Source organism: Anarhichas minor, unplaced genomic scaffold (genome assembly GCF_050575085.1).
Source record: "Anarhichas minor isolate MPS153535 unplaced genomic scaffold, ASM5057508v1 ptg000031l, whole genome shotgun sequence".
NCBI lineage: Eukaryota > Metazoa > Chordata > Actinopteri > Perciformes > Anarhichadidae > Anarhichas > Anarhichas minor.
This window is the reverse complement of record NW_027466477.1, coordinates 1,001,021-1,073,109: the sequence shown is the minus strand read 5'-3', so window position 1 is coordinate 1,073,109 and position 72,089 is coordinate 1,001,021. Positions and strand designations below refer to the sequence as shown.

Below are 72,089 nucleotides of genomic sequence, written 5' to 3'. Positions count from 1 at the left end.
ACATTAGTTTTGGACAGATTGTCCTGCTAGACTCCACAGAGGATGGAGATGTTACCTGGAAGTTCACGGCTCTCTGCACGTGTTTCCGCCCAGGCTGCCGAGTTTGGAAATGACCCGATGGTTCAAAAAGCAGGAGACCGTTGTCACCCAAAGACAGCTGATTCCAGGGACGCCTCCCGACTCTCTGTTTGTTGTGACAGCAGAGACCTCTGCGGGTGTGTGTTTAGTTGTGTATACGTGTGTGTGTGTGTGTGTGTGTGTGTGTGTGCTCAGCCAGATGAGGCTGACTAAAAAAAGGACAGTTTTTAATATATTTTCCCCCCTTTTAACTAAAGTCCTCCGACTAGTCGGTACAACATTTCTCAGCTGCCAATCACCCAGTTCTCCCACCAAAATGCTTCACATTCTCAGACAAACCTCCCTCCTCTAAATGGTGGAGGACAGACTGATTAATGGCAACCCACAGCAAAGAGACCAACACACACACACACACACACACACACTGTCATTTGAAATATGAAGGTCTACCTGGTGACGGTTTTGGTTATTTCTTTGCCTTGAGAGTAGTAGAACTTCTAAAACTTTTCTGAGACATTTTCAGTGTTGGATTCATCCAATATGCCACACAATGCTGTTACCGCATGCATGCAGATGGAATATAGCTCTTATTCCAATAATCATATCCCCACCCGCTCTGAGTATCTAAAGCCTGCAGTTCATCTCAACAAAACAACAACTAATTTAATCCCAACACCTTCTACCTCGGCATTAAAACTTAATGTTAGCCGGGATTTATAAACAAATATTTTAAACCAGGTTCCTTGTTAACAAACGTGCCAAACAATATATTTAGCCAAACAACGCCAACATCTGAGTAAAGCTCAAATTATGCTTTCCCTGTGAGCATAGTATGTGAGTGTCCGTGTGACAAACAAATGCATTACCTCATGTCTGCAAGGGACTGCAAAGACATTAATGTGCAGCCGAAAATGTATGACTGCACTGTGGGAAGACGCAAGGACAGTTGCAGACACCTAGTGGTAGTATGTGGTGCATGTAGTAATGTAGTAAATTTACATTTAAAACAAAAAGAGAAGCAGCAAAGTGCTCACAAAGGTTTGCCAATCTTTCCTCGATAATTGACTTAAATGCTTAATCGTAATGATTCTTTAATGAATATTTGTTTTCTTTCTCTTTCCTCTCATTTTATTTACTGTTATTTCATCGCAGTAAAATATTCAACCATCGTAAGAATGTTATAATTACATATCATATGTTAGCAAGAGCAAATGTACGTAATGTAGTCTTGCAATGAAGTACAGATGAACCCTGCTACTGCCGAGAGACCTTTTGTGGTTGTGCCAATTGTATTATAGTTATTTAGCTGAGACTTTTGTTGAACCATGTAAATACAACCCCAACAATTACAAGAATCATGCAAGCACATCAAATGTGCTGAACTGGTTCCCTTCAGGCAGGAGGTTTGCAGTCATTGATTGGCCGAACGAAGCCTCAAACCCTCAAGACCGCAGTTTGCATCCCCGTCCCTTCCAGCAGTCAACAGTGACTGGCTTCTTTTAACCCTGACCACAATCACCGTAAAGGCGCCCTGCAGAGTTTTCTTCTAAACAAACAAAAGGTTATGTTTACATCCACCCACTAAACACACACTGTGTGTCCTTGCGGTCTAACGAAGGAGCAGCCTTGCTGCATGCATTGTCTAGATTAAGCCCACAGCGTCCAGTAGTGTTGCAGAGCAATGATAACTCCTGTTAGCTTAGACAGTGCGCACAAAGGAGACTTGTGACCCAGTCATAAAAAAGGTGTCCGATCAGAAAGGGGCTTTTTGGAAGGCTACAATGATCTACTGGTACTAAAATATCCATTGGTTCACACTGTAAACTGATTTCCTGTGCCTTATTCTTTGAGTGATTAGTTGACGCTTTAAAGGTTTTTTTCCCGTGTTCATGCTTAGATGATGTAATTCAATCCCCCATTTAGAATTAACTTTGCGTCGGTGGCTGGATTGCATTTGCTAAGTTTGCTTTTTCTTTGTCAACAGCTTGGAGAATCACAGATTGTGACCGCTGATCACTCGTACTGTAACGCCGACGTCTTTTGCGTCTCGAGCTGCAGTCGCACAATAGGCGCCTTATGAACCGTCCCGCATATCTCACATGCCACCGAGACGTGGTGGGGCGCTGGCAAAAACCTCATTTGTTTGGTATCACTATTCAGGACTGAAAGGTGACCTCTCACATTTGTTCTCATGTGACATCGTGATGCTGGAAAGAGGGGGAAAAAACATGAATTCATGCTGATCAGACCTCTTCAGAAATGAAATTGAACATTTGTATAAAGTGTGTAGGAGCTAGGAGAGTTTTTGAGGCATTTTTGTGTTTTCCTTTGGTCCTTTTCCCACTTAATGCAAAATACTGTATATACACAAAGAGAGACATAATATTTAGGAAAAGCCATAATATTTACAAGGTTAGTGTCAGCTTCTGATCTTATGTCTCCGAGTTTGTTTCTGCCAAAAACAGTTCTGGGGTCAGATTCCTCATCTGGTTTGTAACTATTTATGTTGGATCTCCATGTGGATGGAAGTAAATGTCTGTGGAGCTGCTTTTACATATTTATCACAGTAAATACAATACAACTCAATTTTAAGACAGGGTCACTGCAAAACTATTACAGCAGTTTATTTTGATTTGAATTTAATCCGTTTTTTGCATTGATTAATTAATTAATATTTCAATTATTATTTATTAAAAATTCTAACGCATCATTTTTATTTATTTTATTTTATCACAGTAAAATATTCAATAATTTAAGAACTATTAATGTCATCATATTAAACAGATTAACTAAAAACGACCTGTTTTAATTCATTTTCTGTGGTTTGATCAGTTGACAAACCTTTCTGGCACAATTCTTTACCTCTTTGAAACATCAACAGCAAAAAACAAATACAAATCCTGTCCTCTTGAGTTATGGTGACCTCTAAGTGACATAGACAATAACACCATGTTCCCACAAAAGGAGACAAGTAATCTGGCTTATTAGAACAGAGGTCTAACTGACAACTGATGAAAAAGCTCTGCAAACAACAGAATCATAAGACGTGTGTGTTGTTTCCTCTTCATGTCTGAGATTGAGGTTGTTTCCTCGCCTGCTCACACATGCTGCATTATGGAGGCGTTGATTTGATTGCGTGGGAGGAATTGGGAGTTGAGTGCAACTCTGTCACTGCATCATTCATTCTCAAATCTAGATGATCCCTTCTGCATGAAAAGTGACAACCAAGAGCTTAATAAATCACATTTTGTAGCAGTTCAATGTATACTATGCTGTCAATCATTTCATGTGTGAAACTGTGTGTCAGTTCTACACACATACTTTGCTACGAAAGTATCAGTTTTCCTCTCATTCTACGGTCAAATTAGAAATTTGCAGAGTTAATCTAACTTCTTATTGTGGCTGCATTCAGCTTAAAAGAAAAGATCATTATAATTCATAAAAGTCAAAAAACGTTTGGTATTAATGTCTCAATTTTCAACACCAAAGAAGGAAATGAGGACGAGAAGATGTGAGAAAGATGTGAAACCTCTCGTCGATCTCATTTGCGATGCGAGCGGTTCAACAGCTTCCCCGTCGCTGCTCCCGCAGCCTCTCCCTCGTCCTGCTCCGTCTATTCTGATATAAGGCTCACAGGCCATATGCCCCGCTTTTTGCTTCCTGCACAAACACATAAACTCACACTTGACATACCCAATACACATAGAATTCACACACACACACACACACACACACACACACACACACACACACACACACACATCGCATACATATCACCCACAGGTCTCCAGAATACATCACCAGATGGTGTGATGGAGGAACATGGCGGATTTTGACTCAGGAGCCAGATTGCTTACTCTAAATTTATTTCAGTTTGCATCAGATCTCAATGAGTTCAGGGTCTTTGGAGTCTGGAAACTTATTTTTAACACTGTCATTTGGAATTACACAAATAAATGTGAGATGGAAAGAGGATCATGGATTTAAAGACACTTGAGGGAAAATGTATCTGGAATATCGTTAACAAGTCGAGTCGAGCACACATGACCCAACGAGTTCACCTTTTTCTTTTTTCAGTGAGAACCAGCCATGTGTGGAAACAGGAAGTAGTGAGCATGGCAAGTTCTTTTGTGTAAAGCATCTATTAAATGTGCTCTCAAGTTACAAGCAGGGAAGGCCTGTAACAGTCTCCTTCAAAGGGCTTGTGCAACCACGAAAAACTATTATGTGTCTTTGTTTTTGAAGTAGAGCTTATTGATGGTACGACATCTCTGCGGTCAGGATGTTGGCAAAGGCAATTAGCTCTCAATCTCCTCGTCATAATGACGCCTTGCATTGCAGTGCTGTCGGTCGATAATGACGTGACGCCTCATCCCCTGAGCTTTTTACCTTAAGTGGAATTTAATCAACTAATTTCTCCATTATACTGTATCAGAACCTCATCTAGCTTAATGTGTCTCTGCTGAACAAAATATTAAACTAATTAAATTAAATAAATGGATGAAACTCATTATGGTGGATGAATTAAATTAGTTTGCAAGTTGTCGGAGATAAACAGTTTATAAAACTTATTTTGCTGCATATTTTGTTCATTTGTTTAAATACTTAATACTTTGGATTAAAGGTACACACTGGGGTTTGCCTTTAAACAAACATTGTTACCAAATCATATATGTCCATAAAATGTCTGGTTGTGTGTTTCAACCTTCAGAAGTTTGCTCCATTGCACCCAAAATGCATATACCCAGAATAGGTGAATAACTTAGAATCGTGTGGCCTTCAGTTTAAAGACCGGTGAGAGTTTCCATGTGCAAATGAAACCTTATTATGTGTTGTTTTAAATATTGCATTCGTCTACAGAGCCCTGAAACAGTCCGATATCAAAGGAACCAAGAGAAAGAATGCAGCTGCTTGGAATTCACACTAACCTTTCCCTTCTACTTAGAAGATATTTAGTCATTACTCCGGCTGAACTCATAATGAAAAACATCCGTCGCTCAATTTCATAGCTCAGTTGGCATTTCTTCAGAACATCCAGCGCTCGGCGTTCGATCACACTCGGCCATCTGCACTCTGTGAGCGCTCTTCAATTCAGTTTGGAAGCGTTTCTATCCTTTATCAAGAAGCAGCTTTCCTTTAATGTATCGAAAAGCAATCTTTACATGAGATGTATGCCTCCATGCTACTGTGCACTGCCCAGCGTGCCAGTGTTGGTGGCTGGTGCCACTGTCCAAGAGAAAATAAACGAGCGACAGAAGAAGCCGCTGCAGACTCTCCGTATTTCTGAATGCAGCGTTGTTGTTTCAGTCTGTGTACAAAGCAAAGTCATTGTCCCAGACCCAGATGGGTAAAACGTAGATTACAGTAGTGTGTTGGACCACAATGACCCACATTCAACATGATTCTCAGTCATACATGTCAGACAATACTGAATGGCTTACACTTATAGGCTGTGCCAACACTGGTACTGAGGCATCCTTTATGGAAATCTGAAAAGAAATGGAAAGTGAACGAAATCATCAAATTATTTAATTAATGGTTCATTTACAAATACATCATCTAGTAATGTTTATAGATCAGTTATAAGACATTAATCAAAACAAATTCTGGGTTGCCAGGTTGTGAAAAATCCCTTTGGGTGGTGTTTGTTATGAATGCTGGAGCATCATTTATAAATGCTTAATAAGTTAACCTTAACCTCAGCTTATAGCTGATCTATAAAGCCTAAGTGTATGATGTATCAACCATTAACAACATTATAATGTATAAACCCTGTATGAAGGTTTCTTTATTAGAAAGTGGAACCAAAATGTGAAATCCGGCTCCACAATCTGAGCGAGTGTGTATTTAGTTCAAGGTCCATCTGTCCTCTGAAAACAACAGAAAACAAACCCACTTTGGAGACAAACTGCTGACGGACGGACACACACAAAGTAAAAGCCGATACGTTTTGCCTCCTTGTAGCATTGAACACCCACGCTCTTCTCTCTTCTCAACTGGAACTAAACCTGCAACATTTACAGAAACGTCGGGGTTGTGTTTGGGTAAAAAAAGATAAACAAGTGACACTTTGAATAAAAACTTTAAAAGCTTTGGCGTAGGCGGCCGTGGGCCAGCGTTGTACCAAAACACTGTCTTTTGTGTGTGTTTTGCATCTTCCCCATTTTATATTGCTCCCGTCCCAGCACAGAAACAACAATAGGGGAAGATACGTTCATATTTTAAAAAGAGCATTTTCCCCCAAAGTCACCAACATTACCATGCTTTTTAAACTTTGGCCTTTTTAAAGACCTGCTTGGGGATAACAGTGTATTACCCTAAAAGGCCCATAATGTCAGTATACCCTGGGTGGATAGCTTTCCTACAAAACACCCAATTTTCCAGCACCTGGCACGGCGCAGAGCCCACTTTAGGCAATAATTGCATATTGGTTGTAGAGGGGAAGGAAGTGGCACGCTGTGAATCGCCACCTTTAAAGAGGTTGACAGAGCAATCTTCTCTGAAATGCATCGGAGGTGCGCCGAAGCACGATCAGAGGGAGGCAGGGGAGGAGTATCAGAGAGATGGGAGGAAGAGATGAGAACGGCTTGTTGCAGATCAGTTGTATATTTCTCCAGGCGTTGAGTCCCCGTTGTCTTGCTATTCTGCTTCCAGGTAACATTTTGTGAAGCAGTTCCTCGTGCTTTCTTATTAGTGGAACAGAGGAACCATGCGGCGCGCTGGGTTTAAAGGAATCAAATCAATTCAGCGGATGAATCTTGAGACTTAAAGCTTCACTGAGCGAGATTTCTAAGAATAAAAATACACCAATTTAAATGACAATGTGGGGCTGTGGCAGAAAAGCATCCAATTACCTCAAAAGAGTTCCCAAAAAACAAGTTCTGGTCCAAAGCGACATAGTCACAGAAAGTGACTAAACCGAACAAAAGCCCTTTTCTAGCCGCACTAACATTACAGGAAGAGGAGATGAATGAGCATTCGCCGTGCTCCTCTGTAATTTAACAAATGGTTAGATTACGGCATTTTAAATCACAGGATGTGGTCTGTAATAGACATTCAGCAGGACAAAGCCTACAGCCTGCAAAGGGTGGTCATGTTAACAAAACGTTGGTTAAAGTGAGGGAGAGACTGTTTTTAGTTAAATGACACAGCAAACACGTGAAGTCACCCTTTCATTTGTGTATATTTACCCATGACCACAATGTTTGTGAGTGGCTTAACAAACTATAACAGAGGTTTATGCTGCTTCAGATATTGAAGGAAAACAAATGAAGTGTGGTGAATGTTGTGCAGATACGCTGAGTATCAACATTTTACGACTATTTACTGCTAATTAACAACATTTCTTCATTATTTGTAAAAAGTAATCTAGGTGCCATTATGTTTCTAACAAAATTTATTAGGAAATCATGAAGGTAGAGTAAAAGTAAAACAGGTGAAGAGGAAGTTACAAGCAAAGCAAAACCAAAGATGACGGCACTGGATCCCTGATTCTAATTCCACTGCACACATTGAACATGAAATGTTGTGTTGTCGGCAGTTTCTCTGAAGAAGTGTTTGGTGATATTGATGGTTGTTGTATCCACCTGGTGGCTATGATTCATTTTTCTCTGGTGACCCAAAGTTAAAGAAAAAAGGAAAAACAAATATATTTTTCAGAAATGTAGTTTTTCTGACCAAACACATTAATTCATGTTGTGGATTCAGTCAAAAACACTCGCTTAAGTTTCAGCAACAAAACTTTTAAGAAAAATCATTATGCTTATAGGCTTAGAATAACTTTATGGGAACGGGCTGATTTATTACTTTAATGATGCTTCTACATCTGCACTAATACTGATATCTTATTTTACCATAATCTAGAATGACTGAAGAACCTTTAAAAGCAGAGGTTAAAGGTTAAAGGTTAAAGGCAGCAGGGGTTTGCAGGGAAGAGAGACAATTTGTGGATTTTAACATTTGGTTAATACTTATTATTTTTCTTCAGCCCTTTAAAGACTCCCACAGCTCATGGGTGGGTCACAACACAGATTATTTTTTGTTTAACTCTGTGAAGGAAGGGATGCGATTAATCTCACTTTTTCAGTTGCACAGTTTGCAATTTACTTCAGATTGTTTTCCTTCTTATGCAAATGGTACAAAATGATTTAGTCAACTCATTTGACAGTCTTTACATTTTCATTTTAAGCATTTAGTTGATTCAAGCAACTTACAATGAATACGACATTTAGGATCATCTTAAATGCTTATTAGTGACTTTGCGGTACACGATTCGTGGTAGTTATTGGAGCTGTATGTGTGGCGGAACACTGCGGTGACCCAGAATGATCTCATGTTGAGGGAAAATGCTGTGAACAAAATAAGAGCGGAGCAGAGAGGCTGGGAGGGAACAGCTGAAGCACTTAGTGATTGATTTTCATTTCGCATTCCATCTCACACACTCTGCTTACAGTACGCGGGACTAATGAAACAGATTTCGATTTTCACACACTGAGACGGTGTTTTCCACTGACCCCGACTGTCACACAACCAAAACCGCCGCTACAGTATAAAGAGGTCCTTGTTTAATCCAACTCTTTTCAACGGCAAAGAGGCTTCATGATGCATTTTATGGCTTCGGTATACTTTACCTGGCATTTATGAGAATGTTTTACTGCACATGACTTAAGCTAACCCTCTGATAACCTCCTGCAAGGCATCGGCCATTAAGTCACCAAATTAGTCCAAGTGGAAGGGAGAGGGTCAGTGTGCGCTGACCTCTGAACTCCTTGGCCAGTGCACACTTGAGCGAGCGTGTGTGTGACTGTGTGTGACAGCAAGGGGTTAACCAAAGAATGCATGAAGTCTGCTGGTACCTCGGATAATTGAGCCATTTGTTGCAAGGTCACTACAGAGCAACCCCCCCCCCCCCACAACAACCTCGTGTTACCAGCAGCCTTGACCAGAGCAGCAGACCTCTGTAACATCAGGAAATGTGTAAGAACATGCTGTGGACCTGTTTTGGTCATTTCCCCATCTCCATCTGTGATATTGTAATGGTGGTGCACCAGGAGACGTAAAGTGCATGAATTTCTTTTGCACTGGTGGATTTTTAGTTGGAGAGACAGAACAGCACATGTGTAGAAAAGCTTTACTTGTGTATCTGTTAAACCGCTGTTCTGTTGAATCAAATGGCAACTCAGAGCAGAAGACCAGATATCTTATTCATGAAAAAAACAATCCTGAAAGCATAGTCAATATTTATATAATCACACTGTATCACATGACAATGGGAAAACCATGTGGCAGCGTGAAAGTGATACGAACGATCACCTGAATCTGCAGCTCCCCTCCGCTCTGCGGAGCTCAGTGTCCGGCCCACAAGTTTACCCTCACTGCTCGTAGAGTCTATGTTGTATAGTGCACTACCTGCTCTGCACCAAACAGCAGACAGACACACTTAGAGACCAGCTGATGAACATAGCGGAGCATTTAGCGGCTAAAGAGATATTTCCCTCAGACCAAAAACAGAGAGAGAATATTGGACCTACATTCACCAGGTGGCCAGAGACGTGAATTCATATAAACGATAATGTTGCTACGGTATCTAACTGCTGCATGTGTAAATAAGCAACTGTTTGCTACAGCTTTGACATCAACTTCAAGAGTAACTTCAGTATTTTACTAATGGGAACAAAAAATATCACAAAAAAAAACCCACTTTGGATTTAGGTGCCAATCTGTGAAAAATGTTTCTTAATATGTTTTTAAACAGTTTCTGTTACAATTCAATCAATTTCAAGATTCTTCTTCTAAATTCTAATATTAAGCCTGGAGGGACCTCGCTCTAATTGACTTTACGGCCTCCACAAACACAAACTGCAGCCTCAGCTGCGAGTGTGTGTCCGTTAAACAGCCAGTATCACGGCCATAAAATCACCCTGACAGGCTTCTCTCCAAACACTGGAGGAAATGTTAAGTGGAGGTCAACAAACGTTTGACAACAAAGAGAAGCTTTCATTTCTTTCATTTCACAGCATCCCATTTATTGACGCATTCTTTCCACCAAGCGTCATAAGCGGCCAATTCTGGTGCTAACAGGCTGCTGTCTGTTTGCAATTACACATAAACCAACCAATCGAATTCAGACTCTCCGCTTCTGTTTGTAAATGTGATAGAAAACAAAACAGAAGATAACATTTTATAAGCATACCACTGTATTTTACTGTTACGTTTATTTCAAATGAATTCATTTAGTTCTCACTAGTTATTATTCTGTATTTTTGGTAAATTGGTGAGTGCAAAACTGGGATTAATACTGGGAGGTTTGTATTTTAGAACTGACAAAACTTTTAAAACTACGTGTTAACGGTGTAAATGTCATTTTAAATATGAATGGCAATTTTAAGTATTCGAGGATCAGTCTGCTTGTCTGCATGAAATCAGACAACACCAGAACCAGGACTGAGCTGGGGAGACTGTCAGACCCTGCTGCAGTTAAATAAGAGGTTTTCTAAAGGGACTCTGGTGCTCGGAAACACTACCGCCGGAATCAACAGACAATGAAAGTTACTCGTCGTAGCTTTAAATAAGTTTTATGCTTCAGAGCCAGGAAATCACAGCCAATTTAACACATTTACAATTTGAGGAAAGATTTAAGAAGCTGTGTGGTGTCATTGACCTGCACACACAAATGATGTCACGTCAGTGTGTCAAACCTTTGGACGACTGAGTAAAAAGCCGACAAAATCCTGAAAACTTGGGAAAAGAGGAGAACAGAAATGAAGACAGACGGCTGTAAGTTGTGCTGTGGTGGTTATGTAACAGAAACACGACAGGGTGATATTTTTAAACTCAGTCCTGTGCAGAGGTAGGGGAACAAACATCTCACACCTCGCTCGCCTCCATCATCTCCTCCAGCAGACTTTTCATTAGTGACGCACGAACTGTTTTACACTGCTCACCAGTCGATTGCCATGTCCTAGATTTCTGGCGATGACATGTACCTGTAAGACTCCTTGTTCAGTGTTGTTTTAGAGTAAATTATTCAGAGGGGTTATGAATTCACAATGAGGAGTTTGTGTTGAATTTTAGAACGGAAACGGTCGTGATATCATCAGCTTACAGGAGCTGATGTGCTTGACTGAAGAGCATATATTCAGCTCGTTCATTCATTTGTTTGTTGATTCATTATTTCATTTATTAAAACAATGAATTGTTTGTTCATTATTTGGTATCTTCCATCTGCTGGCAATGTTATTGATAAACCAAAGCAACAGTAGACCAAAGTGGTGGATAAACAGGCTGTGCAGCTAAGAAAGAGGAAAGTAAAACAGGTCGTTGTTTTATTGTTTTGATTGGTCCAGTATTAAAGATGGCAGCCGCAGTCTGTTTACTGTTTGAGAAGTTTGAGAAAATCCCACATTTCTGAATATGCAACCAGTGAAGATATCGTTGCCAGTGACAGAGAAAGAAACAGCCTGCAGGCACACGGAGAATAATCTTTGCTTTAATGCAGAGAACACATTAGCTTGGATGTCATGTTGTGCCACTTCTACACACACACACACACACACACACACACACACACACACACACACACACAGACTCTCTCTCTCTCTCTCTCCAGGGACATAAATATTTCAGAGAGTGGTTGTTAGTTCCAGTCTGTTGGGCTGGACGAGCCCGTAGCGAAGCAGCAAACACCAGTTTCTAGAGAAGAGGGACACAAGTTCACGACCCACGTAAAGGAAATAAAGTCAATGGAAGCAATCTAGATTAATGATTTCATAGTTTGCTGCACCTAGAGGAAGTCTTTTGGGGAGAAATAACAATTACAATAAATAAAAGTGTTTAAGTCAGCACTAACAGGTTGTGTTCTCTCTGTAACAACTTGTTTTGGATTTTTTGTTGTTGTCTCATTTCTTTAAATTTGTGCTGAAAATTGACCTTTGACTCCAATTAAATACATTTTTTCTCCAATGTAGTCTTATTTGTTTACAAGTGTTGACCTGTAGAATCAGAAATGATGCATTTACTGATATGTCGTGAATTAATTCCATATGAATTGGAGGGGAACAACATGTCACACGTGTTTAGTTAAGAGCCAACATAAGAATGATGAAAGTGTGATGGATGTTTCTGCAGTGCAATTTGTCAATTAGTCATATTGTCATCATAAGCTAATTAGAAAAGATTCAAACCCCTTAAAAAACATTATAATTGTAGTTCCTTCCTCCTGTCAGTCATTTACCACCTAAAGTAAATATCTAAATATGCTTCCAAACTCCTGACATATTTACATCATACATCTCTCTGATCCGAGGAACACTGCGCTGTGGAACACAGCATCGTTTTCTGCAGCTCAGTAGCCTTGAAACTGCCAAGCGTGCTCCCTCATTTTCCGAATCACGCAGTTGGCCTGTCAGCTGTTTGTGTACAGGCCCGAGGATACTGAGCAGAGAAGAGTCGTCCAAACTGACAGAGGAAAGAGAAAATCTCTATTTACTCCAAAGGCCTTTGGGCTCGACAGCCATCATGAAAAGGCTTCATGAGCTTAACAACTGACATGAAGCAAAGGATTCAAAATGAATGGGATGTATTTCATGATTAAGGCATCATTTGAAAGGACACATTATGAATTTAACAATGTTGTGGTCCTTCAAGAGGTAAAATGAGGAAATTAGTACCTTTACCAGCTAGTTGTTAACTTGTTACTCCTGTGTTTGGTGCAGGGCAGGTAGTGGACGGTGGATTTTTGTACCTTTTTGTTTTTGCTGAAAACGAGGCTGATGAGAGAGGTGAGGGTAAAGTACAGTACAGTTAGGGGCCATAAGATCAAAACAACAAACTGAAAGACATTAAAACGTTTCGTAGAGCTGAAGGGAAGAGAGCTACAGAGCTTGTTGCTAATTTTAAGCACTCAATTACTGCCAAAAATGTATTTGATAAGAGAGATTCTCTCAGTGCCTTTCCTTGCTGGGTGACGTTCAAAGCATTGCATCGAAGCGGAGCAGAGCTCTTGGTTTATGACGGGAGTGTGTGCCACCGCGAATCACTTCAATGAAATATTACTCTATAAATAAATGGGCACACTAATCAGCTGTGAACGCTACCAAGGTACACGCCAGGTTCAATCTGTTTTCGCGCAGCTTATCATGGCCCACAGTAGCAGAAATTGATCATGCATCTTTATTTCTGCAATTCGTTGCTCACGAGCACACACGTATACATGGACACTCGGGCAAACACACTCACAAAGAAGAATCTTGGAGTGCCAGCGTTGCCCCACCCTGTGATTGCAAATTATCATATACAAGCCTGTAGCTTCGGGCTCCATGATTGCCAATTATGTTTTACTCAGCCTCTATTCAGAGACTGAATGAAGAGCTGTTGCATGAGTTATCGCAGTCAGCATCCCCATTGTTCATTATTAGCACATTATCATTCTGGGAGGGGAAATATTGATTTTGCTCGCCATTGCGGAGAAGTCGTTGCCATAATGTGACGACGCAGTATTTGTTCTGCAGGGACCTGTGAGGACACTTTGAGAGGTGGTGGCTGAAACCAAAAAACATGTCTCCCCCCCTCCCCCAACCGTATCACCTCATTGTAGTCTCAGCTACATCAAATGAAACGCCATATCAGGACACACACACACACACACACACACACTGTCTCTCAAATGTATTCACACGCACGCACGCACAAACACAGTTACGTCCTCCGGTGTGGTGTTTAATTTGTTTAATTACTTATTACTTATCTATTATTTATTTTTGAATTGTATTTAAATATTACAACTATTTGTTTTTATTGACAATTAAGTGACTTACTGAAAGTGTTATTATTATGCTTATTACTTTGCTCACTCAGTTGAACATGTCATTTGATCTCTACCCTTTCCCCAGTTAGCCATTAAAGGTATAGTGTGTAGCATTTAGAGGGGGTCTATTGGCAGAAATGGTAATATAAATCGTTGTGTTTTCGTTACCTTAGGATGAGCAGTTTATATCTACATACAGAGCGGGTCCTCGCCATCTTTCTACAGTAGCCCAGAGCGGACAAACCAAACACTTGCTCTGGAGAGAGCTGTTCCTGTTTTTGCGTCGGCCACCGCAGTTCTCCTTCACGCTTGGTATACGGGAGAAGTTTCAGTTAGTTGCAATCTGCAACCTCACTGCTAGGATGCAGAATCCTACACACCGGCCCTTTAAGACCAGATAAGATTGAGGAGTTGCTTGTTCGTTCCAATGAAGTTCAGGAGCTATAATGTAGTGTCTGGATTCTTTGTGCCTTTTCCTTTACTGAATCTTATATTCTGCAGAGGGTTGGCTATCAAACTTGCCGCTTTTTTGTTATGTGACTGTGACTAGCACCCAGTATGGAACAATCCCAAAACGTTGGCATTGATTGCTTTATTCCTACTCTTCTTAACATACTCTTTTATCAAACAGTTTCTAAATTAAGTCATAATTTCGACAATTATACACTACATGTATTTTATTTGGGCACGTTTCTTGTATGGCTGCTTGTGTTAACACGACATTAAACAGAGCTTTGACTTCTTATGTCGGAAGAAAGGAAGAAAAATACAAAGTACAAGTATGGAAAAAGTATTTTGGTACCAAATTATGGCGTCGTATTAGTAAGCATTTTAAAAACCCACCCAATTCACAAAATATGCTATATAGTTTTCCATGACAGAAGTGCAAGGTTTCTTACAAAAGATACAGAAACACATATAGTTTTGGATGTTGTGTGCGAGCACTGGTTGCTGGAAGTTTCACTCATCTTTATTCAGCTGTTGGTTGGCTGCTGCTTTGAAACCAGCTTCACAACAAAGCTTCCTTTAGCTGCCTCCTTCAACCACTTCTATTTACTGGGCTCTGCCACTGTAAACAATGTGCAACACCCAATATGAGCCGTTATCTATAACACAGCATTAGCCTTGTTAACCACAGTCAACAACTATCCTTTTGTGTGAAGCAAATATAAGCAGTAAGATGTTGAACACGACTAGATTGCAAAAGTAATGTCATGGATACTGTTTCACGAACATAAGCACAGACTTCTTCCCCAAAGCTTTTACACATCACAGCGCCCTTTATGCTAATAAGCTGATTAATAGCAACAACAACTTAGTTGAGCCCTAGCTTCATTCATTCAAAAATAACCCCATTAACTGCCTTCCATAGGCCTTCACTACACCACTCTGGTGCTGCAGCCAAGTCAGCGAGAAGAAGAGACACAAAACAGTGAGGACATGGACCAGTCCCACTCTATTTACTTAAGCAAACCTAGTGTCCCCGAGCCAAACCCCAATCACCAAATGCTGTTAATAACAAGGTGGAGAGTATTTCTGAATATTCACAAAAGAGGAAACAATCATGGCGGGCTCATGCTGATCCAGCGTCCCGAGGACTACGACTTGGACCAGTTGGTATTTAGTCGTCAGAAATGACTGCAATTATGTGAATTTGGCAGATTGGTGGGAGCGGCGTGAGTGGATAAACAATTGGATGCGCCGTTGCAATTGTCTCCTGCTGATACTGGAATGGGAGGCAGATTGGAGAGAATACTTGTGTCTTGCTGAGCACTGTTTGTGCGCAACGTGGTACAATTATATGCCTGTACTACTGTAGGCCAACGACTAAATGGTTCATTCCTATTCATAGAAGATTGATGTCTCTAAATATAAATATATAGTACAAGTTATAGTGCTGAGTAAACCGAGACTAAGAGTCTACAGCTGTGCTAGCAGCTCTGTGAGGCTAAATGCTGCACAATGACCACGCTAACACGTTGGTGTTCAGCATTTTTTTTCAAACTCCCAAATCAGGACCCTCAAGTATACCACACCTTCATTTATGCACACATGTAAGCCCTTATGGAAACCAGTGGAAACCGGTAGATTCCAGTGTTTTACAGTTATTTGTCAGGACTCGGGACAACCAGGACGTCTGGTCACTGTAGTTTAGCATGTGATGTTTACCACTAAAACCATCTTAGCATGTTGACCATTGCTTATTAGCACCAAACAAAAAGTAAAGTTTAAGCTGATGGGAATGCCGTTAGTTTTGCAAGGGTTTTTCATAAACCAAAGTAGCGGACAATATGAAATTTTGTCCTGAAAATAGCATTAATAAAACATTATGGGATCGCCAGATTAATCGATGATGAACATATCCATTAGCTGGAGCCGTTTCATTACCTTGAATAAGAGGTGAAATACTAGACCCAGACAGTCCGTCTTCCTCCTGTCTGTCTCTTGCTTAGTTGTGGAGGAGGAGGGATTAGCAGATGAAGTATCATGTAAGGTCGATCGGTGGAGGGCCGTTGTTTGTCTCCTCTCTGCACCCACAGGGGGCATCTCCACGCTCCCCGCCCTGCACGGTAACACCAACACAACAGGTTACCCATCCGACAGAACAGAAACTAAATGGACACCGATGTCTACAAGTATTCAGTGAGGGACGTTTACATAGTAATGGAGTTCTTGGTGTAATATAAACTGTTTAAAACACTGCAGAGAATCATGCTTGATTTGTAGCAGAATTGACAGCTGAGTGGTGAGTATAGAGAGAGTTTTGTTTCCCGCAATCAGCAGGCTTCCCACTGTTGTTCTAATAGTGTGTTTTTCCAACACTGTTATTATCTCGGAGGAGTGCTTATTTTGCTCTTCGATGAAGCTCACAAAAAGATCATTATAATTGTCCTGAAATATTCCAATACGGGGCTTTGAATGTGTTTGTGGAACTCAGTAATGAATGTGTTTACAGGGACTTTATCAAACTGATGCGTATTGCTGTTGGGTTTTCAGATAGTGTTTGGCTTGCAGTTTCTCTGGAACTTGTGTCCACATCTTTTAGAGATGGAAATTGGCAAATGCATTTTTTGGCCAACTTAAAGGAAGGAGCATTTTAAAATGAACTGTTTTAGTGACAACGTGCACTGTACTCGTGTGCATGCATATTATGGCTAGATTAAATTGTTGGGGCGCCTGCTGTCCCTATATTTAGGAATGTGCACCATGTGAGCACAATAATAACCTAAAATAACTCGCGACAAAGAGGGGCCCCTAGCTGCCTGGTTGGGATTCCAGCCGTGCTGCATCTGTCGGTCATAATAAATAACTGTTGCAGGCTTTAAACACTTGGATTCTGTGTTATCTTGATACCACACAAAGAGTCCTCCGCATCTTTTCCTTCTGCAAACCCAACCCTGACCTGCTGGTGAGTTGCGTAAATCCCACTCACTTCTCACTGAGTCAATGTCATTCTGCTTCATCAAACAACGTCATCACAGTTTGACAATTTGCTCACTCTGTCAGTGAGGCAGGCTGTGCAACCCTGTCTCCTGGACGTTACATGTATGACCTGTTAAAAGGCAACATTTGTTTTGAATGAATGAAGTGTATACTAGTATACTAGTATACTAGCTTATTGCACTTATTGTATTCATATTAGTTTGTGGCACTTATTGCATTCGTTTGTTTCTGCACTGTACGTTGGCTCTGGTTTATGCTCTTAGATGCTCGTTTGAAGAAAGGAGATGCACTTATGACTTCTGGTGACTAGTTCTCTCGAAAACCGATGTTGAATACACTTATTGTAAGTCGCTTTGGATAAAAGCGTCTGCTAAATGACTGTAAAAGTGCTGCATGTTTGACCAGAGTCACAGCGAGTTGGTCGAGGTGGATGTTGGGTCTACTTTGACACCAGAGACCGGGCTTTGCATCAACACTGTGGTTACTTTTAAGCTGAAAAACACTGCCGGTTTTGGTCAAATGTATCCAAACACGCAAGTCACTGTAGATTTTTCAGGATTAAACCAGAACCGTGATCTTTCCTTAACCGTAACCAAATTGTTAACTTTAAGTGTTGTGAGTACCTAAACACAACCATGAAAAGTGCAGCACTGCTGCAGTCACTACCAGCTTGTACTCCATGGGATTACTTCCTTTGTCCTTTGTCAGGTTTTGAGTCACACTCTGTTTCCAAATGAATTTGTGTCTAGCCTCACATTAACCCTACCCAAATCATCTCTGCGTCGCCTAACTATGACCCTTAATGTTAGCCTGAATAAAAGCCAAACACGGAGGGCAGCACTACGGGAAACACTGTTTGAAGTGGAAACCGACTTCAACACAAGAGTGGGTTATCTTCATGTAAGCACCGACGGCATCAGTCGGCAACACTGTCAGTTATAAGAACCCACTGCAGCTGCACCTCAAAGAGAAAGTCCCAGAAGTCCTTCCTCGGGGAGTGATAAATAAGTTGTAAGATCAGCAGCCTCCCGTTAGATCAAAACACATCAACCTGTAAGCCCCATGTGCATCCCTGCTGGAGGGTAAGAGGGGAAAAAAATCTCATATTTCTGCAACGACTTGCACTATTTCATTTCTAAAGTTGCTTATGTAACAAATTACATTTTGTGCTGCAGCAGAAAGTAATACTTCACCCGCACAATGACCATTTGTATATCAATTACTCATCCTGCGTTACCTTGAATTCTTGAGGAAAGTGTTGTTTTTCTTCCACAGGGTGAAGTCTTGATGAATTGAAGTAAATGGAGGTCACGTTTAACGCATATATACGTATATATATATGAGTTGACTGAGAGCTTGTAAAGGGATGTTGTGAAACGCAGCACCCATTTAATTCACTTCATCAAGACTTTTCTTCATTTTATTCACCGGAGACCTTTTCTTCAATAATTCAAGGTAACACAATGTGAGTGAATGATCATACTAATGTTCGTTTTGTGGGTGAAGTATTCCTTTAATAAACACAGCAAAGCGTAGGTCAAAGTGTTATTTACCTTGAATCAAAAAAACAAAACAAGCTGTTTTTGTTTCAGGTCGGGCTCTTATGAAACACAACCAGAAAGAAAAAGGACATGAGCTTCTGTTTTTGCTTTTATTTCTCATTTCAGAATAAATCCGAACCAGTCTATTAACATTGCCAACTGAAACATATATTACCAGCCTTCATATTCAGACTGCAAAATAGTGGCAAGGCTCCTTAATTTATCGTCTAAATTAAGGTCTCTGTAAAAAGTCAGTCAGAAAGCTGCAGCTGATTCAGAACGCTGCAGCTCGAGTCCTCACTAAGACCAGGAGGGTGGATCACATCACTCCAGTTCTGAGGTCTTTGCACTGGCTTCCTGTCAAACAAAGAATTTACTTTAAAATCCTGCTGTTGGTTTATAAAGCACTGAATGGTTTAGGGCCAAAATACATCTCTGATCTTCTGCTACCTTATGAACCATCCCGACCCCTTAGGTCGTCTGGGGCCGGTCTACTTTCTGTTCCCAGAGTCAGAACTAAACATGGAGAAGCAGCGTTCAGTTTTTCTGCTCCACACATCTGGAACAAAGTCCCAGAAAGCTGCAGGTCTGCTGAGACCGTCAGCTCCTTTAAATCAAGATTGAAGACTTTTCTGTTTGATGCTGCCTTTAATTGAACCACATTCAATTAATATATTAATCAATTTCCTGCATTTCTGCATTTTACTACGGTATTTCATTTCTTACACTGTTTTTATTGTTTCAATGAATGTTCTTAATTGTTTTTAAATCTCCTTTTCTTTTGCCTTATGTTTTGATGCTTTTAATGGTTTTATGTGAAGCACTTTGAATTACCTTGTTGTTGAAATGTGCTATACAAATAAACTTGCCTTGCCTTGCCTAAATAGAATTCCCAAACACACAGCCGTCTGCTGCTCACTTACGTTGAACTATGACAACATCTGGCTCGTCAGCTGCGAGGACTTGAAACACAGTTAACGGTTGGCCCGTGGAAAAGAACAACCTGGAAATGTTTTTACTCCAAATTAATACTTAATTCATTATTTTCCATCATATCCATAAACATACATACCTAAGTATGAATAAGGGGATTCATCAGCAGTAAATGCTGCTCCTGTATGCAGTGCATGCTACCTGTGGCAATGTTTAAATGATAACTTTGTGCGAGCCACCATTCTGTTGGCTACAAGATATTATTGATTAAGAGTCGAGGCTCTTGCTCGGCTGTCCTTTGCTGCATTATCAATCTCTGCTGCTGTTTGAGCCCATTCATCAACAGCCACGGCCAGATGTTGCAAATGCACAGGATGTCCCGAAATGAAAAGCATCGGGCAGAAGGAAAACATGGAGGCAACAACTTGTACATCACGTTCTGTAAGAAGAAACTATTGCATCTTATGCCGACTTATGCTGGCAGTTACAATGAGTGAGTGTGTGTGTGGTAAATCTTAAAATATGCCTCTGTGTGTGTGTGTGTGTGTGTGTGTGTGTGTGTGTATGTGTGTGTGTGTGTGTGTGTGTGTGTGTGTGTGTGTGTGAAAAACAAACCACATATTTGAGCCACCATGTCACATACTAATCATGGTTGGGATTTCATTCATCCTTATACTTTATATTTCTTGTCTTTTTTTCAAAGTCTGTCGAAGTTGTTTTGATGCTTCTTTTAATAAATTTGTTTTCATGGCAGGATTTTATATTTTCTTTGAGAATGAGGAGGGACAAGGACAGAGAAATGTTATGAGACTAGTCAGTTTGATCGATTTACTTCATTTCACCAAGATAAACTACTCCGTGTGGATGCTGCTCTGCAGGGAGACCTGGGTAAAATGGGCAAACAAAAAAAACAGCAATAAAAAATATTAAAACACATCAAACAGTCAGTGCCGTTTGTTGAAAAATGTGTATCCTACGTGTTGTATTTTGAATTTTTTTTTTAATGTCTTTAAAAAACAGACAACTGAAGTAAAAAGATTAGTTGCCTTGTTTTCTTGTGTTTTTACTATAGGGTGTAATTGGACTCTGTAGAGAGCACACCTGCCTAAATGTCATAATGTCATATCAGCCACAACAGAAGACTTCTGCCGTGCATGTATTTTGGAAACAAATTGTTTTGCAGTATTTATTAATGTAAAATACATTTTGAAAATTAATAAAGTATTTTTTGATGAAAAACAAACATTCATGAACTAAATTCTCGAAAATGCCAACGCAAAGAGAAACTGAATGAATTTGAATACTTGTGACTATCTAAACATACGTATGGGAAGATAATAATACATAATAATTTGCAGTTTATCTTTACTTCACTTTTAATAAACCCAATATTGTATCGCCCTTATTCTATTTAATAAATGGCGACTAGAGGGTAAAACTCCAAGTCCCAGAAGACCCCGCGTCGCCCATTGGAGCGCGTGTGCTGTGCATGCAGTGGAGAGGGATGTAGAGCGTTTGGAGGCGGGGAGTCAGTCGGCTCGCTGTGGAGCTTGTGTCGGGCAGCAGGAGGAGCCGACACCGACGGGAAAAAAGAGACCGACTCAAAGAAAAGACACGAGCGTCGCTCAAATGCAGACATTTGGGCTTTGAATTGCACCGGAGGAAACCGTCGAATGGTTCACGTGAAGCGTTTGGTTTTAACGTGGACAGAAAGGGTGTAGACTACGGACACGGAAAGGCAACCCCCCCCCCCCCCCCCCCCCAAAACACCAGGAGGAATCGGCAAGAGGTGAGAGGAAAACCGTTTGGGGGGCTGAGAGAGAGATATCTGAAACTGTAGCGAAAACAGTGAAACGCTCCACAATTGGCTACATTGAAGTTTAAGGAACAGTTTTGGACACGGCAGGCCGTAGTCGTTCATTTTTTGATGGGTTTTCTCTTAAAAGCACGCAACTGTTAGCTAGTCTGGACTGTTTTTTTTTTTTTTAAAGCCCCCATAGGTGTAAACTGTATCCCATCTGAAATGGGTGAGGTTTGTGCGGCCATACAAAAGACTTGTGCTGATGTTCTATTCACCGGAGTGAATTCATGTCGTTTGCTCTCATTGATTTTTTTGTGTGTGTGTGTGTGTGTGTGTGTGTGTGTGTGTGTGTGTGTGTGTGTGTGTGTGTGTGTGTGTGTGTGTGTGTGTGTGTGTGTGTGTGTGTGTGTGTGTGTGTGTGTGTGTGTGTGTGTGTGTGTGTGTGTGTGTGTGTGTGTCGCCGTCGCCTTTTCGCCTCAAAACACCACTGACCCTTTTTGATGTGTGTCATATTAATGTGGTGAGCTTTGTGTTGCGAGGCAGGGAGCGCCTCAGGAAATACTAACACACAGAAAGGTGGACATATATCTCAGCCCGTGTTGTTATTTGGCAGCGTTACAAAGTAACCAGCGTGTGTGTGTGTGCGCGTTTTCTTGGCTGTAGACGCTGGGTAATATTTTGCATTAGCTCCAGTGTAGAGAAGCAGTAGTAGACTGTGATGAAGGCGGTTAAACTGCAGTTAGCCCAAAAAAATGAAAAAATCATCAGAAATCAAATCACGGGATGCTTAAATTTCATCTCCTTTTTATTTTTATTTTTATTTTTTAAAAGAGATCCATCATCGTGGCACTTAACCCCGTTCCCAATCCAAGACTCTCACTCTGGATTCAGCTGAGCTTTCTAGTTGCTGTTAGAGCCTGAGGTGGGGTTACCTTCCATGCAAACGACCCCTGTAAATGCAGGAGAGGGGGTCCCTCACCACCACCCCTTACAGTTCAGGACGGATGTGGACTGTGTTGGGATTTAAAGCCACATAGGAAGGAAGGAGGAGGAGGAGGAGGAGGGAGGGAGGGGGGGGGGGGGGATCAGTGGATAGACTAGAGAAACTGGACGAACCCCTGCCAAGAATTTAGTTGCAGGGCAGGCAGCTGGTGTGGGTTGAGGAAGATGAAAGCACAGAGGAGAAAAAAGGAAAAAAACTGACAGTACCTACCTTTCTGTAGCTGCAGGAAGTTTACCCTTCTTTGTGGGTTTGGAAAATATCCATAACAATATTGTGCAAACTGTTGCCGCTTGTATGGGATATGCTTTTAAAGCTGATAAATGTGCACATTTGCCTCCTAGACTGTAAATCATATCTAAACAATCTCCTTGGGCAGGATGGGTAATTGTGCGTGAAGCTTTAATTTCTGTTTGAAATGTGTCCTAATTTAGCCTTTATTTCTGTCTCTTGTTTTCCAGGAAAAGAGCCAGTCTTAGTATGTTATTGGAGAAATTGACTCTACGCTGGCAAGTCCCCTCCGTGTTAATGTAATGGAAACACGCTTTGGTCACCCCCGGTCGCATCTGAAATGCATGAGCGGAAATATATCAGCAACTCCCATGGCTAATTGTATCAAGCGGCGGTGGCTTGAGTTCGCCAGTGGATGCACTCAAGAGCCGGGTGCCCTGCCATGCCCAGCGCCATGCTAAAGCAACACACTCATAATAACAAGGAGCACTCAGTTCAACCAGTGGGAAAGCTGTGGAAAAAGTTGGTGGAAAATCTATGGTTTGAGCCTCAGTTTTGATTTCCATTTTTTATTTTGACCCAGATTTTTCTGTATCCCGTCATAGCTCGGCTGCTTTCCCTGCCATCTGCAGCGGCTCTGCTTCCTCCTTCACTCCGGCGTCTCCTTAACGTCAACGCCACGGACCGCTAGACTGCAACCTGCTTTCTGAGAGGCACGTTTTTTTTCAGCCGTCAACATGGATGTTCGAATTTACCGCCGACCTTTGTTGGAGTTGAAAATGTGAGGGTCGGAGCGCAGGGACCCCTATGAAGAGGAGGAATAGGTGGAACAGCAGCACCAGATCAAAATGGCCCAAACCAGTTTGTTGCAGGGGAAGCGCTTTTACTGCCGGGAGTGGGTCTTCCACAAGATCCAGCATTGCCTCCAGGAGAAAACCAACAGCCTCAGCGGAGTGACCAGCACTCCCAGTAAGCAGCCGCCGCTGACGCCCGGCGGGGGTGCGTCCAACCCCGGCACCCTGACAGCGGGATCCACCAAGTCAGGTAGCTCCTGGGGAGTGTTGCTGGTGGGGGGGCCGGGAAGCGGGAAAACCGCACTGTGCACGGAGCTGCTGTGGCCCGCGTCGGCCCAGGGAACGCACCGGGGCCTGCAGCAGCAGGGCCTGGCGTTCCACTTCTGCCGGGCGGACGACTCGGACACGCTGTGCGTCGGCGGGTTCATCCGAGGTCTGGTGGCTCAGATCTGCCGCAGCGGGCTGGTGCCGGGATACGAGGAGAAGGTGCGCGACCCGGCTGTGCAGAGCACTTTACAGCCCGGAGAGTGTGAGAGGAACCCCACGGAGGCTTTCAAGAGGTAAGGACGAACAAGCACACACACACACACATACACACACACACACACACAGACACACACACACACACACAAATACACAAATACACAAATACAGCCCTCTTTCTGTTTTCCTGCTACTTACCATCAACTACAGAGGAATTATTTCACCGATCGGCCCGCTGTGAGACAGAAGGAACTGATCCATGAAGTTCTGGCTGATGTGTAGTCAATCAGTGGAGGATTGATTGAGAACAATCTTGGCAATCCATTGTTTGATGCAGTTATCAAGCAAAACTACCACACAATTGGTTTTCAATTATGAGCATTTGGTGCTTTTCTCAATTTTGTATCATTATTTACTGAATATCTTTGACTTTTGTTTTGTCGTTTGGACAAAACAAGCTCTCTATTTTCTAACATTGGTTGAATGAATAATTGAAAAATCCAAACAAAGTATCTGGTGAATTGCTGATACAGACAACATATTGTTGCAGCCCTGCAGTGGCACACGCTGGTTGTACAGGATTGTCAGTAACATCTGAAAGAAGAACACATTTCATCCTCTGGTGGTTCCAGGTAAACTTTGAAATCTAGGAATTTGCCTAGAAATGTGAAATGCAGAGCCAGCCCCTCCCCCTCCCTTCCCCCTCCACCTCCTGACCCTGATGCACCCCTCCCCCCCTCCCCTTTTCTCCCCTGACTGCTCACACTCGTCGCATAGCCCCGCCTCAGCAGCCCCTCCACTTATTTGATGTCACGGTTTTGTTGCCCCCCGCCCCCTGCTGTGCCATGCCGGGTGGGACTGTCCCCGCTCGGGTCAGATGTTTTTAAGTTGCAGCCGAGCTCAGGTGGCCGGAGACTCTCGAGGGAAGGAGCTTTTGAACTGCGACGGACTCGCTGACTGACTCGACTGAACCCGAGTGACTGCACTGCAGAAAAGATGAAGTGCACGTGTGAAACTGAAGTACAGTAAGCCGGTGGACTTGGACCGGCCGCCTGCCCGGGCATGTAACACGAGCAAGATGGACTGTTGTTGTAGGCAAGACGGCTTTGAAAGGAGCTGCATGTGTGTATGCGGGCTCCTCGCACGACTCGTCTACACCGAATAGGTCGCGCATTTTGTGCAACACCGGCTGGAATGCAGCACTGACACACACACACACACACACACACACGCACGCTTCTTGTCTGGCCATCTGGTCATGCTTATTCCACCATCTCAACATCACACACAGGGGGGGAGAAGTAGGTCAAACGTTCAGCAAAGGTAAATCATTTTTTTTTTTTTAAACGCTCACCAGAGTCAACAGCTCAGCCCACGCACTTTTACACACTCGTTCCCTCAGAAGTGAGCGCTCCTCTTGTCATCTGCTTGTAATCACACAGCCTCTACCGATGACTGTGACTTCGGTTTGACCCTCCCAGATTAAAAAAAGGCAGGTTATCACGGGGACATAAACGGAGACGAACCCAGCTGGGACGGACTTCTCACTTCGGCTCTCGCTCCGTGTGGAGCTGAACGGTCCCGTTTGCTTCCGTCGCACTCGGACAACAACGACGCTTATCGTCACAGCCTGTTTTTGTTTGTGGGCCAAATAGGCTCTTGTGCCTTATCGGCATCTCAGGTGTAAAAGCGTTCCAAGCGCCGTCAAAGCACACAAATAATCACAGCGACTCCCCCGTTGTACTAGATGCTATCTGGCTTCAGGAAGCCAAGATTGTTGTCTGACGGTGACATACAAAATAAAAACGGAGCAAGAAACGGAAGGGTGTAAAACTTTATTGTTATTCAAACATGATGACCACTAACTTCCATCAGGGATAAAACATTCACAGAGGGTTGGTCAGACTGTGGCCTGTGCTTCACTCAATAAGAGGGCCTTGTTTAACACAGATGTTTGCCCCCCCCAAGCCCCCTTCCAGCTGTGATTTTAGATGTAAGCTAGTGAGTGAATGCAAGAGGCCCCGTCAAATTCTCTAGCCTGGTCAAAGACAAACAAGTCTGTTTGTTGATAGTAATCACCAGTCTTGTGTTAATACATTGAAACCGGTTCAGACACGGTTCTACGTCCACTCTGTGCAGCGCCATCACTGCTCTCCCCATCTGAACGTCTGCAAGCACAGACATTTTAATATTACTATCAATCAATTATCTTCACATTTTGTATGCACTGATGCACTAAAACAAATCTACTGGTTCCAGCTTCTTACATGTGGATATATTTAGGTTTTCTTAGTCTTCAGTGTTGATGCTTGTTTGTTTTGCTCAGTGGCTCCGGTGTAGATCACATGATGCTTCCGTTGCCTCTTTGTCCTTTGTTGTCACCAACATTTTTTTATAAAAGCCAAAACTTTCAAGTCACATATACATATCTATTGATAAGCTTTAACAAAAGTACGCCACCCACTCATGGACCTCGCCGTGCTACACACCTGTAACAAATGAGTCTACCCTTCATCAGACTGCTATGTCCCGCCCACAGCACCCCTCATTGGCCAGCTGTGAAATGGCTCCAACAGTCAGTGATGGCCATGTTGATTGATGTTATATATATTAATTTAAAGATGTCACCATGGGCTACATGAACCTGTGATTGGGAATTTGTTTTACTGTTTATTGATTCATTAATCAAATAATTAAACAATTACAGATTAATAGTAAAAGTCAGTAGTTACAGCCTTAATATTTAATATAAAACCAACTAATACTGTTACATTGATTTCAGCCAGCCCAGCCTAACTAGAAGGCATTTTTATTTCACATATTACTAAAAGTAATGTGATGCATTAGCCCGTCAGCAAAGGCCATGGGCCACAGCTCTGCAGATAAAAGGTGGTCTCACCTTTCACTTTGCCTTTCTCCTGCTTCTGTTCTACCAGAACAAGCTGATATAGCGTCACATCTCCATCACTCTGACGGGCTCGACACCTGGCTGGTAGTGTACCATCTGTTTCATTAGTCTCTGTCTTAGCTTTATCAAAGGCCACTGCCCCGTTTTGACTGGAGTCCTCCAGTTTGAATGAATTTGGGACTTTTTGAGCAACCAGCCACCCGTCCAACATGCCTCACCCCCCCCCCCCCCCCCCCCCTCCCCTCTGGACAAAAGAGCTGGTTTCAAATAGGTGGATTTAACCCAGCCGTGTAGGTCAAACTAAAGGCAACAGGTTTTTCTTTTTTTTTTGCTGATGGGACAAAGCCGCCTTTTAGTTCTTGTGTGACCTTATGTTGTTGGGCTGTTCTCCACTGAACATGAGTCGAGCTTGAATTGCAGCTGGACAAGTTTCTATTTCTCCGTAAAGGGCACGGACTTCAGAAATGATGAATGACCGAGGCTTAAATTTGTGAACGAGATTTGAAGGTTGTTGGCAGTGTTTTATTCCCTGAGCGGTTCTGCGGAAGAAATTGATGCTGCAGCTCAGATTTCTTTTTTTTTTTTTACAGGGTATAAATGTTTTTGGAAAAGAGTTTCTGTCAGCTACATCAAACATCCATCCATCCATTTTCCTCCGCTTATCCGGGGTCGGGTCGCGGTGGCAACATCAAACATTACTCTGTAATACTTTGCGTATTGCTTTGTTCCAAATAACCGTTGACAATTGAGAGAAGTAGTGACGTTAGTCTGATTAGTGCGGTAGCCTCGAGTGAACGTGGAGATTGTTTGGCTTTTATAAGTCGTCATTTAACGAGACATTAGCGGCTTCCAGCTAGCTTTTGTTTCAGTACATTTTGACACGTGAATTCCAGTTACAGCATCTTGGAAATGTTGGGAATCGTGAGGTGCAAAACCAGAGATAAAAATAAAAGTGATGTTTTGTCTTGACCTCTTGTGATCTAACTGTAACAGGGAGGCCTGCTAATAATGTGAGTTTAGTGGAAAACATTTCAGTCTGATTTTGAACACAGTTCAAATTGGGGCACATTTCAGTTTCAAGTAAAACCAACCAAGACATTTTTTTATAGTGTGTGGGGGAGCTTTGTGTTTTTTCTTTTTCTTTTGTGTCGACTTTTTGACTTTTTGACTCCGCTTATTGGGGTTAAGGGATGCTAAATGAAAGCGGCCTCACGCCTTTCATGTGGTGCACGGCTGTGGAAAAACTCGCTGCAGATTAGGGCCACGTTTTAGAAAGAAATGGCTCCCAGTGTGACGCATCAACTCCAGTCGAGCAGATGAGGAGAAACGGCAGTACTGGTGCGGCTGCAACGATGACTCAGCAATCTGAAGCCAGCCTCTCTGTGTGTGTGTGCGTGTGTGTGTGTGTGTGTGTGTGTGGGTTTGTTTGTGGATGTGCCTACATGCTTGTGTGGGCAAACATAAGTCATTCACAGTGTTGTTAACCCACTCAATAAATGAAGCTCACGTATGATGGTGACCATGCTCCTGTGATAGCGTGCAGAGGAAGAGATGATGCAAGTTTCGACTCATTCATGAAGGCAAAGGAGGGCTGTGACTTTGTCTCTAAAATATAATCCCCAAGTTCTGATCAGAGAAAGGAGGCTAAGCCTCTAAAATGTGTATCTGGTCAGACCAGAAGTCAGAAAGTATTCAGTTTATAATCACAGAAGGAAGCAAGCAAATCGTTAGAGAAAATAGAACCACTCACACGACTAATATTTCATAATAATATCATACTCATTACTAAATAAGCAACAGTTAAAGCTGAAGCTCTTAAGTTGTTGTTTATGAAGAGTTAAACACTAATAATCTCCTCCATATGGGCTGTGTGGGTGTGGTTTGATCACAACATAAGCAAACAACCCCACAACTTTCATCACATTTTGATTCAAATACTGCTGAACTCTGATTGGTCGACACAATATTTGTGACATCGCCTTTTTTCCCCCCCAACTGAGTCCGCCCTCTTGAAAGCAGTGAGAGAAGCAATGCAGCAAACAGAAAGCCCAAATCTCAGTCCTGCTCTGACTTTGGCACAATTTATTCGTCTGTTTTGGATCAAGAAGCCGACTGAGAAAATGTGTTTTCAGAGCTTTTTATCAAATATAAAAAGACTGTTTCCTGATGGTCGTCTCGTTGTATCAGCGCTATGTTATTATAACGTGTCTGAGCCAGACAGCTCACACTTGGGCCCTTTGTCACCAGAAAGCTGTTGAATCACTGCATGCAAAGCCAGTCTGAACACCGTGCGGTAGGTTTACCTATCCGTGTTGAAATCCTCGTGCAAAGTGTGTATTCATGTGCTGAGGCTTTTTTTGCACACAAAGACGGCGTGTGAGGAGAGCTGGAGGAGAGCAGAGAGTGTTTCGGAGACAAACTGTGGTGGTGGGGGGGGGGTTGAAAAGGATGAAATTTCAGATTCCTTTGACAGCGTTGGATAGCTGGCCAGGAATGCACACCTCGTCTGGGCTGGGAAGAGCTCGGGGGTTTGGAATAGTTATCCGAGGTATGTGTGCCGTGCTGGCCACAAACCAAGTGTGCGCTGTGTTTACACTTTAGCAAATCATTAATAGGCTGCTTTATAACGGTGAAGACGTTTGACTGCTGATTGAAGAGGCTGAATTTATGTTTTTCATTAGAATTTTGTACATATTTTGGTCTGTTTTTCTTTTTTTGACTGTATCAAAGTAAAACAAAAACTGGTGATATGTAAATACAAGTAAATGTTATACCTGTCCCACTTCCACCAATAAATCGTCCTGAAATACTTATGGAAAAAAAATATATATATTTTACAGAATTTTACTTTATAGATCTCTTGATTTTAAAGGTGGACAATACGAGAGATTGGGGACATTTTGATTGCCTCTCAGCAGCTCTCAACATGGCGTCGACCGAGCAGGCGTAGCTAACGGTGCTAACAACGCTAACAGTACAAACTACGGCAAAAGACGGTGTGAAACCAGACGACGGGGGCTAAAAACCGTCGTATAAGAGCAGTGCAGAGAAGCGGGTCATGCTCACGTGCACTAAAAGTAATCAAAGCCGGCCCAACTATGTCAACAAAGCAAGGAGGAGCTTGAATAACAACACACACAGAGGAAGAGAGACTTCATTACTCTAGTATATGTTATTATTATCATATCAATGTTCTGAATGTCGTATATATGATGCTTTAAACAACCTGTTGACAAAGTAGCTGAGTTGACTTAAAATGGCAAGTCGAGAGAGAATCACACTTTGTGACGCCAGCAGTAGTCTGGTGTGATGTAATGAAGGGTGGGGAATGACTCAGATTCCAAGATGGACAACATCCCCCCCCCCCCCAACAAAAACAATGTGATCGCTGTGTGTGACCAGTCCCATGAGAGGGTGTTTACAATCAAAAACATCACAAGACTTTGATCACCAGATATCCACTTCAGATTTCATTTTAGGGACATTAGTGATGGAACCGTTTGGGCTTCTTTAGTTTTTAATAGAAACTGTTGTTTTTGTGTAAGTCACCTAGATTTGGCTCACACACACACACACACACACACACACCTCTCTTCCTCCCCCTGACCGCGCAGTCTGCAGGACGCCTTTTCTCAGACAGCTGGAGGCATTTTGTCTGCTCGGCATCCATCGCAGAATTGATTGTGCAAAGCCATTAAGCCGAGATCAGATTCTCTCATTGTCCAGCATGTTTAAAGAACGGCAGAAACAAGCTCCTGTTAAATACTTACAGGACCGTTCACGAGTGATTGGAGTTTGCTGATGTTATGTCAGTATGCGAGGTAATCTGCCGTCGACCGACGGAGGTGGAACATGGCTGAGAGTTGAAGAGCGGGGCTGGGTATCCTCATGAATGTTGTTGTACTGGTGCTGAAATCATTATTTTTGTATCAATTCAAATACGATGCAATTTCCATAAATGTCTCCCTTGATTTATACATTTGTCTGGAGTGAACAAAGTCCTTATTTAAATCAGGACATATATTTTATAATTTAGTTTGGCACTTTATCATTTGCTGGCTGTCTGTACACATCTTGCCGTAGTTGTTGAGATGTTAAAGTCTGGATCAAAGCGTGGATACACAGACTCCCATTGGCAGCTACTGGGGCTAAAAACAGAGGAGATGAAACATTCAAAGAGAAAGTCGTCAGAATTGGAGCTTCACAAATTCCAAACTGCAACTTCAGCCGCACAGCTAAACGGCTCACTGAGATATGAAATATTAGCAGAGTGGCTTCATGTCAGGAGAGATGTTGATCGATTGTGTACTTAATAAAACAATGTCGGCATGGTTTAAGGTTGTTTGTGTCTAACCGTGATGCATTTGTTCCAGCTCGAGGCTTGAGAAGGATTTTTTTGAAACGTTGCCCAATTCTCCACTCAGTCGTTGTGAACACATGATTGTAATGGCCATTTCTGTATTTTAGAAGAAAAAAAACGAACTCGTTTACTGCTGCAAGGTTGACGTCCTCGGAGGGTTATCCATCTAATGAAAGGCTCTCAGCACAAATGAATGTAGATATGTCTGTCTGCAGCTTACATAACGGCTGTTCTCTCCCTCTCTGGAACCACTCTGCATCAAACCCGTGATTTATGAAAACGCTTTAAAGAACAAGCTTTATTCAACGCATAACCATTCTGCAAAAACTGTAATGAAGCCTCAGATTTGGAGTTTATGTCCAATCAGATACAACTGGAGTGAGATGATAACGAGAGCATATGGCCGATGTACCGGGGAGAATACAGTTAAAGAGTCTGGGCCGGGCTGTTTAGAACATTTGCTCTCAGCACATCGCTCTTATTGTCCTCATCAGTCTGATTACTTTGAACAAGTTGATTGCGGCAGTGTTATGCATAATGTAGGAATCTCACAAGGAGGTACGAGGGAAGAATCTGTAAGATAGTTGCCTCTTTCACTTCGGCTGAGCCGGTGCATGATTCAGCTGTTATCTTTCAACTGCATGCCAGTAAGCTGTCCCGACTTTGCAAAGATGCTGAGCAGGCTTCCTCCGTCTCTGGTTTTCTACCGATCGTGGTGGAAAGCTTTGTCGGTGTCGCTCTTTGTGGCGGTCGGTCCGAAGCTCCACTCACCAGTTGGCCGGTCCTTCATCAACAGAGGAGTGTCGAGGCCGGACATGACGCGTACATCTCACCCTCTGTTTTCTCTTCTGCCGTATCCCTGTCAGTGTTTATGTGCTGGTGTTTGGGTATGTGGCGTGGATTTCAGACTGTGCGCCCGCTCCATAAAACGAGCCGTGTAAATGTGCGAGGCGCTGGCTCCGTGCCCGGCGCTGCCCCGTCGGCCCAGACATCTTCACCAAACGTCACACTGAAAGCTTCACTCTGCACATTGTGGTGGGAGTGACGGCCGCGAACACAACACGACAGATGGGGAGTGCATTATATGCATTTCACATCCCCCTTATCCCACCCCCCCCCCCCCCCCCCCCCCTTTTTTCCTTGTCTTAAATAGAAATTGGCATCAGCTCGGTCATATGTGGAGCACTTGAGCGAGAACCAAAATAGTTGGTATAAATGTCCAAGAGCACGGCTTGTGGCCGAGTAACTTTTAATTCTCTGGCTCAGGTATGCTGCAGGTTTGTCTGGCAAACTAAATCAGCTTTTCCTGAGCTCATTTTCTCTCCGTCCCCGGCATCCCGCGGACTTTTCTTTGTCCGCGGTTCTCGTCTTTTGACTCTTTGACAGCCCGAGAGTAGCTGGATTGTGAGAGAAGAATGTCCCTTTGTTTTGCCCACTTGCTGTCACTGTGGATTTGATTGTCTCAGTAAGCAACATGGCCTCAGACACACGCACACACACACACACACACACAGTCACCCCTGTGGATGGACATTCCTTTTGGCAAGGCTCCCAGATGGCACTGCAGGTTCTCGGTGGGCTGCAGCCATCTGATGGAGTAATTGACTGTGCTACTGAAAGGCTGAGCAACATGACGACGGAGCGTGAAGGTTGGAGGCACGTTGCACGCATTTCTTTCCTGCTGAGGCTTCAAACTGCTTTGAATAAAAAAGTTTTCATTACAAGCTGAAGTTTGTAGAAGCTTTGCAAAAACAAGTTGAACTGTGCAGTTAATGTTCACTAGAGCGGGAGCTACGTTTTGGAGGATTTCATCTACTGCTGAAATGAGCAGTCCATCAATAATAGAGGAGCAATCCTTTGATTTCCAGCTTTTTGCAGTGAGGTAAAAGGTATTACAACTAATACATAACATTATGTGTTATCACACTTCTGACTTCATTTTAGGGAATCCTTTAATGTAATGTCAGGCTTTGACACTTCTCAGTAGTAACCGAAGAGGAAGTCTCTGTGAAGATGTCCTTGTACTGTGGACTGAAGGCACACAGACCTTCACCCCAGCCATCCCTGCCTCTATGTGCTGAAGCATAATGAGCTATGGGTGAAACGGAAGATACTTAAAAGGGAATGTCTTTGGAGCCACAGGCTTAGTGACAGACTGTTGAGCATCCAGGGGAGGTCTCATTAAAACGGTATTTTAGTGTTTTATGACAAAGCTTACAACCAATGTCAGTGCAATATGAGAAGAGTAGTGAAGAGTCCCGTCATCTGGAAGCTGACCGATGTTTATGTGCAGCTACCCGTGGAAAACCTGGGATGCCCTGAAGCCGTCCCTCTAATCAAGTTTTGATTAATTGATTTTCTCAGCCCCCCCTTTTTTTAATGTTAAATGAACCTCGAGCCAGATTAAAATGTCTCTAATATGAATTCCTCAGATCCTTTCATCACAGCCAGTTGAGTTTTATGAGTCTTGAGACATTTTTAACAAACCGACGTCTTACGGTTTGCTTCGAAACTGTTGGTGGCCGTCACAGCGTAACAGAGGTCTTGCCAGAACAAACATAACTCCAGAGAACAAAACGTGCATGTGTTGGCCATCCAGCTCCAGCGAGCGTTTAGGTGTGAAGTTAAACGTTAGCACTGGAGCAAGTAGATTCCACGTCTGGCTTGCAGCTCGGCGTTGATAAAAGGTTAATGTAGCGTTTAAACTGTGCTCAGCCGAGTATTGATGCCATGCTTGGTGGAGAATGCTTTACATCATGTTCGTTTTATCGCCGGATGCCACAGGGCTGCTTTTTAATGGATGTTCACATTCAAACATTAATGTTCATGTTGCAGGGAGATGTGGCGAGCTTTGACTCGGACGAAATCTCCCATTGTTAAGTTGTCCCGGAACACATTTCTCTCCACGTCTTTAATATAATCTCTGAACATTTAGCTCTCGGCAGAGTTCTTTGTCAAACAAAAAAGCCCACTGAATTATAAATGACTCTCTGCTCTGGATGGTTTTTACAAACTCAAATCACTGGCAGTGGGCCTGTTAATGGATGCAATCTGTGGTTGGATGGAGACACTCTCTACCAATTGAGACTGATGAACTGAGGATGGTACGCCTCCTGCAGTGGCAGTGTTACTCCTCAGATAGCAACTGATCCACAGTAATATAGCATCTCTCAGATTAAGTAGTGAATCTACGTTGCTGCCCAAACTTGAAATGAAATTGAAAGCGCTCACTGACGCCAGACTTTCAATCGGGACTAAGCGCCGACTCACCCGTAATCTGACGGGGATTGAGTTTTAGTTCATTTTGATACATTGAAACAATGTTGCACGAATGAATTACAACAAACCAGACCTTTACATAATGTTTTCTTTATTAATACATTTGTACAACATATTGTTCTCAACATGTAAATAAAGTGCAAGAAAACATTTACGTCCATTTGAAAACACGCTTCATGAAGTAAATGTTATGTGTACAAATACAATGATGAATGTGACTTGGAATACTATTATAATATAAAATAGTGATATTATAATAATATAAAAACGATATGAATAATAACATAAAAGCATGTTTTGCTAATTAAACAGAATATAAAAAAATAAATGATTTGAAGATCTTCCTTTCCTCCTCATGTCCTCTTTGTCTCTCCTTAATATAAACGAATATGAATTATATGTTCATGTTGTAGAGCTTGTGGACAAAAAAAGAACTTAAAGTCAAATACAATCGCATTCAAAAATACAAAGACAATCGTATAGCACAGAGCTCATTTTAACAACTTTCCCTCAAGCTCATTTTGTGCAGCTTGTAGGGGAGCATACGGTGTGAAAACACATAATTTCAATAGCAAAGTTGACATTTACTGCAATAATTTTGAGTTTAAAAACAAGTTTGCTGCTTTTGAGGCTTTATCACACCTTAAATTACTATGTAACTTAAGCAGAAGCCTTGCATTTGTTGGCTTGACATGCTAATTAAGACTAGATTCTTGCCAATACTTAGCACTGATATTAATGGCAAACAGTAGCCTAATGCTAGTTAGCATCGTAAGCAGGAAATCCAACGGCTTTACAGTAGTTTACTATCGCAACGTTTACAAGAAAATGCTTATCCGACAAGTTTGTTTAGAAATTCTAACATGCTTTGACTGCAGATTATATTCAGCCTTCAGACAAGAACCGTCTCTCAGTAATGTTTAACAAAAACATGACAACTTTCTTTCTCTTCTCCTTCTGTCCTCAGATGCGTCCTCTTGCCTCTGCTGAGTGTTAAGCCTCCTCAGCAGTCTCTCTTCCTGCTGGTGGACTCCATCGACGAAGGCTGTCAGCTGGGCGAGGGGGAGCAGAGGTCCTCCGTCGGCTCCCCCAGGACCATCGCCGAGCTCCTGGCCAGTCACCACGAGTTCCTGCCTCCCTGGCTGCTGCTCATCTGCTCCGCCCGGCGGCAGAATAAGGCCATCACTAAGCTCTTCACAGGTAAACAGTCCGGCTTCTCTCATTCATTAACTACACTGTTGGTCAATAAAGGTCACACTCCTCTAAGTGATATCCACATAATTGATGTCATGTTGCATCAATACATCACTGTCACAATAATTGTGATACCGTTACTCACAAGTCAGTGGAGCAGTTTGATGGATGAGACAATATCTGCACACGTCGGGACAGCTCCATGTTTGTCTCCGCTCAGTGGCAGTGTTGATGTGATTCATTTCACCTCAGAATGCGGTTACATACGGAGCCGGCGGCGTCGTTCCTTTTTCTGTCCCAGACGTTTTAACAGCACCGATGCAAAAAGCTTTTTACCATCGCGACATGCCTAAAGAGATTAGGGTCACCGCTGCAGACCTTTGTGAGGGTTGCAGCGCTTCCTTCACGTCCTATGACACCGCACCAAACCAGCTGCTATTATCTCCCTGTCAGGCCAGCAGCCTCCACGCTGGTGATGAGCTGGCATAACATTAATCAAGAACCGGAGTGTGTGGGAGGAAGTCTCCTCCGCAGACTCGCGCTGCTGTGTGTGTGTTTGTGTGTGTGTGTTACCTTTTCAAAATCCACTGAATGTGGGAGCTCCTGGTGCCCTCGGCTCGCATCTTAAAACCGTTGCGTAATAAATCCCAGCAGTCTGAGCGGTCGTTTGTGTGCTCCTCCCCACTCGGGAGATGCATGAAGTCAGGTTCAAGGCTGAAAGAGCTACATGTTGTTCTTCCTTCTTTTACAGCTTTAATGGTGTCATAAAATGTCACAGTAATGGTATTAATGTTCCCTTAATATCCTGGCCTGTAATTTGTCATTTGCACATGAGGTAAAGAGAGACTTGGGCTTCTTCTTGTTGGCTTTGCTCGTGTTGTGTGTGCTGTATAGAGCAGCCAATGAGGAACCGGTATGATCTAGTTTTATATTTGTCTCATGTTAGGAAGTGTATTGAAATGTCCACAAATCAGACATTCAAAGGGCTACATTTTAACAGCTGAAACGATTGATGGGGACGCACCGATCCATCGTCTTCAGTCCTGATATCTGGGCTTTGGGTATCGGCCCACACCGACTGCTGATCCGAGACCAGTGTTTAATCAATAAGCTGTTTGATCTCACTGTGTGGCAGTGGATGGGATCAGTCTTTCATGTGTAAGGGAACTGACTACAACAAAATGTAACAACTTCTTATTTATTAAAATGATAAATTGTACCAGTAAAAATCTCCCAAAATGAACAGGAATTATTACAATTTTTAAAGCAGCAACAAATGGTTCAGAACTTAAACAGGAATTAGATTCCAGGATAGTGTATCGTATGTCCATATAGAAGCTAAATGAATGGATCGGCTCCTTTGTCACCAATACTCAATCCTGCTATTTGGGTCAGTGTCACCCCAATATCCAATGTTGGTATCAAAGCAATGAATCAAGAAACTAATTGCCATATTAATTACGGACGTACAGCCCTTATACATATATCGACACATAAACCAAGCGAGCATGCAAAAATATTGATTCTAAGTTGGGTGTTATATCCTTAAACATATCTACTTTTGTATATTCTTAGACGATCACATTGTTATGGTTTGCAATGCTGTGAATTGCCATTTTTTCATTTTAACCATAGAATAAATGTAATCAGATTAAACACACAAATGGAGAGACTGCAGCTCTGAGGAGTCGGTTCAAACTGCGTTTGGTCCAGTTAAGTCCAGACTGGAATCCACCTTCAACATGGCTGTCTTTTGTCTTTTCATTGTGTCTATTTCATGATGTAGTTCAGTGTGTTTTCATTATCAGAGCACCTGTCTCTCATTGGAATGATTGGCATGTGTTCACAACTTCACTGAAAGTAGGTCGTCAATGACCGGCTGCAGTGTTTGGGACTAAGTGAAATCTGCAGTGTGGGCGTCCGACGGGTGGAAGCGTAGTTTAGATCTGATCAGTGTTGACAGTCGGGTTTTAGGACACCAGAACTCTCTTTCAGTCTTCTGTGGGTTTCGTGCGTCTAATTCCACAAACCAGCTGTGATGCAAGCTGCCCACTTCATAATCGCAGAGACGTGCCCACCCACTCTCTCCTCCAACATCAAAGCGTCTTCGTAGGTGCCTGTGCTAGATTAGATTGTGGATTGGTATCGGAGTGTAGCGTAAAGTATCCTCACAGCATTTCCAAAAAAATTTGAGCCCACAGACAACACAGACGGAGACGAAGTTTTATATTTGATTTCCTTTCAGCAGCAATTTGCATTAAATCGTATTTTCTGCTTGTGCGCGTGTGTGTGCGTGTGTGTGTGTGTGTGCGTGTGTATGTGTGCGCTGTCTGCCGTGTCTCGCCCCAACCATAGAATTACATCGGCTGATTCTATTTGCATTTGCACATAAAGTTGACAGTGGAGCCACCAGGGGAATATGTGTGTGTATATGTATATATATACCTGAGTATCTCAGGGAGTTCTGTGATTGCCTGTTTGCCTTTTCTCTCCAGATGTTGCTCGCTGATGAGCTGTCTGTTCTTTTTTGTGTCTGATACGGTTTGAAGGGAATTTCATCTTGGAACAATCTGATAAACAGCAGTTATCTCTTTTCTTTTCCTTCTTTCTTTCTCTTTGGACTGGCTCTCATCCCCCTTTTTCACTCCCTCTTTGAATGGCGGCCCAGCTGTGGTCGGGCTTCTCATTCCAATCGCCCAGCAGTTTGATTTAAAAGACGAGTCTCCGTTTGAACAGAGGAACAGAACCAAAGTCACACATTTAACAGGGAGTGGAGGACATATGTGATGTTGCTGTTCTGCATGCGTTCCATTGGGTTTGTGCTTTAAGATGCTCCTACAGACCTCCAACGAGTCTCGGCCTCTGTCCTTGGCTGAGGCTTTTAGCGGCCTCTTTGTTTTGTCTAGCTTCAGTCTTCCGCCTTTAGTTCAACTCTGGCGATTCTTCTGCGAGACTTGCTTCTTTTTTTTCCTTCCTCCCTCACACATAGACGGATGTAGACATGCAGGAAAAACACGTTCACCCACTTACCGCGTCCTCCATTAGCTTGGGCGCCTTATTATGAATACAGCAGTGCGAATACTCCTTATTCCGGCAGCACTAGTCCTAAAATAGACCAAAGGGCTGTAGAGTATCAAATTGAAGCCAACTGTCCCCCTAAAAATACCCTCCGTATTGTTGATGAGTCAGAGATGGCAGTGACCTGCCAAAAGACTCCACTTTCACGCTCCGTGCAGAGCCAACTCCTATTTTATATGAGCGGCCTGTTTGGTGTGGGTTTCCCAGTATGCTCTGGTCTGCGGTGATGGGAGCGCTGTGGTTGTGTGTATGTAGTGTTGATGGAGCTTGAGGAATGACCTTTAACCAGAGGGGTCGCTTTGCAGAGAGATTGCTGGACCAGAAGTCTGCTCTGATGGTTTTTAGTATTTCTGAAAGAATTTGGGATCCTTCTGAAGACTGGAACTGAAGAGATTTTAGCTGGCTTCGATTTTAGTTTAATTCACTTGAGTCTGACACACACTATCTGACACACACTATAAGAGATGCCGTTTCCCCCCATGAGCAACGCTCTGAATTCCTCTTTCCTTGCTCAACTGTTATTCCTCGTGTCTGTCTCAGAGTGGAATGTGCTTTGGGAAGTTTTCAACACCTCCGAGACCGAGCAGGAAGAAGGAGTCATTTCTGACTTCAGCAGCAGAAAGCCGCGCTCGCATCCGCTCGGCTAAAGCCCCACAAACAAAGAGCGTTCTGTTTGTGAGGAGGAGTACAGGAATATGGAGGATCCTGCCGGCTGACTCGCAGTTTTGATTACGGTCTTCATGTGGTATCTTTTGAAATGGACAAAAAAAAAATGCCGACTTGAGATGTGAAGGAACACCGCGGCGAACTAACATCGGAGTGGATCTGTAGCTGTGCTACTTCTTTACGCCCCGAGTGACGGCAGACTTATGGAGAGGAGCTTGCCTTTGCTGTGCTGTGCTACTGTAAGGCCACAGCAGGGGTAGCGGAGTGGAAACACTTAGGCAGCGATTTTGGTTTGGAGCCGGGGTAGAATCTGTGCCAATTTAACAAGGCCTCCGGCAGAAGGGAGAGCAAGGGGAAGGGGAAAGAGAGGGCCGGGTGGAGGTGGGAGACGGGCAGGGGGGTGTGTGGGTGTGTGTGGGGGTTTAAATAGAAGCAGCCTCTCAGACGTGTATTTTTTTTTCACAGCTTCTACCTCAAAAATGTCCTCACACGACTGATAAAGGTGATGATATTTCAGAAATGTACAGAACGTATGTCAGAAATGCTCCGATAACTTTTTCAAATTCTAGATTGGCCTCATTCAGTATATTATGAAGCGGGCTCCCAACAGAACCAAATCCCTTTGCTTCTAGTCCCACTAAAATACACACAGTCGTCCGAATCGTGATCCCCTCAGCGTTTGCTCCATCCTAGTGTGTGATCCTTTTATGGTGTGGAGGCATCACTGGACTGTAATGGCTACCACCTGCCCAATATTGTTTATGGTGCGTGCTTGTCAAAGTCACTGTTTCTCAAGTAGTTAAGCATGTGTAGGTGCTGTCCTGGTGGTAGCAGGCAGTACTGCAGTAACAACATGAGAGTATATCAAAGAGTCAGCATATACTCATGAATACTTCTTTGATTAGAGAGAAGATGGACTTTGGTTGGTGCATGTTTGTAGCACATTACTGCCCAGTAAGTCCACACACATTCAACTCTGATATTAGTATGATATTGATATTTACTCTTAGCAAAAGTAAACTTCTCTATTCCTTTTAGATTTTAGCCTTAAAGCAGAAATAAGCTGACTGACTATATAACTGTGACAAAGGTGCTGCTAATATAAAGACATAGGTTAAATACAGAGGGAGGCTTTGGGATTGACAGCTTTTTATTAAATCTGAATCCTGTATTGAATCAATGTATCAAATCGTACTCCCTCGCTGAACTGATCCAGGTTTTAATAAAGTGGCAAAAGTTCCAAGTAACTTAATATTTAAGAACTAAACCTCAAAGATTCTGGCAGGGGACGTCACTCCCCTCTCTCCTCTCATTTCCTCCCATCTCTTCATTGTTTTACTATCATAGCAGCTTAATATAAACTACCTAGAGAAGATACAAGATGAAGATTCTTTATCTTTTATTCAATGTGGCTATTCTACAAACTATCAGAACGCAGCCCTATAGAGGTAAAGAGTCATGTGTTAAGATCTGAGATAACCAGCGTGAGCCTCTCCTCGCTCCGTGACTTATCGGTGAATACATGAGGAGGTAGATGATGATGATACAGCCGAGTTTAAAGGAAACACAGAACAAAACTGTGCTGTGCTTAGGATTTTGAGAGAACAGCCAGCATGAGCGAGGGATGAGGAAGGATGGAGAAGGCACGGATCTGTCGACTGCATTGCCAGTAGTTCTAATAATATAGTATCAGTGTGCTGCTGCAGCCGGGAAAGATAATAGCTCCTCTTAAACAACCACATTCCTGCTCTGCAGTGTTACAGCCACTTCAATTAGATTGATTTCGACTATCATAAAACACAATATTATTTTTCATCCTTTTTCAATTTTACTCTGTTCTTCCACTTGGTCACGGGGGGGCACTTGGCAGGCGTTGGTGTGTGTGCCGACAAGAAACTTGGAAAACAGCCACACACACACACACACACACACACACACACACTAAACCACACATAAAAGCCCCCGTTAGTTATGAATCACAGCTGTAATTAAGACGTTATATTCTTGGCTCAGTCTGAGGAATGTCACAGGAGCGCGTGGTGGCCACTTCAAGAAGACGCTCGTCTTGTGAGCCATTTTTAAGCGGGTTTACTCATTCCCTTCCTAAGATGACACATGAGGTTGGGTTTTCTTTTACCCACAAGTATTGAGCAGGTCTTCTTCCGTACCTCACAGTATATACAGTAGATAAGTAATTGCAAATTCCACAGCTATTGTATAATAAAAGCTAGACTTTCAGGAAAAGCTGTGACTCCGGGGTGGGCCTGTGTTTTTGTTTCCTGTATTTGCGTCTCGTTGGAGGGAGGGAAAGCCCACCCTGGCACTTGAACCACATCTTCCACCTCCACTCTGCCCGCCGTGAATGGGTCTTTCTTTACCCAGCCCGCCGAGAGACAGACCTGATTTACCACCAGCGATCACAAATGAAAAGAGCAGCTCTGTTTGAAAAGTATGCTCAACCCTCCTCCACCTCTCTGAGCAGCCCTCTGTCCCGAGGCCTGCGGGCGAACCTGACACAGGGTACGGTCGTTCCCCTGCAGAAAAAGGGCAACAAAACTCTCAACATCTCCCTGGATGTGTGTCTTGTTGTTGTTGTATACTTTCTTTTCGGTCAAATGCGAGACCTCACTGGAGGCCGCGGGATCTTCTGGCCGACTGACGACCCAAACGCGCTCGTAAAGCAGCGAGGACGGTTTATTTCTTCTGGGCTTTGGAACGCTCCCCGAAGACAGACAAAGATGGCTCTGCTCACCGACGCCCCAGTAAATGACATTTTGCAGCATCATTGACACGATGGGACGCTTTAGCTGTACGAATGCAACAGATGAATTTGTGACTGAGCTATGAAAATAAAATGGCTGTAAAAGTTTTACGAGGGAGTAGATGCCAAGAACAATTTCCAGGACTGAAAGCTTCGAGGCATTCTTTGAACTGAAAATTAAAAGGCCTTTATTTAATACTTTCAAACCAATTCCAACACGCTTTGGCTTTTGCTGCGGCCTTCATCAGAGAGACAAAATTGCCAAAGAGCGCGTTCAACAAATGCCTTTTGTTTATAACATAATAAACCCCCCTGTCCTCTTTTGTTAGTGTTTTTCGGTATTGATCGTCTCTGCGTCTCGATGCCTGGGCAACGAGAGCAAGGACTCAATATTTAATTATTTTACTCCCCCTTTCTTAAAATTGGCTTACGCAGACAAGCTGATTTATGTCCGCACTCATGTATGGGTTGTCGTCTGTGAGGCTGCATGTCGAGCCTCACTTTGGATGAGCCGAAGACCATAATCCTCGCTGAATACTGTAATTTACCGCCGTGCAGTCTGACAGCCGGGCAAATTACAGGTCTACCGTGTCTGTATCTCTAACACCTTGGGTGCTCCCCTGCAGTAACATGACTCTGAACATGGCCGACGAACCGCCTGGCCTCTTCCCTCTCGAGGTGATGCCCTTTGGTATGTGGCATGCCCCTGCCACACTTTTATAGACTTGAGATTTTAGATTTCTTTCAAGGCCGTAGTACAGAGCACGACTTGTTAGTTTTAATTGAAGGGTGTTTTAATTCAGTCTTGATTTAACTTGAATAAATGCCGCTGCATTCCTGGCACGTTATTGGCTGGTGTTACCGCAGGGGTAAATTCCTTTTTAAAGTTGTTTTAATTTTTTTTTATACCACACTGCCTCTTGACCCGCATGCCAAGCATGACTTTGCAAGTACCCGATCCCCCAATCGTCTGATCGTTTCCCTGTGAAATCCTTCAAAATGGTTCCAGACCTTCCTGGCAACCGTGTGTTGGTAGCAGATAATGGCTTGTTTGACGGACATGCTTGACTTAGTAGTTCCCAGTGCAGGTGAACGGAAACATGTGCCGATGGGACTAAATGAGGCCACTTAGAGGTCAGCTAGTGTAATGATGAACAGAAACAGGGCAGCGAGTGAAGAAATGTGATATTGTGTGGAGCAGGGAACTCCGAGCACTACAGGGGCTGACCGCCGCTGCGTGTCTTCATAAACAAATTGTTTATTTTAGGTTGACACGCAGGTGTTTTTTAAATAGAACACGTTTTATGTTACTTGGGACCATGAGTCATATTTTAAAGAGTGGTTATTGGCTGTACACGCCCTAGTTTTTCCACGATTACAGAATTTGGGGAATGGACAGTTTGAATGAAGTTCTTGCTAGTTATGTGCTGTTGGTCCTGTTTGATCTGTGTATTTCTGGCTCAACACTCTTGTTATTTCAGTTCTCTTTTGGAATCTCTTCCCATGGATGAAATTTCCAGTCATCTGTGCAGCTGCAAGAAGCTCCATGATATATAGTTCCAGCTCTCTTGGAGAGATATCCGCTCTGGGATAGAGTGAGCGAAGGCACACACATGTGACCAGGTGCACAGCCTCATGACTCAGTCTCTTGTCATCGTCTTAATGAGCTCCTGTCATTCAAAAGTCTGTGTACAGTCTTTTGGTTGTTTAAAAAAAAAAAAAAAAAAAAAAGTCATAATTTCTGGTGTGTTGTGCATGGACGATCACATGATTGATGTTTTATTCTTTGCGCAGGTAGTTTGATGGGTTTATCACAAAGCACAGCCATGCAGAGAGAGAGAGAGATTACATTTATGGTCAAGACATCATCTCTTGTGCACTAAACTAGGAAACACTGAAAGTTTGAAGGCGTTGGAGAGACCAATCTTCTCATATCAGATCAGCCTGTCGCAAAGGAGGTAAAAACCCCTCTTAAAAAATAATCTGACCATATAATAATACTCTGCAGTTGGCATGAATGAACATTGAGCAAAACTCTTCACATAAAGCATTTGAGCAAATGGTAATAAAGCAGGAGTCCCAATATATATCGCCCCGTCATTCAATGCCTGTGCATTGAGCAAACGCGCAGCAGGGTTCGCTATAAATAACACTAGGTGATCGAAGCGATGTGAAAAAGTATCAGTAGTTCCACTGTCATAAGCCACCCCGAGCATCCATCAGCGGTGCAGCCCGACAGAGAACAGAAAGCACTCTCCTCCCTCGCTGTCGTGACTCTTTGGCCTCACCTCTCTCTGTCTCGAGGTGAGAAATACTGCGCCAGCATGCAGCTCATTCTGTCATGTTCCCAATGAAGCCGTGAGGAACGTTAACGTAAAAGTGAAAGTCACTCTAACGGATATATGAAGCCGGCAGTGTTGCATATTCCACACTTGAACGAGGCTGGTTTAAATGTATTCCTGTTTGACCCCCCCACCCATCAACACTGTTCAGTTTCACCACAACAGGTTTGACTGGAAACGCTTTTCACATCCCGTTGGAAATGTAGCAGGAGGCGTGTTGAGGCAGGAGCGTTTTCATGTGCTCTGCCTCTAGCGCAACATGAATAAATTGTTAAAGTGTAATCATTTCAGTGTCTCGCCTGGTGGTCGTTTAGCATGGCAGGAAATATACAGTACACACAGAACGCAGCTGCTAATTTCAACGGTTGCGACGCTTATCTTTGCATATTTGAATAATTTGCAGCTCCTCAGTGCCTGGCTTTGTCTCTTCTCTCTTGTGAGTGAGCCACATTTATCCGAGATAAACTGGAAAGTGTTATCTCCATTCGGCTGTTAGAGTAGAAATGAGAGATAATCAAACGGGGAACAGTATTTTTTCTGGATTAAATAGCAGCAGTTTTGTTTCCAGACCGTTGGAGCTGACTCTCATCCACATACTTGTGTTTAGGAGGTTGGCGCTCTCATGTTTTTTGGAGCCCGGAACGCTGCAGCTGTCGAACAGACGTTTGTCGAGCGCTGGGTTTACTGGAGAGCCCGAGGAGAGAGCAGCACGTCTTGGGTTTCTGTTTTCTTTATGGATCAGATGACCTAAGATGGTGTCTCGTAAAGAACGCGCCTAATCGGAGATGCTGCCGTCTCGAAGAAAGCCCGGTTGATGAGCTCCGACCTCTTGATTTCTCAGCGCACATGCACACACGCTGCCTCGTTTGTCATCTGAAAAATGAATCTCGGAGGCAAACAGTCGCTCTTTTGTACGCGGGGCTCTGTCTCTTGTGACTGGTTTCCAGTTCTGTAACGAGCGGCAGCTGGCTCAGAGGCCTGTACTCGGGAGCTGCATCCCTCACCCCGATGAATGTGTCATTTGTTGCTTGTTTAGCAGTCGCTTTTGTTCAGCTTTTAACCATCGTCTCTCACACACACACATATTAATAGCCTGAACACACACAATACTCAGCTACAGTTTGTATAGCCCACTTGTAAGCGTGCAAAACCTAGACCATCATGGCTGTTGTGTTTTTGGAAAGAAAGGAAGTGGTTCTTGGAAGGCTTTTACACACTTGTAGCCAATGAAAGTTATTGTGTTCTTGTGTAGTACTTGACAGTAGTTCCTTTTACACCACAGTCATCAAATGCAGGTCGGATGACTTTCCCCCTGTGGCTCTTTTAGTGCTTTATCTGCAGGAGTGGGCCGGTAATAATGTCGTGACTTCACCGCGGACATCCAGGCCTTATGAAGTGATGTCTGCTGATGACTTAAGTGGAAATTGTAGGTCATCTTCCAGATACAGCAACTGAAAGATGTCTTTTGTTCATGTGTTCTGACTGGAGGCTCTTGCTTGTTCTATTCTTTTACTTCTTGCCTACAGAAATGAATAATAGTTGTTTTCTTCATGCTGGCTGCAGTCAAACGTCTGTCTCCTCCTCCTCCAGCTTTCCCAGTCACTGTATCTTCATAATTGGTGTGTCAGCGACCGTGGAATGTTGGAGAGACTGTTTATCATGAACTACAGCACAGAAGCATTTCTCTTTTGTTCCCCTGAGAAAATATTCATGATCGAGTAACATCTCAAGGATTGGACTGAAATGCACACACAATGTGTTTCTTAGCCCTTCTGTGAATAGAACAAATCAACATCCAGACAAAATATTAAATGCCACACTTTACTGGAGTGAAAAACCGTTTTTCTTTTTGTTCTTGATTTCCCCCCGTTAATGGCCTCTTCCCCCGCTCTCTCAGCCAGTTGCTTTCCTGTCCTAACTGGAGCAAACCCAGAATGTCCAAAGAAGGACCGGGTCCAGAAGGAGTAGGAGGACCAGTCAGTGACCTCAGAGAGTCACACACTATAGGCAGGGCATCATACCAGGCACCATATGTCTGCCTTTAAACATGAATTGTAAATGCAAATTTGATACGATGCGTCTTTGTCGACTGAGGCACTTGTGATTGTGCATTAGCCTCAGAAGAAGATGCATGTACACCAGCTAGTTTGGCCTTTTAAACTAAACAAAGGAGCATTAAAAGCCTGCCATGAAACAAAGAGAGAGAAATCCTCTGATGATTGCACGATAGGCTGTACAGTGATCTTTAATGCTTGACGTTGGAGCCAGAGGAGTAGCGAGTGCACTGAGACCAGGAATGCACATTCTGAAAAAAGGGGTACCTTCATGTGTTTCTGTATCTTTTCATACAAATCTGAAATATGCCATTGCCAGGCTCATAATGAGCCATCACAGCTCCTCCCACGGCCCGGTCACAATGAGGAATCAGTCAGCTTTTCCGAGCAAAGACTTTGAATATACAAAAGGCTTGCTAATGGTTTTTAGTACTCAAAGGTAGAAGTGCTCGACTGTTCTTACTTATCTATAACTGCTAGGCCTGCTTGCAGTGTCTCTTGTAATGTCCTTGACTTCTCCAGGACGGGAGTGGGAGCTGGTACACGGGGTCATGGAGCCGGAGACAACAGGCTGAAGGGAGGGTGGAAAACATTCACACACACTGAAAACAAAGGCAGGCTGAAAGTGGGCTGGGGCTATTGAGTTTGTGTAATGATTGAGCAATTATATGGTATAATGTTGGAGAATGATTCTTTACAGCTTCATTAATTTAGAATGTTTGCGCAGCTTCTCCCCTTGTCATACATTAGATTACATTTATCGACACAAGCTTTTATTTTATTGTTGTTATATTTCTCTCAGGTTTTGTTCCAGTTTAGTTTTGTAGAGCTAAACTTGTACGTCTATATCATCCATATTACAATAAAGTAATGAACTTACTCCCTACCTGTCTGGGGTTGCAACTTTGCCACTAAACATTTTATGGTAAGTAATTTGTGCCCATAATAAAATCTGAGAACCAAAATCATCTCCTTCCTGGTTCTTATTTTCTGACATGTATCACAGGATTTAATACACAGTCAGTATCTGAGGTGTCATTGCCTTTAATTGAATCTGCTTTATCCCAGTTTGAAACATAACAAAGGCCTCAAGGACAAAGTAAAAGAAGATTTTTGTGAGGGCGTGCTTATCTTAAACAAACTCTGAGGCGGAGGATAAAGAAACCCCACCGCTCCTTCTGTTTACCAGGGTCTGTTGTCCAAACTGTCGGTTCCTGCTTGGGAACGCTCGTTGAACTCGTCGGGTCTGTTATCTGGCTTCCAGCTGTGGTTTGCATCGGCTCTATGTGGAGTAGCATTTCACAGTCTTTTCTACACATACAATAGCAGTCGGATGAAGAGAGCACTGCCTCAGGCTTGGTGACCAGAGTCAGATTCATATTATATCCGGGGAACAGTTGTTACATAATCAACACAGTGAGCCATTAAAGATTAAAGTGCAGGTGCTCAATTTGACAGATTCTTTTTAACAAAATCTTTTGGCAGTAGTTTCCTGTCAGTATGTGAAATATTGAGATGCAATAATGAGATTTACTTGCCTTACTTTGAAAAGGTTAATGTAAATACGTCCATGTTCTGCCCAGCAAAGTGCACCTTTTTAGGGTAAAAATGCAACTGCTTTTCCCACAGTAGGAGGCCTGTTAGTCATTGTGAAATACAGTATGTCAATAACACTGACGGAGCCTCTGGTGACATTTTTTTCCTGTCCCACTAACCCCGAGAACCATGGGAACTGTAAATATATGTACGCAAAAATGCTCTCAATGCCCTCTGGCTGCTGGCTGCACGGATCATGAGCAGATTGTTTTAACATGGAGGAAACTTCACTTTATGCCCATTAGCCAAGGCCATTAAGGAGCCATTTCTTCCTGTCTCAGAGAGGAATTTCCATTAAAGATCACTCATTAACACCCACTGTGATAATTTCTTAAGGTCTGAGCTGGGAGCATGTAGAACGATAATGAGTGAGGCACTGGAGAGATGTTTTACAGACCACTGATGTGCTCCAGGCATGAAAATGTCTCCAATGCTCCCCTCCATTTCGATTATTGTACATGTTCAGCCCCTGCCACAGACTTGCTCCTGCTGATTAAGTGCTGATAACCTCAAAAGTCAATGAACGAGTTAGATCATCAATCACCCCAAGATAAGTGTTGAAAGAACAGTTTTTTGTAGTCAGTTACTATTTTATGCAATATTTGAGTCACCAGTCTTGGCGCTAAGACTGGTACTTTCCCTTAAAGTTTGTCTTTCGATCAGGAACAATACATTTGATTGTTGCCGTACAAGGATAAACAACAGCACTGGTATATTTTAGTATTATGTAGTCATTATTTCAGTCATCTTTTTACTGAAATTATTGCTGTTTTCTTTCTCACCCAGGCACACACATTATTACAGACGAAATTGCCTCTGCATCAGACACAATTTAGTGCACTAATATCCATGATTTTTGTTCCTTAGTTCTTTAAGGACTTAACTGATCGTGGACTCCTGCTGATCATGTCTGCTTCCAGCAGCCAGAGGGGTTATGCACTCAATTCCTCTGAAAGGTTTTTCTTTGACAACATGGCTTTACTGTTAATAATCCTATGCCATAGGGAATTAAGGGTAGGCTTAACCTAATTATCCAAAGGTGAAAGATCAGTGGATAAATACTGGGTATGATCTCAAGGTCAGAAATAATATAATGACTCAAGCGGCACTGTGGGGAAAGTAACACTACTAGTCAACTTTGATCTCCACTGTCGATGCCACTAAATCATTTCAAATACTGTCCACAAAGTGTCTTTTTAAATCCTCTAGATCACCCTGACATATTATCTATTTATTATCAGACCCAGCTAATGTCCATTTCTTCTCTTACAGGATTCCGCAAAATCAGCCTCGATGATCTGCGCAAGGCCTACATCGTCAAGGATGTGCAACAGTACATCCTCCACAGGCTGGACCAGGAGGAGGCCCTGAGGCAGCACCTGACCAAGGAGACAGCCGAGATGCTCAACCAACTCCACATCAAGAGCAGTGGCTGCTTCCTCTACCTGGAGCGTGTGCTGGATGGCGTGGTGGAGAACTTTATCATGCTTCGCGAGATCCGTGACATCCCTGGCACCCTCAATGGCCTCTACCTGTGGCTCTGCCAGAGACTATTTGTCAGAAAACAGTTTGCCAAAGTCCAGCCAATCCTTAATGTCATCCTGGCAACGTGCAGGACGCTTACGGTCAAGGAACTGTACCATGCAGTCTGGACCAAAAACATGACACTGACTATGGAAGAGTTTCAGAAAAAGATGGACATTCTCTCCAAGTTGTTGGTCGATGGCCTTGGGAGTACTAAAATCCTATTTCACTACAGTTTTGCAGAGTGGCTACTAGATGTCAAGCATTGCACCCAGAAGTACTTGTGCAATGCAGCAGAGGGACATAGGATGTTGGCGATGAGTTTTACTTGCCGGGCAAAGCAGCTCAAACCACTCGAAGTGCAGGAATTTGCACTGCACCTTGTCAGTTCCAATCTGCAGATTGAGCCATTTAATCTGGCTCTTTGGATGGTTTGGAATGGAACTCCTGCTAAAGACTCTCTGACCACCTCCATACCAAGAGAACAGGAGGTCCTGCAACTTCTGGTCAAAGCTGGAGCTCATGTAAACAATGAGGACGACCACGCGTCGTGTATTGTACAACAGGCCCTGGAAAGAGAGGACTCAATAAGGACATTGCTAGACAACGGGGCATCTGTGAACCAGTGTGACTCCAGTGGGAGAACTCTGCTGGCCAATGCTGCATACAGTGGAAACCTTGACGTGGTCAACTTGCTCATATCTAGAGGGGCAAACATGGAGCTAGAAGACAACCATGGACAAACGGCACTTACTCTTGCTGCAAGGCAGGGCCACACCAAAGTGGTCAACTGCTTAATTGGTTGTGAGGCCAACATAAACCACACAGATCATGATGGATGGACATCCCTGCGCTCAGCAGCTTGGGGTGGACATTCAGAGGTAGTATCTGCTCTGCTCTATGCCGGTGCCAAAGTGGACTGTGCTGATGCTGATGGTAGAACTGCCCTGAGAGCTGCTGCTTGGGGAGGTCATGAAGACATCGTGTTGAACCTCCTTCAGCATGGGGCTGAGGTCAACAAGGCAGACAATGAAGGAAGAACAGCGCTCATCGCCGCAGCATACATGGGACACAGAGAGATCGTTGAGCACCTCTTGGACCACGGGGCCGAAGTTAATCATGAAGATGTGGATGGAAGGACTGCCCTCTCAGTCGCTGCTCTCTGTGTCCCTGCAAGTAAAGGCCATGCTTCTGTCGTGAGCCTTCTGATTGAAAGGGGAGCAGAGGTGGACCACTGTGATAAAGACTGCATGACTCCTCTCCTTGTGGCTGGCTATGAAGGACATGTCGATGTAGTTGATCTGCTTTTGGAAGGCGGGGCTGACGTGGATCACACGGACAACAATGGTCGCACGCCTCTTCTTGCTGCTGCATCAATGGGCCATGCCTCTGTTGTCAACACACTACTCTTTTGGGGGGCTGCTGTTGATAGCATCGACAGTGAGGGAAGGACTGTGCTGAGCATTGCATCTGCTCAGGGTAACGTAGAGGTGGTCAGAACTCTGCTGGACAGAGGTCTGGACGAGAACCACAGGGACGATGCAGGCTGGACCCCGCTACACATGGCTTCTTTTGAGGGCCACCGCCAAGTGTGCGACGCCCTTATCGAGCAAGGTGCTCGTTGTACAGAGGTTGATAATGATGGGAGAATACCGCTGATATTGTCTGCACAAGAAGGACATTATGACTGTGTGCAAATTCTTCTGGAAAACAAGTCGTGCATTGACGAGAGGGGATATGATGGGAGGAATTCTCTCAGGGTGGCTGCACTGGAAGGCCACAGGGACATTGTTGAGCTGCTGCTGAGCCACGGTGCTGATATAGATTGCAAAGACGCAGACGGACGCCCAACACTCTACATATTGGCACTTGAAAATCAGCTGGCCATGGCAGAGTATTTTCTTGAAAACGGAGCGAATGTGGAAGCTTGTGACACCGAGGGCAGAACTGCCCTCCACGTGTCCTGCTGGCAAGGGCATGTTGAAATGGTGAGGCTGCTGATTAACTATCATGCTGATGTGAATGCCTGTGACAATGAGAAGCGATCTGCCCTCCAGTCTGCTGCGTGGCAAGGCCACACGAAAGTTGTGCAGTTTCTGATAGAGAACGGCACTCATGTGGATCATACGTGTAACCAGGGAGCAACAGCACTAGGCATAGCTGCACAAGAGGGTCACATCGATGTTGTGCAAATACTTCTTGAAAACGGTGCTGACCCCAACCACGCTGATCAGTTTGGACGCACAGCAATGCGAGTGGCTGCAAAAGGTGGCCATTCAATGATCATAAAGCTTCTGGAAAAGTATGGGGGTACAACTTTAAATGGCTGCAATCCCTCCCCAGTACACACCATGGAAGGGAAAAACCCATTGACTGTGACTGGTAAAATGCAGTCCCTCACCATTAAATCCAGTAGCTCTGGCAGCACCGGTGCAGGAGATATGCAGTCGTCTGGACGTGGTCTACCCAACGGACCCGTCCATGCTTTCAGTTCACCGTCAGAATCTCCTAATTCAACAGTTGACAGACAGAAGTCCTCCCTTTCAAATAATTCCCTCAAGAGTTCAAAGAACTCCTCCTTGAGAACCACATCATCCACAGCCACAGCCCAGACTGTGCCCATCGACAGCTTCCACGGACTGACATTCACAGAACAAATCCAGCAGCACTCATTGCCTCGCAGCCGGAGCAGACAGTCTATTGTGTCCCCCTCCTCCACGACCAAGTCTATCAGTCAGCAGCCATCATCTCCATCCAATGACTTTGACTGGACTCTGTTAAAATCTGGTCTCAAGTCATCAAAGGGAAGTAAGACCGGAAATGGGACATCAAATAGTAAAGGAGCTCTGGGAGACAAGAAGAAAGTCAAGAACAGTGGATCAACCCACGGTCAAGTTCTGGAGTACGAGATGACACAGTTTGACAAGAGGATTGCTCTCAACAAATCAGTAGCGAACATTTCAGTGAAGGATCCCCATTGCAAGATTGTGATTGGTGGTTCAATTCGGCAGGAAATGGGGCAAAGCCAAGAGCAATTCTTCATCCAGCAGCAGAGCCTTGCTGAGAAGAAGAGGAATGGCATCATGACCAACCCCAACTATCATCTACAGGGTAATCAGGTTTTCCTGAGTAGGGTATCAGTTCCTCGGACTGGACAGAACAGAGGCCACCAGGATGTGCTAGAGAACTATCCCATAGGGGAAACAGAGCTAAGCCTTAAACAAGCCCTCAAACTGCAGATTGAAGGATCAGACCCTGGGTTTAACTACAAAAAGGAGACTCCATTATAGCTGGTAAGAGATGCGTTTCAAAACACTCCTCCAGTGTGTGCTCTTGTTGAAATGCATCAAGCATTTGTCTGAAAGTTGAAATTAAGGTCAGGGTGACGGCACGTTAACTTACAGTGGCTAATAACTGACTGCGCTCAACACAAATGTCATTAGTTGGATTTAGTCAGACTTGCATGAAGAATGTCTCAATCTGGATGAGTAGACTGTTTTTTCCTCCCAAACAAAACATTAACCCAAAGTATTCCTGTTTCAGATGTCTTGAATGCTATTCGTCGTGCAGACAGTGGAGGGAATGTGCCAAAGCAACTGATTTCATCTGCATACAAATGACTAGATTTCATCAGTGGGAGACCTCAAAATCATACCTAGGGACGATTGTTGATTGCTGCCTAAGGCTTATGTGAACTGATACATCGATGTGCCTACATCTGTTACAGCCTCCTTCATGTATTCATGCAAACTATCATTTTAATTTAATGTTATGCTATTTAATAAACGGTGTATGCACTTTTAAAAGAGTAAAATGACAGACATGCATTTGTTCTATTCACTTTGTATCCCATCCATGTTTCAGTCATTGTTTGAGAGAAACATACCAATGCCTTTTTTATTATTTTATATTATGTTTGTTCTGTCTACTTCTTCACACTGACAGCAATGTACCACTGAGTACATTGTCACAAGACCAGAGGACATAACAGTAACTGACGGTATGAATTCAAGCGCATTGATAGTCTGCCTTTCTAGAGACCCCAAATAATCTGTGTTAACCTTGGATCAATGTGCTCAGCCTATGTTGTGTGTAACATGTTAATAGCTATGGCAATTTACTTCACGAGTATATACAAGCATATTTATTTTTGGAAAAAGCCACTGTTGCTGCATTTTCTGTTGCATTACGCTCTACCATGGTGCTGTGTTCAGAAGTTGCCTGCAGTTATTTTGGACTTCCAATTTTGTTGGTTTTGTGCATTTGTGTATTATAAATATCCAAGAAAGAGGGAGGTTCATTGAAAATGTAAAAAAAAGTTCATTTTGTCCCTATGGGATTTCTCAGTTGCTTGTGTTATTATTTTGTGTGTTCATAAAAACTATTTAAATAACCCATTGTGTACCGTCAGCAAAAGTTTGGTGCTAAATGTAGCAATTTCAAGTCTAAGCAGTAATTTTAAAAAAAATGCATCTGTCCGCAGAGTTACATGTATAACCTCCTGCAATGCAAGAAACAAAACCCAAGCTTTGTTTCCTTCTGGTCATGTGGTTCATTACCAGTGATTCCTGCTGGGTTTTTCAGTGGCATGGCACAATACGGCTCATAGCTGTGAATGATGTTTGAAATGCAGAGTTGTGAAGCCAAAGTTGAAACATGACTCTGTCCCACCTCCTCCCTGTGAGAAGCTGACTATCGGCTCAACAGGACTTAACCCCGCGGGAGACGGAGGGGAGGAGGTGCTCGACTGTGACGCTGAGGGAACTGAAACATCTGTTTCTCATGAGCTGTGTGGAGTTGTGTTAGCGTTGCAGGCTGTCATATTTTTGCAGGCTTTTCATATTGTCAACAGTGAGCTATTTTTTGCCGAGAACTGGGATCGGGGGGAGTAGAAACCTATCGCATGCACAAACACTTCTAAGCCCCAGTGAAAGCTCTCAGCTCTTCAGTGCAACAATAGCTCAAACGTATGCCGTGAAGGGTCAACAGAAGGATCCACGGCAGGATCGGGTCTAGGAACAGTGTTGGGAAACATACTGTACAGTCTTATTGAGCAGTTATCTCGTTTGCTTGACTGTGTTTTGTCTCATCTTTGATTCGACTGTCAGTGATTGGATTGTAAATAGCTTAACATGTACATTCAACTTTCATTTTAAAATAATTCCTGTATTATATGAAGTGGAATTTTCTGATGTATATTAAAGTGCTTAATAAACATATTTGCTTTACTGCTGAAAAATCTTTTGCTAATTTATTCAACAAAATACACAGGACTGAGGAATGCAATAAGTTGATGTTACGGCGCTGTAAAGCATTCTCAGGAGGACACAAATGAATGTCTGGTATCTGACGTTATGCTGGAGGCCATTTCTCAGTGTCCTTCCTACTCAAAGTGCCAAACATTCTGAAATTCAAGGCCGACTTATTGATTTGTCTGGAACAGGAGAGCTTGTGTTAGCACTGATATGCCATTGCACTTAGAAGAGGTCTGCACTTTTTGAAGATGGATAATAAAAAGCACAGCAAACGTGTGTTATTGAGCAGAGGAATGCCTCTACCAGACTAATTATTTCCTCATCCATTCCTATCTCAGATACCTCTTGTTTTCTATGGATTCAACGGCCCTTTTTTATTCACTGAAGTGATTTTTTCACTGTAGTTGGGCTGCAAAACCACAGGCTATGCTGTTAATACTTTCCTCACTGTTGGTGATTTGGTGGCGGAGGGCCAAAAAATGTACACCGCAGGCATCACAACACATGGATAAAGCTGAAGTGGATCAGACACGTGTACCAAGTGATTTATATTCATTCCTGTAACTCCTTAGCTTTTATTATTAAACATATCTTGTACGTCATTTAAATTCAAAATAAATGCGTAGAATTTCAGAACCAAACCTCAGCTGTATTTTAAATGTATTTAACGATGATGAATGAGCAGCATTCTAGCTTTTGGCCCAAAGAGTGAGGATTGGACAAAGTTGTTACACTGACAAATTAGGGTTAATTGCCTTCACCAAACACCTCATGAAAAAATCTGCCAAAGAGGATCTAAAGTGTAAGATTGAGATTTTTAGACTTTCAGCACGGCTGTATGGTTTGAGAGGGTGGGTGTTAAATGACTAAAGCATCTGGTGCTGATGTCATGTAGTATGTACTGTCCAAGCTTGGAGGATGTCCTCGTGAACCATCTGCCAATGGCCACATCTGGTTCTTCTCCACCCATGCCCTTGTTTTGGATACAGCGCTAACAAGCTCACACGCAATATACACAACATGGCGACAGTTGTGGCCGACTCCTTCCAGACACGACTTTAAACCAAATGGCCATCATCTACAGTATGTGCCATCAACAGCCATGTCCGTGCAGGTTTTCATAAAAAAAACAGCACTTTAGCTAAAGATTTTTCTGATTAGCACTTTTTTAGGTCTAGCTAGCAGGAGCTATTGAGTGAAACCAGCTGCTTGTTTGGTTGTACTTAAAACATGCATATACATTGCTCTGAATTGGCTCACGTTAATAATCAAATCAAAAGAAAGTGTTGATTGCTGTGTCCTTGTGTGGGACATTTTTCCCAGCTCCACATGGGAAGAAAGGTCTTTCCAAGAATGCAAACATTAAAAAGATATCTGCAGTTTGGCAAGGCTGTGGGCCTGCCTTCTTCCTTCCAACCCTCTCTGTTGGCTTTCAGTTAAGATCATCACAATAATACAGATGTTGTCACAAGACAGCGATGCCGCCCTGAGCTGTGCGAGATTTATGTTATATTATTTAAGGTTTTCTACAAATTCTGTTTTTAGTTGGCGGGAAATGCAAGAGAAGAAAAATAAGTCATTGTATAGCAGGTCGAAAAATGAATAATTATTCATATAATAACATTAAAAAATATATGTATTTATATATATATACTGTATATATATATATATATATATATATATATATATATATATATATAGTGTGTTGAAAAAAATTTCATATTATGGCATATTGAAAAAAGTAAAAAAAAGTCAATGAATAGTATGTAAAAAAATCTAATACTATTTTGTTTGTCATGAAAAAAAGTAATAAAAACTCATGGTATAAATTAAAAAGTCAAAGTATATTTTGTTGAAAAAACATTATAAAAGGTAACAATTTAGTGTGAAGAAAAAACGTAATACTAAGTCATAGTATGTGACTAAAAAAGTTATGGCTTACATTTTATGACTTTTTTGACATGCTATACTATGACTTTTTTCGACTTTCTATACTACGACTTTTTTATGACTTATTTCGACATATCTTTCGACATGCACTAACCATAACTTGCACTAACGACATGCACTAACCATAACTTTTTTCCATTATGGTATACATTAATTAATCCAAGACAGAATGACCTAGCAGCTGCTCTTAAAGTGAGATGATGTAACTTTTGAAGAAAGGAACAACATATTGACTCTCTCAGATATGAAAAGTTGAATTTACTTAATTTAATACACTCGGGGGTTAAAGTGCTACAACCTATACTTGGTATGACCATTAGTCTATGAGGGATAATGTTAGCTGATGTCAGCAAACTTTAGATATACATGCTGCAGTTGTTAAACTTATATTACTGTCAGTTCATCGACTTTATGACTTGTCTCTACAGTACAACATTTGAGTCTTTACCATTATCAATCAGCACATCTTGTTACATGCACAGTGTCCTTTGAAAATTGATGTGACAATACTAACGACTCTCGTGACTAATGCTAACGTTACAAAAAATAAACGCGACAAGTGAACGTTTACTTTCACATGGGTCACAAACAGCGGCCTTTTTGTTGAAAGTGTGTTCTTTTGACCCATCCACCACCACATCTACCCACCCTGAGCTGACTCTCACTTACTACTAATACTGCGCTCTTACTGTCCACTGATGCCACGGTAGGGTTCACATGGGGGTTAGTGGATAAGCTGGTGCGTCGCACACAGTCACTGAACAGGGCCTTCATGCGTTGATCTTCGATGCTAAAGGGGTGCTGACAAAGCAGCGGTCTTTGATGAAGTGGGTGCGGGAATGTGGCGTATTAATTGCCACTTGTTGCAACAGTTGCCGCTGTTCAGCTAAAGTTACATGAGATCACTTTAAGAGAGGGCAGCCTTATGTCCCTCAGTGGAGTATATTGTAATTCCCCAGTCTTTTCAAGTCAAGTGATTTTTCACTAACCTCTTTTAATGATCAAGGAATTGCAACATCAACAGCTCTCTGGCATGGCTTCTGTGACCTGTAGTAGAATTCAGATTCAGAGAACTGCAACTATTAATGAAGGTACCCTCTGTATAAACGGGCAAAGAGCTGGAACGATGAGCCTTCATGATTAAAATGCCCTATGACGCTAACACAGATTTCTGTGGTCTGTGTTGGCCATCTTTGCATTTTGTCTATACGTGACTACTACGTCATATCCCTCCACCACAGCTCAGTAAGGAAACAGTGCAGAACTACACAGTAGGAATGTTCCTGCTTTGGAAAATACCCACTAGCTTGCTTTGGCTAACTCGAACTGCTGAATGGTGATGAAAAAAGGAAATAACTACAGCGACCAATAATGCTAGAATATATTTGACAAACGGATATTACATTAATTGAGAAGTCCAAACTCTATGTGCCCTGCGATGAACTGGCGACCTGTCCAGGGTGTACCCTGCCTTCGCCCAATGTTAGCTGGGATCGGCTCCAGCGCCCCGCGACCCTCAACAGGATAAGCGGTTTGGATAATGGATGGATGGATGGAGAAGTCCAAACGTATCCCGTCATGACTAGTTGCTAGTAACCTTGTAAACCCTTGATTCTTGATTATGATTCACGAGAGGCTGTATAAGCATGTCTGCACACTTCGTTCCTAAACAAACGATGATGATCTCTACATCAGCCATAATTCATAGAACCACAGTTACATTTATAACCTTTGCTTTAGTTCCAACAACCTCCAAAGTGATTTTAAAAGCCAGAAAATCCTCCTGAAGTCATTGAGTCATTGGTATTGATCAGAAGCCCCGTCATCCGCCTGCAGACACATGATGATTACTTTATGCTATAGGGCAGTATACATCTTAGTTATAGCTCCAATAAACTTTTGGACTCCCACAATGCCAACAAGCAGCAATAAAAAAAGTTGGTTTTAGATGCTGGCGTAACAGAGCAGCCTGCTGAATTTTACACTCTATACTGGCAACAGTTCAAACAGAGATTGTTGAGTTGAACAAGGCCATTTTAGTCTTGATATGTGTCGGTGTAGGACAGCATGAACCCTTCAGGAACCAAGCACTCATAACATGGCGTAACAGGCTTGTTTGTGCTCATCTGTTTTCATAAACAGCTCTTAGATCCATCAAAAGGACTGAATGCACTTGTATGAGTCCAAATTTGTATGAAAAGGTTTTTTTTCGTACTCTCCTATCTGTTGCAGGGCAGCATCAACTCAAAGGTTGAGTTTTAAAAAAAAATGCCAGTGCTTGAAAAAAGGCAGCTATGAAAGCAGTCTCTGCTCGACAACAATGGATTTACTCATGGCCAACAAAGCTGGAGAATGAGAGATTACACATACTGTATTCCTCTTTGTTGCCTGTTTACGTAATCCCTAGTCAAGCAGCGTGGATGAAAAGCTTTCATCGGCTCTCTGTGGAAAAACCTGTTTTCTTTCTTTGAAGTTCAACACAGTGGCCCAACATGCACACAGGTGTTCCACTTTCACTAAACACTGAACAGGAGAACACCTGACAGTAACATCTAAAGTCAAAATGCCCGTCTCTGGGGAGACACAACACTGAAAAAAAAAAGGTCTTTTGAGCGTGGGTGAGTTAGCTATATATCGCACAATCATACTCTGCATCATTAACCATTACGGCTGAAGCCGAGGACAATAAATGGACTGCAGCTCTGCACAATGAAAGGGCTGTAGCCACATAGACCCGAGATATTCTGGTGTCAGACAAAAGCAGCATGTCTGTAAACCAGAAAGCTCAGTAAACATGCTTTCTTTCCATCACAGTCACTTTCAGTTAATTGTGAATGTAATCAACAACATCATGGTCAAAAATAGAGAGTGAGTTAACACTTCAACACTTCAGTTAACACTTTCAAGAATTGAAGTGTTAACTGGAACAACTTTCCGCTCGTTACATGCATAAGGTCTTTTCAAAATAAACTTCCATCTTCACAGGAAACAACTTAGTTAAGTTTAGGCAACACAACTACTTGGTTAGGATCAAGAAAATATTGTCGTTTGAGTTAAAATAACTACGGAGGTGCCGTTACTTACGTGACAAATAGAATCACAAGACTTCTCGATTCACGCGGGGAACGAACAGCGGCCTCCGACTGAAAGGTCGCCGTTTGTTGGACCGGTCCACCTCCCGTCTGCCTTGTGTGCGCTTTTGCTTAATTTACACCTCCTCATTCATGATTACGTGGATCACATATATAACAAGCATTCCACTAGCACGTGGTTTCAGTACCAGACGCCCAGACAGATCAATAAACACAGCAGCACCATGTTAACTTGTATCTAAACAGGAATGATCATGGACGACAGCTCCTTTGGTTCTTACTGTAGCTGAGCACAAACAGCACAAACAGAACAATGAGGAGCAGATTCGCTTGCAACACAGCGTTTGCTCATCAAGCTGAGAAAAGTGAGCACCACCCGGGTGTTTTATTGGTACTGAGCAGCTAAATCGGCTTATGATGCAGAGCTATTATAGCCGGGAGTTGAGGAGATTTCACAGGGTTGGCAAAGGTTTGCTCTCTCCCTCCCTCCCTCCCTCTCGCTACCTGGCTCCGTCTCTCTTTTTGTCTCTGTTTCCTTTATTTTTCCTCTATCGTGTCTTTTTCACTTGCTTCCATTCCAGTCTATTTGGGTTTCTTGTCGTCACTCTCTTCCTCCGCTGTTGACAGTCTTTGTTTTTCACTCTCTATCTTTCTATCTGTGTATTTTGATTTATCTCTCTTTCCTGCTGTCATTTACTTTTCCCACAGCCCATCCACTGTGCTTCTTTGCCTTTTTGCCTTTTCCCCTCTCTTGCTTTTCCTGTTCCTTTCCGTTTTCTTGGCTTTGTCATCCTCCCTTTGACCCCCCTTTTCCATATTTTATTCATTTTCCTGTCATTCTCTTTGCTCGTTTTCCTCTTGCTCTGCCTCTTCGTGGCTCTGTCTCTCTCTTTTCATGCCACTCACTCATTCTGTTGCAGAAGATTTTTTTCTCTTCGTCTTTTCATTTTTCTCTCTCTCTCTCCGTCTCTTTTTAGACTTTTCTTTTTACTCTTATTTGTCATGTCCGCCTTCTCTGTTGCTCTTTTCTCTCTTTGTCTGTTCTTCGCCCTCCCCTGCCTTTGGCTCTCTCTCCCCCTCTGTTCCTTCCCTCCGTCAGCAGCGAGCAGCCCTCACCACCGCTGCTGCAGAGTTCATCTCAGGACAAAACCCCGCTCGGCTGCTGCTGCTGTTGCACACACACACCGTTTGTCGACCAAATCAAAGTCTTGGGTGTAACGGGGCCCGGGGACAGATGGAGAACCGTGGGGACGTAACAAAGACATTCTCCGAGTTTCACTGTCGCACAGAGCAGGGGGAAGAATATTAAAATGACAAGGCAGGCTAAGACTATAGGATGCTACATGATATCACAGATGGATGCTGTTCAACAGTGTTTTGCACATGTGCACACAAAAAAAGACTCTGCCCCTTTTTGGCTTCAATTTTGCAATCTCTTTGCTCCTGCCAGTATTTAAATTTGTTTCGTCAAGAGTGCCTAGCAGATTTGACCTGATTTGACTTTTGCAGCAGATGTTAATCAGCAGTCTCAAGTCCTCAGCAGATATCATCTTTCACAATATAGCACCACAGAGTTGGGGATTAATGGTATCAGATTCTAGGTGGCATCTTTGGGAAAAACATACACATCTTGTTTATCTAACAGAACACTGATGCAATAACATAGTAGGAAATCACACTGTGAGGGGAAACCTCCAGCACTGAGAAAGACTGTTGTTGTAGCCGGCGAGATTAGCCACACTAGCACATTTCCTCTGAGGATGGTAACGATGGCCAGCCCATCATCTTTCCAACACTTTAGTGTGAAATAGCTCAACTAATATTAAATATATATATAGATTAAATATGGCACAGATATAATGATACCCAGAGGATAATTCCTCGTGAATTTCCACTTCATGGACGCATAAACAACTAACTTTCCTTCAGCTGAATTTCGCTACTGTCGGTAGACTAACATGCTAAATGTAACATACTAAATGTTAGCATGTTAACATGTGAAATGTGAGCATTTAAACATTATATTTTAAAGCTGCAATCAATATTTTTACTAATTATTTTTATTATTTACAATCATGACTTTGAGTATTATGAATGGAGTTGCTTGTGGTGACAACCACAGAGGATTATCACACTCCAGGGGTGTAAACACAGACAGTTCAGGCAGTGCCCGTGAAGGGGGCCCATATATTATTCTCAATGCAATTACTTAAATAACTAATTCAACTGTAAAATCAAACACATTGATGGTGTGAGGAGTGTGGTGTGTGTGCTTCATAACTAGTAACTAGCATGCACTAGGGCCCGTCATAATAGTCTCTACGGAACATTTTAGTGTCTTTCAACTCATTGTGTTGATTTTATGGTGCAAAAAGGACCCGATTTGGCTCACTGTCACCAATCACATCAACCTCAAACAAGTTCTGATAAACCCACCATATGCCAACTGGACTAAAAGGCAGACAAATCTTGCAGCTAGCTGGTGAACATACAATGTCTGACAACAGCTTAGGCAAAAAGAGGATTCTGATGTCATTTTGCATATGCCATATTATAAATCCTGACCTGATTTCATGCTGCCTCCAGCGATTGCCGTGGAATTTAGTACACATATCCATGTGCACAGCATCTTTCATGACCCCTTAATATTTCATGTAGGTCAATTTGTTGTCCATTTTTGCTGTAGACATTCACTTACCAACATTCAAATCACTGGCCAAGCTTTTGTGTGCACCACCAAACCCTGGAAGTAGCTGCTATTCAGCACAACCAGTGCATGACTTTTCCAATCAGGACTCACCTAAATGTGAATTAGGCCTGACCTGGCAACCCTGCACATCCCCTCACATATGTCACCTAGCACTAATTCTATTCCAGGTCAATACCTATGGCCCAGAGAGAGCTCCACCGGCACAGACACATACACTCTTGCACACTCTTATCCCTTCTTTCTCTCCCACACTCACTCTGTCTTTCTGTGAGTCTCTCTTTGTCCGGCTGGCTTTTCCGCCTTTTCTCTCCCATAGACACAAACACACGCGCACACACATAATGACACACATATTGCTGATCAGGGGCAGCAGCACAGGCAGGAGTGTGACCTCATTAGGAACCATGGCAGCAAGCCAGGGTCGGGTCTGTTGATGACTGACCAAGAAGAAGTGGTGAGGGAGCAGGATGGACTGATCCGCTAGCACGCCAGGTGGGGAGCTAAGAGTTCCTCTCCTGTCGGATGCTTCCATATGCAGAAACGATCTTACAAATAGTACTAAATATTTCGGGGTGAACTGAATGGATTCATTTTTTTTATTTTTTTCCATTTCATTTTAGCGATGCTAGTGGTGTGGCTCTAGGAATGGCAATGTCATTATGTCAGTCACTCCACCACTTTGGTGCAGACTAAAACATCTTAACAAGTATTGGATTGCCATGAAATGTGGTGCAGACATGCATGTCCCCCTCGGGCTGAATTACTTTGGTGATCCTCTGACTTTTCATCTTTGATTTATGACCAAATGCCAGCAAAACTGAATGACATTGCTGTCAACCTCAAATGCACTTTGTGTTTAGTGTTAATAAGCAAATGTTAGCATGCTAACAGGCTAAACTAAGATAGTGAACATGGTAAACATGATACCTGCTAAAAATCAGCATGTTAGCATTATCATCGTGATTATCACTGTGGCTCAAAGTGGATCGGCGGTTCGATTCGATCCGTGTCCTTTGGGCAAGACACTTAACCCCAAATTAGTCCCGTAGCCTGTGCCGTCAGTGTATGAATGATTAGGTAGTCCTGCTGTGCAGGTGCCATCAGTGTATGAATGGGTGTGAATGGTGAATGATGACATGTAGTGTCAAAGCACTTTGAGCGGTCGGAAGACTAAAAGCGCTGTACAAGTAGAAGTCCACTAACCATGTAAGCATGCTGATGTTAGCATTTAGCTCAAAGCAAGTAGAGCCCCACAGAGCCAATAGCATGGCTAACCTAGACTTGTTTTGTCTGTGTTTTAAATCTGCTTCTTGTATGCTGAAGCAGCTGTCACACAGATTTCATTAGATAAATAGAATATTAAGGAATATCAAAATAAATATAATGAACAAACCAACAAAATCGTTGCTACTGCATTAAAGATACAGATGAAGCAATAAAAAAAGGAATAACAGCAATGACTCATACAAATGTATTGTCATGATGACATAAATTATTGACATTTTAGTGTTAAGTGCTATATTATTATATTGTATATCAAAGATCGACAGATAGTTAAATATGCTACATTTTCAAAGCATGCATCCAAGGCATTTCTTTCTCCCTTTCTGTCACACATTAGCTTCCATCCATCAAGCCCCTCTCTCCGTGGCTTTCAACAGGCAAGCGTTTGCATTAACGGCCCATGAAAAATCTCTTGTTTCCTCCTTTCTCCCCCACATTTGCCATTTACAGTTTTCAAGTCACTGCATGGAAAGAGAGTATAGTCAATCACGCACAGGCAAATGCCTACTTTGTCTTCTGGATTTATGGCAAAAGTTAACCTCAACTGCGCGGCCGTTCTATATTCAACAGATATTTTACAGGTAGTCGTCTATATAAATGGAACGGTTATGGAGTCTGGAGGGCCGACACGCTGCCACACCTAGCAAATGATAGATTGCCTCTATGCTACAAGGATGTGAAGGCTTTCCACTGCTGTCTGAATATGTCCAGCTGAACGCATTACCAAACCATATGCTGGAATCACTCAAATCCTAACCAAGGACCACAAAAAGATTAACATATAAATGAAACTACAGGCAAGATCCTGCCCTTCATTTCCTATCTGTTTATGCCAATGATGTGCAGTCAGAGCGGTTTCGAAGAGGAGACACCAAGGTGTCTCGTGGAATGGATGCCAAGCCCCGGTATCCCTAAAACTGAAGGACGCCTCCAGAAGAATAGCCTGAAAATCTTCATCCCTGCAAGAGTGGCCACTCATATGGTATTTTAAACTGGAATGCAAATTAGTAACAGAAATACTTTTGGCACTTATTCCTTTTTCCAAGTCAAGAATATATTAAGTTGATAGTACTGAGTTACTAAAAATACCTCTGAGCTTTTCTTGAGGGAAAAACAAACCTATAATTGATACGCAGCACAGCTTTATTAAATAGCTTGAGGCGTCATTCCTCCACACACTTTGCAAGCTGATTTTGTCGGCGGTGTTCATTTTATTACAGTTTTGCTATTCAAGATATTATGCAAGGGAGGGAGATGAATGCACACCGTCTACCAAAAAGTCTCCCATGTATAGAGCAATGTAATGAATTGTTAAATATTAAAATCAATATATCTTCTTTATTGGAAAAAAGGAGAAGAGAAATAACTTTACAGGTGCATATTATACTAATAGAGTATTAATATAAAACACAGTCTGGATGAGATGGACAGACTTTACAGGTGCATATCAACTTTGTCTCAACGGCAGTTTCTAAACTAACAAAGCTTCATTCCTCAACCGAAGATGACCCTTTAGCTGTTGCTCTGCAAAGCCTTTGCTGAACCCTGTGTTTGTCGTAGCCTTCAAACATAGTGTAGTAAACAACAAGCATATCCAGCAAGATCGCTGTATAATTGTATGTGACACAAAAAGAGGCCGTTGCTATTTCATCAACGCGCTTGTGTAAGTAAACAGTGTTTATCTGCATAGAACAACCGTGTCATGGGTTTCATGAAATAGGGGGTATTTGACTGTAACTTAATTGGGGAACACCTTATTTATCAAACGTTAAACATATAAATATACATCTCTCTGTCATGGTCGCCCTGCTGCAGGCACAGAAATACAATAAGCACTCCACAGAGTTGAAGTACAGTGTGAGCTCACAAAAAACACACAGGACATTGAAACACACATGACAAACATCGGACTTTATGAAACTAGAAAAGGCTATATTCGCTAAAGAAAATAGCAGCGTGCTCGTCTAAAGGTTAAAAGGGTTAGAAAACACTCTTTGTTGTTTTTAGGAGAGTCGAGGGCCTGATCAGACAGAGCTCCTTTTAGTTGCCTGGGCGGCTTTTTGTAATTGTTTCAATGAGAGTGAAGTGTTTTGCTCGCTGCTTTTGCGTTGCTGAGCGCCTCGCCTTTTTGCAGGAGCGCCTCAAGTTGAAAAAAACAAACATTTCTTTTCCTGGATACCAGAGCTTCATGACTTTACCAACCGTAGTCACCATGATCTGAACACATTACAGCTGGAGGCAAATTAGTGCGGTACTTTAGATTGTGGGTCAGTGGTTTTCATGAATTTGACTGTTTTAGGTAGCTTACAGTTCAATCAGGAGAGACAAGTGAATGATTAGTAGTTAACATTTATTATGACAGATGATGCGTTCATGAGTTACACAGAAATGAGTCGGCGCTTGAACTCGACGAGGAGATTTGTGATAATTGCCCTGAGCGGCAACAATACAAATCACCTCGTGGAGTCCAGACACTGGTGGTGATGGTGGCAGATAAGATAAGATAAGATAAGATAAGATAACCCTTTATTAGTCCCGTAGTGGGGACATTTACAGGATTACAGCAGCATAGTGGATAGATGAGGCTGATAGAATGATGAGTTGATGAAGCTGATGAATCTGCGAAGATTGTGCGGAGATGGGGAGGTGGAGGGTTACGTAACAGCAGCATGAACGTACTGAAGGTAGAGAGACGGTCATATTTAAGAGAGACAGCAGCAAGATGATAGGCTAACGATGTCATTGTGTCGTTGTGCTATTGGCGAGAGAGACCAGCTGATCTAGACAGCTGATATCATGATTGACAGCCCCAAACAATGACAGCAAGGAATGAGTGTGCATGAGGAGTGATAAGCAGACATATGGGAATGAAACTACGGGCTTAGGCATGCGAGAGTATAGTCTTCCTGTCTGAACTTACGCTAGAGCTTCATTGGTTGGTTTGTGTTTAGCTAATGTTAGCCCTTATTCGATGGTTGTCTAGTAAAAGTGAAAAAAAGATGCAACAAACTACAAAAAAATCCAATGTATGATCGGGTGTCTTCAACAACAAAAGGCAGTGTGATGAGCCTTGAGTTTCCAACCTGCAGAACGTAATCGTTCTTTTCACGGCCTGGTGGTTCAAATTAGAAGACACAAACAATCGACCTCATCCTGACATGTACTATGTGTTGCCTCTCGTATTTAGACCTTCTTAAGTTGTTTTGGTTGCAAGCTCTGTCAACACAGGAGTAAACCAAGCAGCATCTGGACAGGACTGACAATGACAAAGGTCAAGGGACCGGTTGCAAAGAGGAAGAACTGACTCAGGGCATCGCAAGAAGAAAAATCCAATACCATGGCCTCTTCAGTGAATAGGGCCCGTGGTTTCAGACTACACCAGCTCTCAGATTAAAGGCCAATGACCGTAATGAAAACTGTGTCTTCAAACATCAGGTGTAATTTTTATCAAAAAGCCAGAATAACATCTCTGGACGGCATAATCTTCCTGGCTGATAGTGAGAAATGACTGATGATAAAAGGCATAGAAAAGAGAAGCAATTCTGCAACATGTTTCAATACCATGCAAACATCAGCACAGAGCAGGGTGACTAAGCTGAAGAGAATGAGTCATTACAGCAAGGTAAGGGGCTGCAGAAGGCCCTCAGAGAGCAGACCACCCACTCATGTCCCACATTAAGACGGCCGTCTCTTCTTGCACATCAACGCCCCTGCAGCAATTTACTGCTCAGCCTGCATGGAGGGCGAATGAATGGTGAAAGACAGAGAATTCTTAATGAGACATGGGTCAATGGAATGTCAACACTGGACACAATGAATAGAGGGGGGGGGGCTGTGAATTTCAGCTGCAATTCCAGTATTTACACGTTTAGAGGGAAAATGCTAAATGAAAACTACCGACACATTCTCTGTTCTGATCAGCTCATGTTTGATATTAATCAATCTGCAGTTGTTTGTGCAAGAAATGTGTTTTTATTGATATATGTGTGTATTTTTAAATTCATTTTTTGAGGACATTTTGATTAATATTTAGTCAGTTTTCAGCAAAACGTTTTTTTACATTACAGAGTAACTTCTGGATAGAGAAAGCAACTCACTATCATACTCATTCAATCGTGGCTTGCTTGCTCTGCATAGAAAAGCCACTGCACCGTGATCACTCACCCGCCTCATTTATTCAACGCTATGACCTGTGCAGGAGCTTCATGTCCGTCGCCCAATGTGTCCCTGTTTGATCCGTTGCACCTTGTGTTTCCTAGCGTGAGGAACCTTGGCAGCAGCAGGTGCAAGAAAATATGGACTGCACAACAAGTTAAGTATGTCGTACTGAATCCTTTGAGACAACCGCATCGGATTGGCCTTGTGCTACCACAGGAAGTCACTAAACTATGATGACACCGAATACCATTCAAGTCCAGTGAAAGGTTATCAACCTTTTTTTTTTTTGCGTTTTTCAAAAGTGATGTTTCCCTGTGAAAAGGACTTTTATTGCTCTGGAAGCAGAGGTGTTCTGAAGCACTTAAAGTTGATTTTGATTGCATTTGTACTTTTCCCGGCAGAGGGGCAATGCAATTCATTTGGTAAACTACACTTCTAAGTGTCATGCAACATACTCGCAATCCACAGTCCACCTCTTCTTGATTGTACCACATGTCTGTCTGTTTTCTAACCACAAAGACCTTTGACTTGGGACTCTTGTTGCTCCAGAAGGTAAAAAAAGCGATGTCTCTTGTTACGAAGTAATAGTCTATTATGAACCCACTCTGGGTTTCCCCTCTTTTGCTCTCCATCCGCTCATGTGCTCATGGATATCATGCCGTAGTAGGCTACATATAGGCCTATCTATGGGTGAAACTTTCTTGTAGTGAACTGATCTCTAATAACTTCACAACAATTGTCACCAAGCAGTCACAATTTGTATGCAGGTGTCAAAATTTGAATACGCTTTATTTCACGGCTGAGGAATTGAAATGAGAGGAACAGATGCACTCAGCGATGGCCTTTAATCTCCAGAATGCTCATAAACACAAAGAGAGCAATCTGAAGCCTGCAATCAGTTTGCAATCAGACAGGACTATAAAGTACGCGACAGAATCTGAAAGCATCACTCAGAAAATCAGAGGATCACAACACAACCACCTGCTACAATGTTAAAGAACAGACGGTTCACTGTGGGGCTGGAGTTAGAACTGAAACAAACATATTGATTGACGCTGTAATTGGTTGATCAGGTGGGAAATTGGATGGGACAAAGATATATTTCTGCAGCTGAGTCACAAATCCTCCACAGCTGGCCCTGTCATCTGAGAGCAGTGTGGAGCTCAGCAGGTATCGGGAGTAACTCGGCACAAATTGGATTGGTTAAGAAGTTCCATTTAATGAATAACTCCTGCACACAATTCAACACAATCTGTTACCGTGTCAAATGAACTTAGCGGATATCAAAGATAACACCACAACCTTTAACAGCTACAACCCAAAGTGTCCAAATAAAAAATATTTATGTCACTCACTGCTCAGTCTAAAATAACACTCGGCTATCAACCTCAATGTCAGGCTGAATAAGTGAAGTGAAACAAAATGAATCACACAAAGAATGGGCTGTGTACCAATCCCTTTTTCTCCATTATAACACTTTTAATAATTGTGACACACTAATATTTGTTACGACTGTTATTTACATCAGTTATGAATGGCTGGAGCTTGGAGTCCTGCAGCACAGCAACAGCCTCCTTTGACTCCTGCGGGTTTAATCATTTCTAAGCCAATCAATAACCTCTCAGCAGCTGTCCAAACGTGTTGCACAGGTTTCCCTACTTACCATCCCCCACTATTCATGCACACACCACACACACACACACACACACACACACACACACATACACACACAAGCTAGCAGCTGATTTAACAGGCTAGAGACAAATGACACATGCTGGACAGACACAAAGAATCACTCGATTGGACTGAATGAAGGAGAATTCATCCCCGGTGTCCAGTTTCCAGTGCAGACCATCAACAGTCTTCATGAAGGGAAGGTTTGGGATTTATTTGAAACTGATTCTACTGATGATTCACCAGACGCCCTCTTAAAGGACAATCTCGACTTTATTACCTGCTTTTGAGCGTTGAAAATCGCTGACGTCCCTGAAGTTCCCTGACCGTGCCGTACAACAGACATTTTCTAAAAGCTACAGTGCGCAATTGTTTAGAAAATTAATCAGATGTGTAATATGAAATGAACTATATATTTAGGACTTTTTTTTTCTAGATTTACATGCCCAGTAACAAATGGGCTTGGGACTGAGAGCCCCACACATGGTAGAGAAGTCAGAACATATTGACAGATTGAATAACACATTGTATGTGTTTTCATCGGATTTATAGACAATAAAAAAAACAGAATAACAACCTCATCCTTTGAAGGAATCATGTTTTATTTCTATTATTATTATTATGGATCAGTGTCAAATCATAATGAAATATAATAATCCAAGAGAGCTATAAACAGCTGTTACCAGCTTTCTTGAGCTCTAAACTAAATCAGGAAGACAACCTGTGTTCTCTAAATAAAGGCCGACAGCACATTTACGTGGCAATTTGAAGGCAAACAGTCATGTGTCATATTAGCGAAGCATCATTTGGGCCGAGGAAGATTCTGCACACTCGACATTACTAATGCAGTGACAGTGTTAATACCTCAACCTTGAACACTGTTAATGGGACCGCGTGCTCGTTGTTGGTGGGAACCATTTTCTCGACTGGTCTTGCAAATTGAATTTCCCTCAAGACAATAACTGGTATTTCATCTTGCATCTAATGAGCATGCATGCTGACTCTGAAAGGAGGAAGTGATCTTGCGCTCCACTGTCCATTGATTCCTACTTTGCTGAGTCTTTCCTGAGAGGAGCAGGACTTTTCAGTATTGTGCCGGGAGATTGTCAACACCATTTAGCTGGCCACAGGGAAATAATATATAAGTGAACATTGAAATGTCAATACTGCACGTAATGATGTGCATACATGTGGGTGCATCACTTCTAGAGCCAGGATTACAGCTTTTTATTAATCTGCACATCTTTAATTGCTTTATCTGTTTTTTTAAGCAGCTGCAAGAACTCCCCATTATATCTTACATTAATTAGTTAATTATCTTTTTTAAACCCCGTCTCTAAGCGTCCCCACAGCCAGCACACCCATAAATATCAACATGGCCTGATTAAGTGGCCCTTAGCAAATGGCCCTGAAGCACCGTGTCAGGTAATCTCCTGGATGTAAATGAAATGAATCTGTTCCACATGGCTCTTTTCCAGCGTTAACTCCTCACAGACAGTGACTTAGAGGTTACTGATCACAGGTCAGCTGAAAAGGTGCTTGAACAGCAATCCATCCGGAGAGAAAAAGTGTAGCTGCAGAGGTAGACTGACGGTTTCATTTTTGCAATATTGATTGTGTTGTCATAAACATGATAGTGTACTTAATATTTACTCTCCTGCAAATATTTGTTTAAGTCGAGCTCGACTGCATGAAAGCAGTCCAACGATATGCAAATGACGGAATGCTAACGTTGACAGAAAATGATTACTTTGGCTGTGACTGAGCTTCTGGGCGTGTCTCGCTCATTAATCTCCCTCTTTCCCTCTCTGTCTGTGTGATCGTCATAGCTGGTTAAAGACGGGGGTGGGGACGGGGGATCAGATGGGGGTGGGGTTCACAGGTGCAGCCGAACAGGGATGTGCCATGGTTAATGGCGTCCTCCGATCAATTATGGCCTGTCTGAGGCACAGTGTCTATACATATTTCATGACTATCAGCGGATGCGAGCCCGGCTCCCTAAACCTCTCGACTTCCACCCCCACGCACACACCCTGCCCCCCTCCCCCTTAAGGCTCAGATGAAAGGGAGGCTAGACTTCTTAGCACCCTGCGTC

At 42.8% G+C, this 72,089-nt stretch overlaps 1 protein-coding gene across 1 annotated transcript; it reads left to right on the top strand.

The window, feature by feature from the left end:
• The first annotated feature begins 23,680 nt into the window (after positions 1–23,680).
• Positions 23,681–55,079, top strand: ankrd50 (ankyrin repeat domain 50). The gene is made up of 4 exons (XM_076105236.1): positions 23,681–24,186; positions 35,624–35,856; positions 49,620–53,164; positions 53,415–55,079. Exons 1-3 carry the CDS (start codon positions 23,681–23,683, stop codon positions 53,159–53,161), a joined length of 4,281 nt encoding a protein of 1,426 aa, XP_075961351.1. The 3' UTR covers positions 53,162–53,164; positions 53,415–55,079.
• The last annotated feature ends 17,010 nt before the right edge of the window (positions 55,080–72,089 follow it).

What these genes read in the sequence shown, in the direction of transcription:
- ankrd50 (XM_076105236.1), top strand. Translation starts at nt 23,681, where the DNA reads ATGGCCCAAACCAGTTTGTTGCAGGGGAAGCGCTTTTACTGCCGGGAG. An exon ending in CCCACGGAGGCTTTCAAGAG is followed by an intron (nt 24,187 to 35,623) that starts GTAAGGACGAAC and finishes TTCTGTCCTCAG; the next exon opens with ATGCGTCCTCTTGCCTCTGC. An exon ending in CATCACTAAGCTCTTCACAG is followed by an intron (nt 35,857 to 49,619) that starts GTAAACAGTCCG and finishes CTTCTCTTACAG; the next exon opens with GATTCCGCAAAATCAGCCTC.